The 70,698-nt window shown below is 52.5% G+C and overlaps 1 protein-coding gene across 1 annotated transcript; it reads right to left on the bottom strand.

The window, feature by feature from the left end:
• Window positions 1-25,189: 25,189 nt before the first annotated feature.
• On the bottom strand, window positions 25,190-55,676 carry ATOH8 (atonal bHLH transcription factor 8). Its single transcript, XM_044261554.1, has 3 exons — window positions 54,905-55,676; window positions 46,104-46,295; window positions 25,190-26,231 (listed from the first exon to the last, which is right to left on the bottom strand). Exons 1-3 carry the CDS (start codon window positions 55,673-55,675, stop codon window positions 26,226-26,228), a joined length of 969 nt encoding a protein of 322 aa, XP_044117489.1. The 5' UTR covers window position 55,676; the 3' UTR covers window positions 25,190-26,225.
• Window positions 55,677-70,698: the final 15,022 nt, after the last annotated feature.

Genomic DNA, 70,698 nt, shown 5'->3' with positions numbered 1-70,698 from the left:
TGCTCTTACTATTACTCCACACAAATAATAACAATGGCTACCTATGAGCACCTATGAGGGGTCAGACTCTAGGCTGACCCTGTGAAGACTCTTGAGTCTTCACAGGAAACCTGAGGATGCTTACCAAAATGGGGCCCATCCTACTGATGCAGAAAGGGAGGCCGGTGCCCGTCGTCCTCGGTGAGCTTGCTTCCCACCCAGGTCTGCCTGATTCCGAGGGCCAGACTCAGAGGACCTCTAAGCGGCCTCTCTCTGCTGGGCACAAGGGGCAGGGGCCTGTGCCATCCAGCATGTGTGGCTTAAGTATCAGAGGGATTCTGAGCCCAGCTCTGTGTGCTGGGGCCCGGGGGGTAGGAGAGAAATGCAGTCCCATACCCGTTCGTCCTCACTGGGCCCATGCTCAGGAGCCCTGGATTTGGGCGGCACATCAGGGATCCCCTTAGAAACAGAGCGGTGGAAGGAGCGGAGCCCCTGAACAGTACAAATGCGTGCCCCGTGCGCCTGATTCTGCTGGAGCCCGGCACGCGCAGACAGAGTTGTGTACACAGGATTTTAGTATTTCCTCTCCGGCTCCAGCCCCAATTTGAGGGCCTGTAAAAGCTTGAATGGCGTCCAGTGCGGCGTGGTTTGCCTAAGCTCGGCTCGGGCACAGAGTCAAAGCAGCCCACACAGGGACCGGGCGCCCGCGGGGTCTGTCTGGGGGGCCGGGGGTGCCCACACCCCCCGCCAGGCTTCCCGCCTGGGCCGGCAGTGCCCACCAGCACCCCTGGGGACGGGGTACACTAAATGGGGGATGCCAGGTGCGGCTTAATGACCCTTTCTCCCCACACACACACCACCCCCACGCCTGGAAGGTGGGGGGATATCTCAGATGTGCTAGGGGTGGGGGCGCTCCCTTGCTAGCGGGCTGCTAGGGGTCTTTTCTGAGGTCTTGAGCCGGCGTGGGAGGCTTATTTAGTTCCAGCTTTTAAACATGCCCCCAGCACCTCTGCCCCTGTCTGAATCCTCCCCACTCCCCCATCTCAGTTCCCTGGGTAGCTGTGTGAGTCTACACAAGTCACTCACCCTCTCTGGACCTCCATTCATTCATCTGTGAGAAGGCACTGGTGGGGCTCCCTCGCAGACCCGTGGCAGCTCCGGCCCCAGCTCCAGCCACCTGAGGAGACTGTGAGCAGGCTGGGGAGCAGGAAAAATGCCTCTCTTCCCAGGGCTGTGACCCCCACTACCGGCCTGTATGGAGAGGGCGCTGTCTTAGGGCCAGGAAGAGGCACGCTGAGGGCCCCCCACTTGGGCTCTGGTCATGGACCTTCGGGGGCGGGGTCACTCACACCCTGAGCACAGCGGCCTCTGTGGACACAATTCAGGTCACAAAGAGCTCCACACTTGGAGAAGTCACAGCAGCCACGCCCTGTGGCACTCCACAGTGGCTGGTCTGCCAGTCCCAAGGCTCAAAATTCTGGCCAAACGTGTGCGTCCTCTCGGGGTATGTCATGTGTGGGGCTGAAGCGGACCTTGATGGGCTCATTTGGTGACTTGAACTGACACTCGACCATTTTAGTCTGTGCATATGCCATCTCCTGGGAATGTTCATACAGTGCATTCAATGCATTGTACTGCAATACAATGACTATGAATGTTAGGGTGCTTGGTAAGGGAGGCCGCCCCCCACCCTGCTGGTGACCATGAGTTACAGGCTACATGTCACAGCACATATTACTTTTCTAACCCCCCCTTGAAAATAAACTTCAAACTTCCTGGCCCCAAGGGTTTCCCATAAAAAGCTGTAGACCTGTGAACGTCATAAAACAAAGAGGCAGGGAAAAAGAAATGGTAGTCGCAATGATTCTGGTGGCTCTGTCGTGCGTTCCCAATACTGACACGCCCATCCCAGAAGCCACCATATTGGGAGCATCTTATAGATGAACAAGTGGCTCTTAAATAGAAGGATGTTATGGATAATATGGCTCCCAGAGCACATTTCTTTATGGGTGGCTGACCTTTTTTTGGTCTTATTTTGAAATTATTATAAGTTTTCAGGAAAGTGCAAAGAGATGTGCAAGGAGGTGCCACGCACCCTTCGTTGAGCCTCCCCGAGGGTTAAGGTCATGTGTTACAGTAGTAGGATCTCAAACCCAAGAAACCCACAGTGGTACAATCTTTAGAATGTACCAGATATACATGTATTTATTTGTGTGCGTGGCTCTTGTCAGTTTTATCACATGTAACTTTGTGTAAATTGTCTTTGACACTGTCAGTGGGATCTTCTGCAGAGCAAAAGGTTTTCATTTTAATGAGGTCCAGTTTATTAATGTTTCCTTTTCTGGATCATGCGCAGGCCTAGATCCTATGTTTTTTTCAAGTTTTATAGTTTGGATTCAAGCCTAGTTAAGTCTATGATCCATTTTTTTTTTCAAAAAGATATACACACCCTTATGTTTATTGCAGCATTATTTATAATAGCTAAAATATGAAACAACCTAAGTATCCATCAATGGATGAAAGCATTGGGATGATGTAAAGGGGTGTGTGTGTGTGTATGTGTTTGTGTATACATATACATACATCTATAATACGTATACACATATATATTATATATCTAATTGAGCACTGTGTTTTATATATATATAAAATATATATATTTTTAAATTTATTTTTTATTCTCAGCATAACAGTATTCATTATTTTTGCACCACATCCAGTGCTCCATGCAATCCGTGCTATGATCCATTTTTTAGTTAATTTCTGTATAAGGTGTGAGGTTAAGTTGAAATTCTTTTTTTTTTTTTTTTGCCTATGGATATCCAATGGCTAAAGGGATTATAAGAACTACTTGACCATACCCAGTTTTCTCCTTAGAAACACTACTTTTAGATGAAATAAAGGAGACCTGGAGAAATTAGGCAACTTTCCCAAAATTTCTGTGGTCATCATGAGTGTGGCTCACTAAACATTTTCTGCTATCTCTCTTCCAGGCACATGGCAGCATCATACCTCTGGGCCCCTCTGTGGTTGGGTGGGGTCATGTGATTGGCCCTCAGCAGGGAGCTGTGAGTAGAAATTATTGGAGTCTCTCCCAAATTGGAGCATTGAAATGCTGCTGTGAGACCCTCCAGATCTTTTCTTTCCGTCTGTCCCAGCAACCACTAAGCTCAGAATGGCGGCTATGCCATCAGCCTGCATCCCATAGCGGGGAGAAATGGAATGGAGCCCCCAGTGGATTCATGTGGATATTTACAATGAATAAGAAATAAACTCTGTCTTTAAGCCATTACACTTTTAAGCCTGTTGGTTATCGCACCACAACTCAGCTTCTCCTGACCGATAGAGCCACCAGATTGGACTTTAGAAGAATCCAGGTCCCCCTCACCCAGGGTAAGTGCACTATGTGCTTATTATGAGGGGAAACCAGCAAGAGAATTTATGGCTCTCTAGGAGTCCTGTCGGCTACTAAAACATCAGACTCCAGTGCCTGCCCCAGCTTGGCTCTGGAAAGGCCCTCAGGAAATTCAGCAGTGGTCCTCCAAGTGACCCATGGAGCCCTCCCCACTAGCTTAGCACTGGTCACTCCCCCCAACACAGGGGTTGGATCTGCTTTGAAGGGCGATGAAGGCAAACTGGGACGCATTGAGGTGAGGGCCTGGAACGGGAACCAGGGACCAAGAGGACTTCACAGTGCCAAGTCCAGAAGGCAGAGGTTCTGAATGCTTGCCTTGTCACCTGCCGGAAGCTCCATTTCACAAAACAAAACAAAACAGAAAGCCAGAAGAAAACACATCATTTTAGTCTATGTCTTGAGGATGTGCCTGAGTCCTTGTAGCAGACTCTGCCTTTGTTTACCAACATCCATTTTTCCTTCTTCCTTACTAACAAATTCAATTTGTTGGGGATAGAAATGCACCTGGGGGCACTTGGGTGGCTAAGCGTCTGCCTTCGGCTCAGGTCATGATCTCGGGGTCCCCAAATCAAGTCCCATATTAGGCTCCCTGCTCAGTGGGGAGCCTGCTTCTCCCTTGCTCTGCCCCTCCTACACTTGTTCTCTCTCTCTCTCTCTCTATCTTTCAAATAAATAAATAAAATCTTAAAAAAAAAAAAAAGAAAGAAAAGAAAAGAAATGCAACTAGCCCCAAGGACATAATTCATGGCTGGTCTAAGACAGGCATGACAATCCTGTTCCTCTGTTCCTAGTCCCCCTGCAACCAGGATTGGACCAGAAGATACAGTCCTCATGCGTGTGTGTGTGTGTGTGTGTGTGTGCGCACATCAAGTCAAGTCAATCTTCTGCTTTCCTGATTAAAAAAAGATAGATTCAATTGACGTGTCCCCCTCTCTGACCATCTCTCTGTGTCTCTTTTCCCTTGAATGTGACCATGATATCTAGAGTTGTACAGTCACAAGGAAAAGACCAAAAGAATCTCGGAGTCATTAAGAAGGTAGTTGAGGGGTGCCTGGGTGGCTCAGTGGGTTAAAGCCTCTGCCTTCGGCTCAAGTCATGGTCCTAGGGTCCTGGGATAGAGTCCCACATGGGGGGGGGGTCTCTGCTCAGCAGGGAGCCTGCCTCCTCCTCTCTCTCTGCCTGCCTCTCTGCATACTTGTGATCTCTGTCTGTCAAATAAATAAATAAAATCTTAAAAAAAAAAAAAGAAGGTAGTTGAGTACCTACCATGAGCTTGTATCAGTTAGTTATATTCTGTGTAACAAATGCCCACAAAATCCCAATGGCATATACTCATGAGCATTTATCTCTCACCTGTCTTTGGGCTGGTGGGGAGTATTACAAGGGTGTTATTAAAAGCCGCACGTTTCAGATGGGGAAACCAGAGGTTAAGTAACAGTACAATTTTGCACAATTGATAGGAGCAGAGCCAGAATAGAAAGCAAGTGGGCCTGGCTTCAGTCTGGATTCTTTTTTTTAAGATTTTATTTATTTATTTGAGAGAGAGTGTGTGAGAGAGAGAATGAGCATGAGAAGTGGGAGGGTCAGAGGGAGAAGCAGGAAGCCCGATATGGGACTTGATCCTGGGACTCCAGGATCATGACCTGAGCCGAAAGCCATCGCTTAACCAACTGAGCCACCCAGGCGTCCCTTCAGTCTGGATTCTTAACCATGATCTTGCACTACCTCTCTGTGCCAGACTGCATGTTTGTGTCCCCTCAAACTTCTTATGTTGGAACCTAAATGCCCACTTGATAGTATTTAGAGGTGGGGCCTTTGTGGGGTGATTCAATCATGGCGGTGGAATTCTCATGAATGGGATCGCTGACCTTCTGAATGAGACTCTAGACAGATCTCTCACCCCTTCTGCCATGTGAGAACACAGGGAAAAGACAGCCATCTATGAACCAGTACACAGTCTTGCACCAGATGGCGAATCTGCCAGCATCTTGATCTTGAACCGCTCAGCCTCTGGAACTGGGAGAAATACATTTGTGTTGTTTATAAACTATCCAGCTTATGGTATCTTGTTCTAGCAACCCAAATGGACTAAGACATTCCCCATCTGGGAGTGTCCCACTTCTGTGTGTAAAAAGTTGACCTGTTTTCAGAATAAGTGCCTAATATTCCAATGAATGGATGTTAATATACCATAATTATTTAGCCGGTCTCTACTGATGTGCATTTAAGTTTTTTCCCAAACTTTTGCGATCACAGACAATGTTGCATGAGCAATTTGTGTCCAAGTCTTTCAGTGTCCTGTGAAGTATATCTCCAGGGAAAATTTCTAGAAGTGGAATTGCCTGCTCAAAGTTATGTACCTTTATGATTTTTTATTTTTTATTTTTTTAAAAGATTTTATTTATTTATTTGATAGAGATCACAAGCAGGCAGAGAGGCGGGCAGAGAGAGAGAGAGAGGAGGAAGCAGGCTCCCTGCTGAGCAGAGAGCCTGATGCGGGGCTCAATCCCAGGACCCTGAGATCATGACCTGAGCCGAAGACAGAGGCTTAACCCACTGAGCCACCCAGGTGCCCCTATGATTTTGTTTTTTTAAAGTCAGGGTGGCACTATATTTTTTCAAAGATTTTATTAATTTATTTATTTGACAGAGAGAGAGAGAGAGAGAGATCATAAGTAGGCAGAGAGACAGGCAGAGCTGGAAGGGGAAACAGGCTCCCTGGCTGAGCAGAGAGCCAGATGCAGGGCTTGATCCCAGAACCTGAGCCGAAGGCAGGGGCTTAACTCACTGGGCCACCCAGGTGCCCCTGTATCTTTATAATTTTGATAGATATTGCTAAATGGCATGCCAACCATTTATGGCCTGTCAGTTTCTCCACACCCTTCCCCACATGGTGTGTTAGCATGCTTTTTGATCTTGAACAGTGTGATGGAGGAAAAGCAGTATCTCAGTGTCGTTTTAATTTGCATGGTTTTTATTATGAGCAGTGTTGAAAAAATAATGTTATGTCATGGGGTTGCAGTGAGGAGTAAATGAATTAAAACAATCAATCAACAAGTATCAAATTCTTAGAACAGTCCTCAGTGCTTGGTAAGCACAATCTATGCTTATTGCTATTACTATTCTATTAAATGGGGGGGGGCAAGGCACAGAGCAGTATGTACAATATGCTACAATTTGTGGGGGGAAAAAAGCAAATAAAAATATGTATACATATGCATATGCACACACATCCAAGCAGACATTGATATGTGTGTAATGTGTATATATGTACTCACATGTACATATAATATTTTTCAGGAACGATATACAAAAGTAGAAAACACTGATGCCCCTAAGGAAGAAAGTGGGTGCTGGTGACAAGAGAGATTTTTCACAGCATTCCCTTTGCTTTTCGTCATATTTGAACCACTGCATGAATCATTTATTCTCACATTGGCTGTAGTTAATGGCATTTTTTGTAGGGAGCCCACACAGGTAAGGAGAAGGCTCCCAGCCCCATGGTGTTAGCCCTGAGTCTCCAGGAATAAGTCTATGCTGTTTGCCCCATTTGCCACATTCCTGCCCTCGCCTCTTGAGGGTGCCAGACTCAGCCCTAAGGGAATCGCCAAAGAAAGCTGGGCTTGCCCAGAGCTGAGGAATGAATGGGAAGGGCCAGTGTTTAGTCTTCCTTATTTCTCCATGCTTTCCTAACCGTGTCCATCCATCCGAATCTGGCAAGGCAGGAAGAGGAAGGACCATGCAAGAGAAAGGGAGGCTGAAGCCTTTGTTGCCTTCTAGTTCCCCCATGAGGTAATAGAATTCCTGGACTTGAGTGTTCTTGTCCAGTCTCAAGGAAGCCATCGACCGCCTAGGGAGGCAAGAACCATCACGTACCTGGGCCTTAGTCTCCTTGGAGTACAAAGGGGTCACTGACACACAGCCTATATCATGGGGTTTGGATTAAATCAAATAAGAAACATGAAGACACATGGAACACACCAAAGCATGCTACACAGGCTTACAGGACGTGGGTGTGGGATGTGATGACAGGTGTTCCTGAGCCGTCACCCAGGAGAGAGGCTTCTCTTGTGTTTTGTTGGTGCTGAGCCCCAGGCTGTCCATTCCCAGCGTAGACTTCCAACCTGGAAGCACCTCTTCTCATCCAAGAGAACCAAATGAAACACCTTGCCCAGACACTACCAGACGTCAGACGCCATGTAGAGGATAAAGAGAACAAAGATGCAGGAAAGAGCGAAGTCAATTTCAGATTTAATGAATGTCCGGGGGAATTTTGCAGAATGTATTGGAAACATCAAACCCTGGTGAAGACCTGTTGATTAAAAACTTAATCCTCAGCCATAAGCAGGAATGGAACCTGGACATGTGCTACAACATGGAAGTCATTAGGCTGAGTGACATCAGCCAGACACGAAAGGACAAATGCTGTATGATTCCACTTATCTGAGGTATATGGAATAGGCAATTCGTAGAGGCAGAAAGTAGAATAGAGTTACCAGGGCCTGGCGGAAAAAGGAGAAAGTGTTGAATGGCTTCCGAGTTTCAATCTGAAGTGATGAAACAGTTCTGGAGATGGAGAGAGATGATGGCTATACAACACTGTGATGGTACTTGAGGCCCCTGAATTGTACAGTTAAAATGATTGGCATGGGGGTTGGTGCCTGGGTGGCTCAGTCATTTAAGCATCTGCCTTCGACTCGGGTCATGATCCCCAGGTCCTGGGATCAAGCCTGACTTCAGGTTCCCTTGTCTGTGGGGAGCCTGCTTCTCCCTCTCCCAGCTTCTCTCTCTCTCTCAAATAAATAAAAACCTTTTAAAAAGATTTTATCTATTTATTTGGCAGAGAGAGAGCATAAGCAGGCAGAGTAGCAGGTAAAGGGAGGGAGAGAAGCTCAGCAGGGAGCCCAATGTGAGACTCGATCCCAGGACCCTGGTATCTTGACCTGAGCCAAAGGCAGCTGCTTAACTGACTGAACCACCCAAGAGTCCCTAAATTAAAAATCTTTTTTAAAAAAATGGTTGACAAGGTAGCTCTATTTTCAGTTTTTTGAGGAACCTCCACACTGTTTTCCACAGTGGTTGCACCAGCTTGCATTCCCACCAACAGTGTAGGAGGGTTCCCCTCTCTCCACATCCTCGCCAGCATCTGTCATTTCTTGACTTGTTAATTTTAGCCATTCTGACTGGTGTGAGGTGGTATCTGATTGTGGTTTTGATTTGTATTTCCCTGATGCTGAGTGATGTGGAGCATTTTTTCATGTGTCTGCTGGCCATCTGGATATCTTCTTTTTTTTTTAAGATTTTATTTTATTTATTTGACAGAGAGAGATCAGAAGTAGGCAGAGAGGCAGGCAGAGAGAGAGAGAGGAGGAAGCAGGCTCCCTGCTGAGCAAAGAGCCCAATGCGGGACTCGATCCCAGGACCCTGAAATCATGACCTGAGCTGAAGGCAGCGGCTTAACCCACTGAGCCACCCAGGCGCCCCATCTGGATATCTTCTTTGCAGAAATGTCTGTTCATGTCTTCTGCCCATTTCTTGATTGGATTATTTGTTCTTTGGATGTTGAGTTTGCTAAGCTCTTTATAGATTTTGGATACTAGCCCTTTATCTGATATGTCATTTGCAAATATCTTCTCCCATTCTGTCAGTTGTCTTTTGATTTTGTTAACTGTTTCCTTTGCTGTACAAAAGCTTTTGATCTTGATGAAATCCCAATAGTTCATTTTTGCCCTTGCTTCTGTTGTCTTAGGCGATGTTCCTAGGAAGAAGTTGTTGCGGTTGAGGTCAAAGAGGTTGCTGCCTGTGTTCTCCTCAAAGATTTTGATGGATTCCTTTCTCACATGGAGGTTCTTCATCCATTTTGAGTCTATTTTCGTGTGTGGTGTAAGGAAATAGTCCAATTTCATTTTTCTGCATGTGGCTGTCCAATTTTCCCAGCACCATTTGTTATTGCACTACTGGGTATATATCCTAAAGATACAAACGTGGTGCTCCGAAGGGGCACGAGCACCCAAATGTTTATAGCAGCAATGTCCACAATAGCAAAACTATGGAAAGAACCTAGATGCCCATCAACAGATGAATGGATAAAGAAGATGTGGTATATATACACAATGGAATACTATGCAGCCATCAAAAGAAATGAAATCTTGCCATTTGTGACAACGTCGCTGGAACTAGAGGGTATTATGCTTAGCGAAATAAGTCAATCGGAGAAAGACAACTATCATATGATCTCCCTGATATGAGGAAGTGGAGATGCAATGTAGGGGGGTTGGAGGGTAGGAAAAGAAAAAATGAAAGAAGATGGGATTAGGAGGGAGAAAAACCATAAAAGACTCAATCTCAAAAAACAGACTGAGGGTTGCTGGGAAAAGCGGGGACGGGAGAGGGTGGTGGGGATATGGACATTGGGGAGGGTATATGCTATGATGAGTGCTGTGAAATGTGTAAACCTGGCGATTCACAGACCTGTACCCCTGGGGATAAAAATACATTATATGTTTATTAAAAATAAATAAATAAATAAACAAATTTTTAAAAAAGATGATTGATGGGGTGCCTGGGTAGCTCAGTGGGATAAAGCCTCTGCCTTCGACTCAGGTCATGATCCCAGGGTCCTGGGATCGAGATCCGCATTGGGCTCTCTGCTCAGCAGGGAGCCTGCTTCCTCCTCTCTCTGCCTGCCCCTCTGTCTACTTGTGATCTCTGTCTGTCAAATAAATAAATAAAATCTTTATTTTAAAAAATTTTTAAAAATAAAATCTTTTAAAAAATGATAGACATAGTAAATTTTTTGTGACATGTATTTTACCACACACACACACACACACACACACACAATATCCCAAAAAAAGAAGGGAGAAAAAAAGGTTATTGACTAAAGCCAACTTTTACGCAATCACCTTGGCAGGTCCTGAAACTAACTGGAAAATAAGGACCCTGAAACAACAAAAAGACCCTGCCCCAGAGCAGCAGTGGAGAGTGAGTGTGTAAATGGCTTATCGGAGCAGCAGGGCTTGGCCAGAGAGGAGCTCACTAGAGCCAAACCAGCACCCTTTCGTGGTCACACTGCTCAGAACTCCCACCAGTCATGAGTGAGGACCTGCTGAGCAGGGACCCCCGAATGCTACTGGAGAATATTCATAGTCATGGAGATTTGAGTTTATGTTTGCAGAAGCAATGCTATAACATGGATATGGTTTTCACGTCACAACATGAGGTCATTCATGCTAAAACAAATCCTTTTCCCAACTTCCTATAGTCCTTAAACAGGGGAGAGACCCTTTAGCTAGTTACCTGGGTCAGGTGAACCTTACCTAGTGACCAAAATTGAGATTCTGCTGTTCTGCGTAGGCAAAATCAGGAAAATCAGGCCCCTTACTCTTAACAGAATTCTGTCTGAATTGGGACGCCTGGGTGGCTCAGTCAGTTAAGTGTCTCACTCTTGAATACAGCTCAGGTCATGGTCTCAGGGTCCTGGGATGGAGCCCCTCATCAGGCTCCATGCTCAGAACAGAGTCTGCTTGGGATTCTCTCGCCCGCTCTTCCTCTGCCCCTCCCTGCTCTTGCATACTCTCTCTCTAAAATAAATAAGCAAAATCTTTTTTTAAAAGATTTTATTTATTTGACACAGAGAGAGATCACAAGTAGGCAGAGAGGAAAGCAGAGAGGTGGGGGGAAGCAGGCTCCACACTGAGCAGAGAGCCTGATGCAGGGCTCGATCCCAGGACCCTGAGATCATGACCTGAACCGAAGGCAGAGGCTTAACCCACTGAGCCACCCAGGTGCCCCTAAATAAACAAAATCTTAAAAAGAAAAAAGTATTCTGTCCAAATGAGACTGATTCTGTGTGGATGTGTGACCCATGGCCATCATCAGGGAGCAATGACATGGTATATGAGAAGAAGGAATGCGTCCACCTCAGACCTGCCGCCATCCCTGTTCCTGAGGTGGGCAGAGCCCAAGAAGGAAAGGGATCTTAGGGAATGGATGCAGTCAGGGGAAAGAGCCAGAATCAAAGGCAGCTGAAAAGTGATTCTCTGAGGCTGGAGAAGAGAGGTCGTTCCTATTGTTTGCAGAGTTGGCCCCCTGCCCAGACAGGGGGAGCGACCACAAGCATGGTGGGCCTCTTGGATCTAGGGAAAGCCTGACCACCTGCAACACCCACCAGCCTCACCAGCCAAGGTGTGACAGACCCCTTCAGGGGATGACAATCCAGGGGCCTTATTACAGAGACCGATGTTAAACATACCAAGTGACATCTCACTTTGCAGAATGTCTTTGTTAGGGTAAAATTTGGCTGTTGTGACAGAGATCCAAAGCATTCCAAATTTTATTTCCACTGTGGGAGAGAAATTGGTAATTATATAGCTCAGTGATGCGAAAGAGCAAGGTTGCTCGTGTGCAGAGGCCACTGGCCCAGGGATGGAGGCGTCAGTAGCTTCACACACCTGGAACCCATTTACACACATCAGGAGGCCCAACAGTGGGAAGCTCTGGCTTTATTACTACAGCTATTGATTTCCCTCTCGGAGAGACAAGTGAGTTGTTATCCTGACTCTGCTTATCAAGCCATGGAGGACCCAGACCCCATCCATGTTGTTGCTCCTCCATCCCCAGCTTGTTGTTCTCATTTGCAAGATCCAAGATGGCACTCCCCACATCCACCTTCCATACAGAGAGAGGTTAAAGAGGAAGGGAAGACCCACTCATCCTCTTAAGAATATATATTGGGTGTCTACTGCTGCATAACATATTCTCCCAAAACTTAGTTGCTTCAAACAATAAAAATTTATCATCTCGGTTTCCATGAGTCAGTAATTCAGAGGTTGCTGTCAAGATGTCAAGGAGGACAGCCAGTCATCTGAGGGCTAGATTGAAGCTTCGAGATGGTCTTCCAAAAGGGCTCACCTGTGTGGCTGTCAGCAGGAAGTCTCAGTTCCTTGCCATGTGGGCCTCTCCATTGGGCTTCCTGATTGTCCTCCTTACCTGGCAGTTGGCCTCCCCAGAGTGGTTATTACAAGATACAGCAAGGAGGAAGCCAACTGCTTCTTCTGTCCTAATTTTGCAGGTCACACACAATGACTTCTGCCACATGCTGTTGGATCGAATCCAGTCACAAAGCACAACATACACTTCAAGGGAGGGGAGTTAGGCTTCACCTTAATGGAAGAAGGAGAGCCAAAGAATTTGTGGACACATATAAAACTCCACCCCAGGACACATCTGGAAAGTTGTCTGTATACTTCTGCTGCTCGTACCCCATTGGCTAGAATTCAGTCACATGACCACACATAGTCCAGAGGGAGTTGGGATGTGTTGTCTCTATTGTAGTGGTGGTACACACAACTAAAAACTGGTGGTCTGTTACTATGGGAAAGAAAAGGGACACAAATTACGTTTCTGACTCAAAAGAAACAAAAATGCAAATGTGCCAGGTGAAAGAAAGAATCCGGTGGCATGTAATTTACACGTTTTTCATCAATGGTGTCCTTTATGATGTTCATGATATATGGATGAGTGAAAATCTCAGGTTGAATAACAGCATGATCCCATTTAAGACGATTTATACACACATATCTCAATGGGTGTGGAGGCAGAGAGGTGACTGGGAAAGGTGTTTGCCTAGTTGATAAGCATGGTTATCTCCAGGTGGTTAAATTATTGCCAACTTTTTTCATACATTTCTATGTAGTTTTTCTATATCATTTACTGTTTTTCCCAAAACATAAAAAGCTGTAAAAAATATTTCCTGCAGTCCTTTCTAATCAACCTACCTGGTCTGGAGGAGGAGGCTCAGTGAGGAATTCTGGGTGTCCAGCCATGAGTCTGTAACCCTGTGAATCTGCCGTGAATCTGGCAGCTCCCAGGCAAGTCAAGTGCAGAACAGGAAGGAGAGTCAGGCGGGGCCGAGAATCTGGTTAGATAGGCTGTGCCAGGAGACACAAGGTATGAAATCACAGTGGAGACCACGGGGCGGGGCCGGGCGCAGGCCAGGAATGGTGAGAATAGAACTCAGAGGCTGGAGAGTCAGGCCAATAGTGGGAGTGACCAAGGTGTGGTACCTGAGGGGATGTGTCTGGGACTGGATGAAGTGACAGTCCTAGCATCCAGGCTGAGGACAGTGTTCCCAGTTCCAACAAGCCCCGGGTCCAGAGGAAAAGGGATTCCAGAAAGCAGTGCTAGGTACCAGTGATGAGAGCCCATGCATGTTGAAAAATCCTAGGGGGCCTTCTTGGCAGGAGCAGCCAACTGGAGTGTGGTCCCAGGGCAACTGTGAGGCCCCTGGGGAGTGTGCCGCTGCCCCAGCAAGAGAGGCCTCTGTGGGGCTGGTGTTGACTGGCCTGCCTCCTGCCTGGGCAAGAATGGATGAATGGGTTAACCTTGCCTGCCAGCTCTGATCTGTGACTGGAAGCTCCCTGGCTTGCCCGGCTGAGAAAGATTCTAATACAGAGTCGACCTCAGTGAAACCACTGAACGGACTGATTAGTGATGTTCACCAAGGCACAGCAGAGCGTGTTGTGGGCTGAGTGCCATTATTCCGACCTATACTTTTCCACCAAGGATTCCCCATTCACCTCTTCCCTGCCTCACTCTCCTGCCTCCCATGCAGGGAAAAATTACCCATAATCCCTCTCCTTTTCATTTGGGCTAATTCACTGCTAGAGTTTCTACATAGAGAGAATCTTTTTTTTTTTTTAACTTTTATCAAAAAGTATATCCTAGGGGCACCTGGGTGGCTCAGTGGGTAAGCAGCTGCCTTCGGCTCAGGTCATGATCCCAGAGTCCTGGGATCGAGTCCCGCATCGGGCTCTCTGCTCAGCAGGGAGCCTGCTTCCCTCGCTCTCTCTCTGCCTGCCTCTCCGTCTACTTGTGATTTCTCTCTGTCAAATAAATAAATAAAATCTTTGAAAAAAGTATATCCTAGGGGCACCTAGGTGGTTCAGTCGTTTAAGCATCTACCTTCAGCTCAGATCATGATCTCAGGGTCCCAGGATGGAGCCCCCTGTCAGGATCTCTGCTCAGCGGGGATGCTGCTTCTCCTTCTCCCTCTGCTGCTACCCCTCCTTGTGCTCATGCTCTCTCTCTCTGTCAAATAAATAAATAAGATCTTTTTTTTAAAAAAGTACATCCCAATTGTAAATGCTTTTTCTACTTGGCATGACAGCACAAGGACTTTCCTATGATTGTTTTTAGTCTTTTTTGAAGTAACAACAGTACATTGTAGAAAATATGGAGAACAAACCATAAAAAAAAAAAAAACCTGTAAAACATCTTTAATTCTAAAACTCCCAGGGCATCCCTGTGGCAAGCCAGGGGGATACTCACTCTAGCATAACAGCTCTAGAACCTTCCTAAGTATCAGAATTATCTGGGATTTGTTGTTGTTGTTCTTAAGAAATGAAGATTCCCTCTAAAAACTCATTAGAAAAGTAAGCCGTTCTCCCACCTCAGGAAAATGAAAATTAAAACAATAAGATGCCTTCCTCCTCATTAACACATTGGCAAGAATTCAAGTGTCATATGACATCCAGCGCAGGCAGGGAAATGGGTATGACTTGCCACAATCCCTTGGGAAAATAATCTAAAATTGTTTATTAAAATTAAAAATACTCTACACTGTGTGTATTTGACATAACAACCTCACTTCCAGGATTTATTCTGCAGAAGCAAAAAGCTCAGAATGTGAAGCTATATGTGCAAGGATATTGGCTAGAGTTCCCAAGTCATTTGTTCAACAAATATTTGTTGTTCTACTATTATGTGCCTGGCACTGTTCTAGACGCTAGGGATACATTGAATGAAACAAACAAAAATCCCTGATCCCATGGAGCTAACCTTTCAGAGGGAGGGAAAAAAAATCAATAAGCAAACAAACATAACATGTCAGTCAGTGAAGAGTCTGGGGAGAAAAATAAAACAGGGAAGAAGACAGAGAATGCCAGGGGCAGTGCAGTGAGGGAGCATTGCAGTTTAAAACAGCGTAATCAGGGAAGGCCTCACGGAGTAGGTGGCGTCTGATCAAAGAACTGAAGAAGGTGAGCATACCGGTCATGGGGATATTCTGGAGTAGAGCATTCCAGGTTGGGGAACAGCTGGTGCAAAGGCCCGGAGGCGGGCTGGGCTGGTTAGGTGAGGTCAGGTTGGTAACCGGGACAGGTGGCGCAGGCTTTGGAGGTCACCGCAAGAACCTGGTTTTACTTCCAGGTGGAATGTAGCCATCTCTGGGAGGCACATACGAATTTGGAAGTCAAGGAGTGGCCTGCAAAGGGTGTGCTCCCTGGAGTGAGGGAGGAGAGAGAATGACAGGCTTGAGTACCGAACCCCAGGGCAGCCAACAAGCAAAAGAGGCTGAGAAGAAGCAGCCAGAGAGGTAGGGGGCAGCCCCAAGGGACCTCACCGATCGTGTGGACCGGTCCGCTCTGGTGCGGACTGAGGATCGACTCCGGACTTAGCATCATGAACATCCTGAGTGAGAATGACGGGAAGATGTGGCTTTAAGGGAGGACTTTGGTCACTGAGGATGGGCGCTTCCTTGTAGGAGCTCCTCAGGGAGGGAAACAGAAAGAACCCAAGAGCAAGAAGGAGCAAGAGGACGGCAGCTGACAGACCCTGCCAGTAGCCAGGGGCAGCTGGGCTTCTGCAGGCAACAGTGGGCCACTCTGCTGTGTCCCTGAGCAATTGCCTGGTGGCTGCCTATCACCCAGCAGATCTCTGTGTTAACGGAGTCTCATCTAGAGCAAGCCTGTGTCTGCCAAGATGGTCCACACCCTGCCTCTGAGAAAGCGTCCAGGCAGCAGGGGCAGGCACTGGCTCCTTGGGAAAGTGCTCAGGCCCAGGGGAGGAAATGAGCCCCTGACTGAGGACTGAGGACCGGGCCAAAGGAAGGCCGCAGCCCTGGGAGGGGCCCAGAGGGCTAGGGGACAGGCCAGGCCAGCCGAGGCCAGTCCTGAATGAGAAAAGCAGATGGAATGAAATGCCTCTTCCTTCCTACAGTGGGTGATGCCTGGTGGGGCAGGCAGGCTTAAATTGCTGAATTTGGAATAGAACTTAAGTAGATTCTTTTTAAAAAAAATATAAGTAGATTTTTAACTCAGCCTGGTGTTGACTATGAACTTCTAGGGCGATAGAATTATGTAGCTGGAAGGAGCTTCAGTCATCATGTCCAACCACATATTTTGTGGATGGAAACAGAGAGGGGAGTGATTTGCCCCGGGTCACACAGGAGTGAGCAGCAGGGCCGAGCACCAGAGTCAGAGCCTCTGCACCTGGGACAACCTGCATGCCAGGAGGTCTCTGGGGTGGGTACACAAGGGAGCTTGGAGACCACAGAGCCACTGGCTACTTGTACTCAAGAGAGGTGACCCATGGCGTTGAAGCTGCCTTGGAACCCATACCTAGAGGAAACCAGGCTGGGAAGGGGGGCAAACAGGAGCCAGGAGAGGCAAAAGGGGCTTCTCCAGAAGACAGAGAAGAACCAAGAGAGGCAGGCCTCTTCTGGCAGGGCTGGGCTCTGGGAGCAGGGGAGAAGACATCCTGAGAACAGACTGGCCCAGGTGAGAGAGGGAGATGGCAAGTCTGTGATGAGGCAGGGCCTCAGGTGGGCTCAGGACCCTGGAGGCAGGTGCACACAGGCCCTGGTAAGGATGAACACACACTCCTGGCTCGTCCTGAGGCTGAGGGAAGTTCCCTCCAATCCTCTGAACGGCTTTGGGCTGGAGAAGCTCAGTAGTCACCGATTCCCCTCACTGCACGGTCCCTGTGGCTCATGTTTCTTACTCATTTCACACCGGGGAACACCCATTTAACTGATACTCTTCTCCCTCACCTGAATCTCTGCTGGGCCCTGTGGGACATCCGGCAGGCTGGAGTGGGATGGGCAGGACCCTCGGGGCTCCCCCTGCAGGCCCTCACCAGGGCAGAGAACCCCAAGGAGCCCTCCCATCCCAGAGTAGCAGTGCTTTCCAGCAAGGCCTCGGGTCCTGAGGGCCCTTCTGCCCTGGGGAGACAGCTGGACCCCCTCCCTGACCTCCCAGAGTTCACGAGCCCACGATCGAGCCAGGAAGATAGAGGGAGAGACAAGCAACAGTGTCATGAGGGGAAAGGAGGTGTCCTGGGAAGCCCGAGCCATATGGAGTTTGGACCAAGGGTGAAGGACCTTCAGTTGAGGGGGTGGGATCGGGGGCTGGGGAGGTGAGTACCCAGATTAGCAAGACGGCTGCTCATTCACTTATGATTTCTCTAAAGATGCTGTCGTTCTTTGTGATCTGTTTCACAGCTCTGGCAGGCCTTTGCTCCTTCAAATAATTTTTCTGGTTTAACAGATCCTCTTTCAGGAGGAGAAATACAGCTGAACAAGGCTGGCAAGAACAAGGCTGGGTTTCCAGCTCTTCGTAGAGGCTGAGCCTGTGCGGGGAGTTGTCATCTGAACCCTGACCTCCAGCATGCAGGCAAAACCCATTCAGTTTGGGACTCAGGTTGCAGTTATGAGGGACCTTGGAGAGAGCCACCGGCTACTTGCATTCACGAGAGGGGACTCATGGAGTCGAAGCTCAGGCCAAGCTGGACTCCAGGCCTCCAGGTTCCTGAAGGGGCCCATGTTCTCCCTGCAGTCCCAGGAGGCTCTACTCTGGGTGCCGCCTCCCTTGCCTTTCCCAGACCCGTCTCCGTGGGAGGAGAGAGCTGCCGTGGACCCTCTGAAAGGGGGAGTGAGCCCAGCATGTCTGCCTGCTAGAGAGAGGTCTCTGTGGAAAGTGCTGACAGGGAAGGGCAAGGAGGGGACGTGGTTCAGGACAGTTCGTCCAGTTCCCTGAAGGAACAGGACAGGGCACACCTGCGAGGCTGCCAAGAGGGGGCCAGGGCCCCTCAGGCAACAGTACCCCTCCAGCTTGGCTCCTGTCCAGTCCTATCATCAAAGCCAGGGAAGGCAGCCCTGACAGATGTCACCGACACTGAACTGTCAGTCATCCCAGTGGGTCCCTACGGCACAGCAGGGCCACGTGTTTGGTGAGGGGTGGAGGGCAAGGCTCTCCTTCGTTTCTCCAAGCGCTAACCGAGGACCACCCCACCAAGGCATTTCCCAGACGGCCTCACCTCTCGGGCCTCAGACCCACCTTGAGTTTGGAGACTGAGCTGACCAGAGCCCCTCTGGCAGTGACTGGGCCAACCATGTGTGTAAGAAAGTCCTCGCTCATCCCAAATCCAAACATTTTAGTGACGCCATACACCAGCAGTCTCCAAACTGTGTTCCAGGGAACCCCCTTAGTGTCCCGTAAGACATTAGGGTATGAAATAAAGCTTAAATGCACTCCATCAATAGAAGAATGAATAAACAAAATGTAGTATATAAAAATAATAGAATATCATTTGGACAGAAAAGGGAATAAAGTTCTGATACATGCTGCAGCGTGGATCGATCTTAGTGAAATACGCCCAAGAGGGAAGGACAAATAGTGTATACTTCACTTACATAAGGTACCTAAAATAGGCACATTCATAGAGACAGAAAGTAGAATAGAGGCTAGCAGGAGCTGGGGAACATGGGAAAGGTTTTCGTTGGGGATCATGACAAAGGTTAAGATATAGATAGCGGGGGTGCTTACATGGCATTGTGTGTGTCTTTATTTAATGCCACTGAATTGGGAATTTAAAAATGGTCAAAACGACAAATATTATGTTACATATATTTTACAACAGTAAAAAAAAAATCTTTTTAATAGAATAAGTGCTTGGTGCCTGGGTGGCTCAGTGGGTTAAAGCCTCTGCCTTCAGCTCACGTCATGATCCCAGGGCCCTGGAATCAAGCCCCGCATCTGGCTCTCTGCTCAGCAGGGAGCCTGCTTCCCTCTCCCTCTGTTTCTGCCTTCTTCTCTGCCCACTTGGATCTCAGTCCATCAAATAAATAAATAAAATCTTTAAAAGAAAAAAAAAGAGTAAGTGTTGAAATAAGTTGGAGAAGCACTTGTTTTCAGAGTTAAATTGTTTTCTTACACAGGACTTTTCAGAGCCTTTATTACGCTGTGGCCCCCAATGGAGAGGATCATCCAACCCTTTGTTCTTAGAAGGCTCAGTCCTGTTCATCATAGAGTTGTTCCCCAAATTACAAATTTGGCTTCTGAGGCTGCCCCTTAGATCTGGGAGAGGCACTAAAATCTTTGTCAAATCTGGATATTTATTTAGAAAACCAAGGTCAACAGAACTAGCCCAAAGTGTGCCCAAAAAATGCCTTTTTGTTTTATTTTCTTCTCCAAAAATGGAGATTTCTTTCTTGGGACTTGGAAGTATTTTGAGTTCTTCATTAAGGAAAAAAAAAAAAAAAAGACGAAGTGTGTGTTGCACGCATGTATGTGTGTGCAAGAGGAAAATTCTCTAGAAACTTCTGGTATGGAGTTGGAGATGAAACCCCAGAGGATGAACGCCTGTTGTCTGTGGGCCAGATGGCTTTGAAGGTGGTTTGGGGTGTGAGCTTGGCACGGGGCTAAGTTCAGGGCTCTGTCTGCCTCTTGGGGGAGGGGGCAGGCTTTGTCCTCTTCCCTGCTCCTGATGGTGTTGTCAGTCAGCTGTCTTTAGACATGCCTCGGTTACAGGAAGCCCTGAAGGGAGGAATGTGTCTTCTCCAGGCCATGTGTCCCTCCTCCTGGAAGCAAGTCTTTAGATACCTGCTCAGCTAAGGGTGGGTGAGAGCCCCAGGCTGCTGCCTTGTTTTTCTGTGACCTTTCCATTGGATACCGTATTTTATAGTCTCACTCTTCTGGTCTGGCTTTGGTGGGGACCTAGGGCTGGTTAGGGGGATATTCAATTGAAGAAAAAAGGCTGGATTCAAGCCCCAGCTGTGGGACAACTTAGGGTGAGTCATGGCCCAGAAATGTAGTGTCAGGGAGTGAAGCCAGAGGGGAAAATATTTATAACTGCCGGAAACATGATGAACCTGTCAAAAATACATGAAATCAGCTAAATAAATTGGGAAGAAAAAAGCAAAATCTTGTTTGGTTATGTGAGTATAAACATTTTTTTTTTTAATCACCAAGAAAGAGAAAAATAATTCCTCTACATACAGCTCCCTTATGGGAATGATGCTTGGGGGAAATCAAGGAAAAGTGTCTGGGTTCTCTTGAGCTGAAGCAAGTTAGAGAGATGGGATCAGCCATAGGAGGCAATTGGGAGAGAGAATATGAATTCAGTGGACCCAAGAGATCAAAGCCAACATAACCATGGGGCTACAACCCTCCCCCCAAGAATCCTGGGAGACTTGGGGTCATGCTGGGCTTCTGTGAATTTGGGGTGGGGGTCGAGATGTTTTTATATCTGAGCGAGAGAGAGAGCTCTTAGGATGAAGGACAAGCACCTAGGCCATGGTGTTGGGTAAAGCAGGGTCCCTCTGGCTGCCCAAGTTCTGGGACTGAGAGAACTCGTGCTCTGGGAGAAACTGGGGTGTCGGGGGGCAGGGGGGCATCTGGGTAGATCTTGGCAGAGCAAAGTTAGATTGAAAAGGAACTGTTTCCATTGCAGCAAGCACTAAGGTTCAGAAAGAATGTTGTTTCATGGGCAGCCAGAGAAAAGGAACCTGGGATTCAGCCAGCACCCCGGGGTCGCCAAGATGCGGATCACAAAGACTGCGGAGACGTTGGAGACTCTGGAGGAGAGGCGGGTCCGATGGGCAGCGAGGGAGCCTGGATTTTGACCTGGCTGAGGTGGGTGCAGGGAAGGGACTTCAGAAATAGACCTCTATGGGCCACCTCAAGGGAAAGGTCAGCGGTAGCCGATCAGGGACAGAGAGGCCCGCCAGGGGGCGCCATACAGCTCCATGGGCAATAAGGAAGCCTGTCTCCCCAACCTAGCCTCAGTCACTTCTTCCTTGGGGTGCACGGGGAGGCTGGCCTAAGGGTGTTCCCACTGAAACTCGCTCCAAGAGCCCAAAAGGAGTGCGTCTCTTTGAACGATTAATAGTGACTGCCCAGAGCGCTGTCAGGAACTCCGTCAGGTGGCCTCCAGGCCTGCGAGAAGAGCCACTGCTGTTGATACCGATGGGCGATGTCTGCGGTGGGGGCAGGCCGGGGTTGTGGCAGCGTCCATTCATTCATCCTCGCACAGCCCATAGCTGTCCACCTGCTCCTTGCGGGCCTCTGCGTGCACTCCATTCTCCAAGGCTCACCTGCAGAGGGAGCAAAAAGCCCCAGGCCAGGCTCCACTCTGCTCTAGACCTTCTCCCTCGGAGCCTCTTTAAGGTTTTGGAAAAGGCCTGTGTCCCATTCTCTCGGGGTCTTGAACAAATTAGCTGCTCGGTAGTTATTTGTGAAAGGAGAAAATAAAGGCGTGAATCACCGTATTTCCCACTTTTTATTCATTTAACAGAGAAACCAATATATACATTTTGCAAGGCCTTTTCGAGGATTTGGAAATGGATTAGACCCAATCTTTGCCCTCTAGGGATATCATAGCACCATCTGGAGGTTAGATATCTGTAAAACCAGGTCATTACGTACAAATCCAAGTTCCTTGATGGTACCTGGCTTCAGGAAGGCAGACAGAGCTTGTCCAGGGTCTAGGGTCTCAGAGGGAAGATGAATGCCAAGGTGAGAACCAGGATGGGGGTGGGTAGCGGAGGATGAAGCCAGTTGCCCTTCTCTTTGCCCCCTCTCTGTGCCTCCCAAGGAGAGCACCCCCCATGCCTCCCTGTCCTACTGGAGCCTGGAAACAGACCACAGCTGAGCAAGTGGGGCGGCAGCAAGAGGTCCAAATGAGAAGGGTTGTACAAAACCCTTTCGAGGAAACCCTTAAAGATGTCTAAGTCTTGCTCTGCCCCTGGACACTGGCGATGACTTTGTCGCTCAGGAAACAGCATGGCCAAGAGGGAGGCAAGTGCAGTACCCGCTCCAGCCTCCAGGGGGCCTCCTCCCATGGCTGACCCCAACACAGCGCTGGCCTCGGCCCCTGGGGATTGTGGGCACGAAGGGGCTCTGTCTGTCCCTCCAGCTCCCAGCACAGTCCCCGCACACAGCCACCCAGTTCCCCACCCCTGGGGCCTACCCCTCCTCTTCACTGGACAATGAGAAAGGGGAAAGGGGCGAAGGTGGGGTAAAGAGAAAGGACAGTCCAGGGTCTTGGAGGTCTTGGGGTGGTGGAGGGAGCCTAGGAGGAGGTCTCAGGCCAGAGTGGGGGTGGGGCATAGGGACCCAAGGGAGTACGGAGTGGTGAGACAGAGTCCACTTGGGGCCCTGGCCAAGCTGTGAGCCCAGAGAGGGGCCCGGGGACTTGTGGACCGCCCTCCCCAGAACTTAAGCCTCACTTCTGGGGTAGTATGAGGCTGGAACCAGAAAGCACTGCAGCCACCGTGCACGGAGTTTTTGAAGCGTCGTATGAAGCTTGGTGGAGCCAGAAGCCCCAAATCCTGAAGCAGCTGTCTGGGTTTTTGTCCTGCGGAGAGCAGGAAGCATGCGTACTGCAGGAACCGGGGACACAGAGAGGTACACGCGCAGACGTGTGCCTGCACTCTCATGCAGGTGCCCTGGGTCCCCTGTGGCTGATGACTGATGAGCCATCACAGGGCTGTGGGGCCAGGACTCAGAGCAAACAACAAAGCAGGAGGTTGTGTCACAAACAAGCTGGCAGGGGCTCCGGGACCAAAACCTTCAGCTGGACCCGGACACATGAAGAGGGTGGCTCTTCATTGTTTTTACGTGGGCGAGGGTCTTTTTGCATGGTTGCTTATGTAAAACAATCTAAAAGACTGTCAAGGAGATCTGAACCTATCTTAAACAGATTTCCCTTCCCGGGGAATATATGCAAGTGTGTCCACGGTTGTGCGTGGGAACACGAGGAGGAGTGTATGTTTGTGTGTGTACGTGCAAAAACACACAAGCTGCTGTGCTGGTGGGGAAGCTGGAAGAAGAAAGAAAAGCATGGACTTTTAATCATTCCCCACACGCGTGTGTGTGCATGTGCACACAGAGCTATACACACACGCACACCCATCCATCTGCATTTTTGGCCCAGCCTGCATCCCCATAAACTGCTTTTAGGTCTGAGACCCAAGCCCACTTTAAACCAGTAGTTGTCCACCTTGCTGGCACATTGGAATCACGTAGGGAATTTCTTAAAAATCCCAGTGCCCTGGAACATTCCAGATACATTATAATTTCTGGAGATGGGACTTTGGCATAAATACTTCATATCAATATTTAATCATCTCCTGAGGTGATTCCAATGTCCTTCCAGGGCTAAGTTATTTGTTTTTTATTTTTTTTAATATATTTTTTTTAATTCTTGGATTTTATTTATTTATTTGACAGAGAAAAATCGCAAGTAGACGGAGAGGCAGGCAGAGAGAGAGAGAGGGAAGCAGGCTCTCTGCTCAGCAGAGAGCCCGATGCGGGACTCGATCCCAGGACCCTGAGATCATGACCTGAGCCAAAGGCAGCGGCTTAACCCACTGAGCCACCCAGGCGCCCCAGGGCTAAGTTATTTGTATGTGTAGAAAGCCCTTCTCCCATTCCTCTGCACAGAAAACTTCTATTCATCCTTCAAGACCCAACTCCCAAGTCCCCTTTGGAGGAAACTTCTTCCTGACAACTTCCCGGGGAGAGCTGGTTTTTCCTTTCCTGAAGTTCCCAACACCATCTTAGATATCTGACTGCTTCAATTATGACTGCTTCATAATTATTTGCTTGTCTATAAGTACCATGACCTCTGTGAAGAAAAGTGCTATGCGAGAGCTGTCTATTGCCGACACCTAGCTCCATGTCTGATACGCAGCCGGTGATCCATAGAAGCTTCAGAATGAAATAGAAGTATGTAATGAAGGCCAGGAACAAGAGGGGTGGGGAGTGGAGGCCATGGGTTTCTCTCGGTGGGAAGGCAATGACTCTGGTCCCCTGGCAGCAGGATAGGGGTACCTCCCTACGTTTTAATAACAGAAAGGGTCCTCTTATGTCAATAGGTTTGATGCTGATTGGTCCACACTTCCTGTTTCCTTAGGAAGTGCCACAAGCATTACTCAGAAATTCAGAGAGACAAGAGAGTGGGTTTGTGACCTGTGCCTGGAGTCCTAGGTGACCAACCTCTCTGTCTCTATATTTAGAGATGTATTTAAATTTATTTAGAGAGAGTGTATGAGCAGGGGGAGGGGAAGAGGGAGAGAGAGAGAGAGAGAGAAGCCCCAAATAGACTCCCAGCTCGGGACTCAATGCCAGGGTCCTGGGATCATGACCTGAGCCAAAACCAAGAGCCGGCTGTTTCACCGACAGAGCCATCCAGGTGCCCCTTTTCTGAACCATCCCCTTGTCACCTCCACTCCAAGCCCACTCTGTCTATCTGGCTTCCAGGGCACCTTTGCTTTGAGGAACACTATGAACATCTGGGTCCCCTGCTTCTGTCCCAGATCCAGAACAACTCAACAATCTGGTTCTTACCCAAGGGCTGTGCCTGGGAAATGCTTGTGCAAGGGAGGGAAGCTCCGGTCAGCCCACTGGGCCTGCAGACCCTCCTGCCCTGGCCCAGGAGCCTGAGGAACAGACAAGAGAAGGTGTCCTGGGGCTGAACGAAGTGAGTGAGGTCTGAGGTGGAAAGAGCTCCTCACGTTTCTGACCAGGCGTCCTGGTCACTAGTCCAGGCTGAGGTCATGCTACGGGCCCCCTACCCCCTGACACACACAGACACACACACTCACACACTGCCCACTTCCTGAAGGGTTCTCAACCTCTAGGCTGAGACCAGCCTCTCCCCTCCCCCACAACTGCCCCTCAACTGACCAGCCACAGTCCTGATCGCCCACAGAGTCCATTCAACACGAGCAAGTGTTTTCTTTACATGTTGGGGCTTTTACTTCAATTTGAAGCAGATGGTTGAGCACAGATGTGAACAGCTTTGGCCTTTTGAGCACAAGGAAGAACAGGCCTTGGCTTTGAACATGCCTTCCCCCCTCCTCAACTTACTGGCCCGTTCCCCTGGTCCCTTCTTCCCCTCTGCACCCCCCTCCCCGCTGCATAACTGGCCTTCGTGCAGGGCACCATCTTGTTTTCCCAGCCAGGAGTAAGGGTTACAGGCAAGGCGTGGCTGGCTGGTCTGGCTGGGCAACAGAGACCCTTTAGGTGACCTTGGTGGAGCAAGACCCTGGGGTGGAATACAATATTGCTTCTTTCCTCCCTTCCTCCTTTGCCTTGATGCTCAGGGACCAAGGAGCCTGGACCCAGGGAACACTGAGAATCAGGGTCAGAGGCCTAGGCAGCCAGTGCGAGGGCGAGAAGAGGGCCAGGATCTCATATCCCACTCCATGCAAGTGCCCCCAGCCCTCTCTCATCACCCCCAGGAAGTTTATCTTGTACCCAGCCGGCTCAGGGCCCAGTGTAGAAAGAGAGTTCCAGGTCAGAGGGTCGAGCCCTTCCAATGGTCACCAAACATCCATCCCTTCCATGAGTTTCCAGTGGGATCGCTGCTGACTCGTCTTTGGCTTGGGATGGCTTTGGTAATAGGAGGAGCACAAGTCATAGAGCAATGGTGCGGCTTCCCATTGAGGGGTGTTCTCACAATTTGTTCAGTGTCTCTGTGGAATCTTTGGCAATGAATTTCTGCAGCCCTGGGCAAGGGGGAGGCTTTGCTCTCTTCCTCCCCACCAGGCAGAGGGCAAAGTGCGGAGTCACCGGAGTGGCCGAGGGGGGACAGGAGGGTGAGAGGGAGGCAGGTGTACTCCCGCCCCACCCTGAGAGGCAGTGGTCTGAGCATCTGGTGGTATCTTGGAGAAGAAGACAAGGCTGGATTTGGAGAGCTCAACTTCTCCTCAGGCTTGACCAGAAAGAAGGCGCACAGCAGCATCCTTGGTCTAGCCTGGGGCCAGTCACTCCTGAAAGAAACAACCAACAGTCAGAAGAAACCCTACTCAGCTGACTCCTGTTTCTTAAAGGCCAGCTATTCGCAGGGTCTGGCACTGTCAGCCCCTCCTCTCATTTACTCCTTGCTGCTGCCCCAGGAGGGACTCTTGTGGCCCCAGCAGGCAACTGCATCTTGACGGGCTCAGTAAGGGACGCACTCAGCATCCGAACCCAGGACCCGCTGCCCCCAGAGCCCACACTGCATTTTAGAGCCATTACTGATTTTATCAGTTTGGGGAAATGGGCAAAGGCTGCAGGGGCTCGAGGGAGCTCAGAGATACCTGTATTGATCACACAACCCTCCAGCTTATACCCCATGGGGATGGCCGTCCACAGCTCCCCTTCCCTCCACTGTTCAGACAAGAGCACTTTTCCCGAGTCACCGGGCCAGCTAGAGGTGCGGCCCACCGACCCGCCCGCTGGGGGAACCTGAGAGAGGTCACTTAACTTCTCTGGGCCTCAGTGTCCTCATCTAGAAAATAACACCACTGGACCAGCTCAGGAATTGCCAAACTTGCTTTCAAGCCATAGAAATGTGGTCTGAACTGTGGAGGCCTAACCCAGAACACAGAGACCTGGTCTGGTGTATCTGCAGCAGCGGGGTAGGGGGGACACAGGGAGAGAGGGTTGCAGGGTACATTCCCTCCAGTGTGAGGCCTGGGACAGCTCTGAGAACCCAGGGTGTTAAGGAGCACAGTTTGGAAACCACTAGGTTAGACCATCTGTAAGGGCGTCACCGGGCTGAGCACTGGAACCTTCCCTCTGGCCTTGCTCTTGCTCCTGAGAACGGGGACCACAGGGTGTGACTTGCTATCAGGAAGGGGCAGGAGATGGAGAAAGGTCACAGGGACCACTGGGACTTTAGGTTTTGGGAGAGGTCAGAGTGGTGGGAGTGGGTCCGTCAGGACACGTCCTCCCAGAACAGGTCAGGGGAACAGGGGCGCCTTAACCTGGCGCAGCCTGCTCCTACGATAGCAGGACTCCTGCAATCACCCCAGACAACACAGCTAAGACAGTTCTTTTTGAAGTAAAACATCTGTGGGGCCCCTCCACCCCGCCAGGGGTCTTGCTCGTGTCCCCCTCTCAGAGCTGGCGCAGGAAACTGGCCACAGCAGGATCTGAATCCAGACCCGTGGTGTTTATTCGGGCGCAGAGAAGCTGCTCCAGCTGAACTGCAGGCCTGGGGAGCCAGGTCGCAGCCAAACCACGGGGCTGGGGGGCTGCCAACCGCAGGCTCTGGGGAGCCTTGGGGAGCCTTGCAGGCCTGGGGCGCTGGGCTTGGCCCATGGCCCAGGGGCGAGGTGGGGGCAGGGTTGGAGGCAGGGTGTCCAAGGGGAGGGGTCGCCCAGCTAGCAGAGGCCAGGCAGGAGAAAGGCAGGGGGAGAAGGGAGGAGGGAGCACTGCTGCGTGCACCCAGGTCCAGGTTCACCTCCTCTGCGCGCTGTGCCGCGCCCCCCGGCAGGAATCTGCTTTCTGTTACCGCGTCTGAGGAGGAGGATTAAGAGGCGGGAAGGAAACCCATGGGGATGGCACGGGGTCTGTGGTCCAGGGGTGATTTACAGCCCGCGTCAGCCGGGCGCTGACTGCCTGGGCGGGCCCTTTCAGGCCGGGCCGCCTGTGGTCTGGGGAAAGGCGCAGAAAGCTGGCCCGGCCAGCCGCCCAAGCTGTCTTACTGGCCACTCCATCAAGGCACCGGGACCCTGTCCCAGGCCCTCTGTTGGCTCTTGAACCCTGCGGAAACCATGACCACTGCCCAAGGGCAACCAAAAGCAATGGAGCAGTTTCCTCTCGCCAAAGCCTGACCTTCAGGAATCCATTCCACGCTTTCCCTGGTGACTACGCTGGACCTGGGTTCCCACCGCCTACCTCCGCGCAGGAATCCCAACACATGCACCAACCATCCAAGGAAGTCTTATGTCAAATGGGGCATGGTGGGAAGAATACAAGGAGGTCTTCGGTGTCAGCACCTCCTCTGAGATTAAACAGCTTTATGACCCTGGGGAACTTACTGCCCCTCTCTGTGCTTTAATTCCTTCACTTATACAGCAAGTACAAGTACATAGACATAGACATGTGCTTTCCCCCAAAAGGTCCTTTGTAGAATACTAAACGGGTGAGGTATATCCCATGAGTCTGGGAAACACCACAAACTTTGGCCTCATCTTGGAAAATCACTACGTATATTAGCATATTAAAGGCTCTGAAAAGTCCTGCAGTAAAGAAATTTGCCTGGCTTTTTTTATCCACTATCTGCTGAATTCATTTGATCCTGTGATCACAACTGCACTTTGAGGCGATCTGTGGCCCTTCCCTGGACTTCAAGTATCTGCTTCTTTCCTGCCTCAGCATCCCAACCCCAATGTCCAGTGGGGGCTGCAGTTTGGTCCAGCCTCAGAGTTCTTCTAGAGACCAGCTATGCTTGAGGGATAGGAGACAAACCCATGGATGCCCCTTCAGAAGGGGCAGGGTGTGTGTGTGTGTGTGTGTGTGTGTGTGTTAATTACAGGCAGGCAACTGTAAATACAGAGGAAAGGGCTGGCAAATATTCCACATTGTGACAACCATACCACAGACCCCTTCTCATGGAAGCAGGGGCAACATCCTGTGTCACCCCATGTGAGAAACACAGCTTGAGAGGACCTCTCGACTCCCATCCAGCTCTGGCTTTTTATGGGGGGTGTTTTGTCTGGGCCAAGGCTCTGGGTACAGCTGGGAAAGGCTCTTGGCTCACTGCCCTAAGGACCCCCAAAACTCTAGCCCCTTACCATAGAAGATGTCCTTTAAAGAGGGTCTGATGTGAAAATAAACTTTGAACATGGATAGACAAGATGGCCTCTCAGGTCTCTTTCTACGGGTCTGCCATGCTGAGTGCGAAGGAGGGGATTTGCTCAGTGTGGTAAAGCAGTTGAGTTCATCAAATTTGAAACCGTCTTTTGATCTGTCCATTCATTTGTGGTCAGAACATCAGCTCCACGAGGACAGGGACAGGGTCTGTTTTATTTGCTGATGTAGCCCCAGAGCCTAGAACAGTCTAGACACACAGGAGCACCTCAATAAATATTTGTTGAACCAGGAAATAAATATTTCCAGTCACGGGCATTTTATTTACTATAGCTTTTATATACCATGGAATATGTTTCCTGTTTCAAATGTAACTTAGCATTTTTGTAAATATGCCTGTGCTTCAGGGAGACTTCGGGTAATTGTTGTGAATCCTGGAGCAACGCTGCACCTTTTTCACTTTTGTTCAATTCCCTTTTTTTTTTTAGTTTCTAATGATACCTCCTCCGCTTACCAAGTTTGTCTCTGGCTTTATGAGGACTGGCTTTCTCTCTCGATCACGTCTGTATACAACAGCACAATTTTGCCATTTTAGGGGCCTTTTTAAAAAATGACTCTAACTGCCTTTTTTTTTTTTTTAAGATTTTATTTATTTGACAGAGAGAGCGAGAGAGCACAAACAGGGGGAGCAGCAGAGGGAGAGGGAAAAGCAGGCTCCCCGCTGAGCAGAAAGCCTGATGTGGGGCTTGATCCCAGGACCCTGAGATCATGACCTGAGCCGAAGTCAGACGCTTAACCAACTGAGCCACCCAGGCGTCCCTCTATCTGCCTTCTAAGGTGTTTTGCCTTTTAAATACATTTTTCAGTTTATGATCTGCATACTCATTTTCAATCCACTCCACCTCCTTAGCCATTTTTTACTATTTTAGAATTATACTTTTTTAATATTTTAGCAGTTTGGAGATAGCCTTCCAGATGCAGAAAAAGATCCAATGGAATGGAAATCCTGACAGCTTTGTTTGTTTGTTCGTTTCTCCTAAAAACAACAGTCAGATTTCAAATGTTGTTTTAAAACAAAACTATGGAAGATGAGCAGGGAGTACACGAGAGATGCATTTTCAACCCCCACACTATTAGGTATTATTTTAGCTTTCACTTCTCAGTACACTAACATGTGGGCTGGGAAGGGGGTTTGTGTTTGGTTCTAATTTTTTTACTTTTTTATAAACATAGAATGTATTTTTATCCCCAGGGGTACAGGTCTGTGAATCGCCAGGTTTACACACTTCACAGCACTCACTGTAGCACATACCTTCCCCAATGTCCATAACCCAACCCCTCCCTCCCGGCCCCCCTCCCCCCTGTGTTTGGTTCTAAACGCAGAACACTGGGGTCCACTGTGGCTCCAGAGTCAGTAGACCGCGGGGGCCCTGGGCAGGTGGGTTTAATCTCTCCATGCCTCAGTTTCCCCATCTTTAAAGTGAAACCAGTAATAGTACCCGCCTCCCAGGCCAGTTGCGGAGAATCAATGAGACAATGGAGCCATGCCCCCACCAGGGCCTCGCATTCCGAGTGCTGGCTCACCTCCCTGCAAAAAGCTGGGTCCTTCCTTTGATGAACTGGTGTCTGAAAACTTAAAAAAGGCTTCACTTGGGGCGCCTGGGAAAGCCTCTGCCTTTCGGAAAGTCGAAAGCCTCTGCCTTCAGCTCAGGTCATGATCCCAGGGTCCTGGGATTGAGCCCTGCATCGGGCTCTCTGCTCAGCAGGGATCCTGCTTCCTCCTCTCTCTGCCTGCCTCTCTGCCTACTTGTAATCTGTCAAATAAATAAGTAAAATCTTTAAAAAATAAAATAAAATAAAAAAGGCATCATAGTCTGAAAAGTCTCAGGTAATCAGAAATAGTCACATTGAACCAACTGTCATCTTGACCTTGCTTTTGATGGATTTTAAAAAAAATAGACACAATTTCTAAAATTATGCAAGGCATGTCCATCACCTCATGAATGGGTAACCAAAATGTGGTGTATCCACACAAGAGAATATTATTCGGCCAGAACAAGGATGGAGGTACTAACCCGTGACAGAACATGGATGGACCTGGAAAGCTGTGTGCTAAGTGGAAGAAGCCAGTCACTAAAGGCCACATCTTCTAGGATTCCATTCACATGAAGTGTCCAGAGCAGGGAAACCCACAGACTAGCGGCCCCCAGGGGGGTGGGGGGGCAGGGAGGACAGTGGGGTAGGAAGGAAGAACTGAAGGATAGGGGTTGTCTTCCTCCCCTGAGAAGAAAATTCTAAAACACGCTGTGGTGATGGCGGCACATAGCAGTGAAAATACTAGAAACCACTCAGCTGTACACTTCCAGTGGGGGAACTGACGTCATCTTAGTCAAGCAGTTAGGTTTTTAAAAATTACGTAGGTAGTTATATAATGTTAATTATAGAAAGGTTAGAAAAAAATACAGAAGAGTGAACAGAAGGAAAAATTTCAGTCACCTCAATCTCCCCACGGGGAACATGGGGTGACTACTGTTCCTTTACTTTCCTCAGGCTTAGACGCAGCTGTAGAGTATTTGGCGGGTATTTGCTTGGGTATTTATTTATTCACTGGCTTATTTTTTTTAAATGTTTATTATTTACATATCCTCTGACATCGACATAGAATTTTATGGACGTGGAAGCGGGCCGTGCCAACTGCATGGGAAGCAGGGGTTTGTGTTCTAACGCTCCGGCCTGTCCGCCTCTGCCTCTGGCGCATGTGTTTTCCTATCTTCTCCATGGTCCAGGCACTGCGGAGGTTATTCTGGGCACAAGCACAGGCCCGGGCTTCTGGCCTCCCAGCTTCCCAGGGAACTGGAAGCAGGTAAGGACCAGCCCACCCCAGCGCCTCCCGCCCCGCCTGGCCTGGGCGCCAGGGGTGACAGGCAGGAAATTTATGAGCAGTTGGAGTTGGCTGCTATTTTCCGAGGGCGGCAACATGGTGTGAATCAAGGATCCCACTGTGTCCGGGCTGGGAGGGCCCTCTGAGGTCCCAGCCCTCTAAGAGTTGCAAAGTTAGGGCCCGAGGCCCTGGTGAGCCAGGAGAATCCTCCTGGGGACCGTGGATTGGGAGAATTCATTTACTCAGCAAAGATACACTGGGTCCCTACTGGGTGACAGCCGTGTGACAGGCATGGGGTCAGAGTCCCAGCTGGGGGGCAGCTGATACCGTGACTCCAGAGTGAGGCTGAAAGTCACTGGGGCTGGTCTGTGCTGTCAGGAGCGGCTGAGATTGCCAGGGGCTCCAGGCTGCAGTGCAGACAGCTGTCCACGCAGCTTAGGGGCTGCCCTCTCCGGCACGCCTCAGCCGCCCAGGCCGGGAGCATGGGTGGGTCTGGCAATCTAAGCCCCTCATTTCCTGAGGCCAGTGGATCCGTTCAAACCTGAGTCAGCCCATGACATACAGAAGCACTTTCCTACCAGTAAGCAAGAATGACCGACCGCATCAGACAATGCCAAGATGAGAGCCGGCAGCCCTGGGGCCTGTCCTAGGCCAAGCTGTGAGGGGCAGAGCCGGGCCCCAGGTGTGCAGGCAAGCTCAGAGAGGGCCCTGTCCACATACCCCACACTGTCCTAATGGCTTACCACCTGGACCATAAGCTCCAGGGAGGGCGGGGTTTCCCGGCCGGGTTCCTGCTGTCTCCCCAATCCGGGATCATCGGAGCTAACTGGAGTCCAGTCTCTTAACCCTCCACATCCCACCTCCACTGCAGGCTGAGAAAGCTGTGCTTCTCTGTGTTCCCAACGCACCTCATACGGATCCCTACATCCCTCCGTTCCACGAATTATTGGTGGTATGATGGCCATCATCCCCTCACTCACCCTAAGCACCCCCAGCACGAGCTCCTGAGGGAAGGAAGAGGTCATGTTGTCCTCAGCACCCCTGTCCTGCTAGGCTGCTGTTTACCGAGGGTGGCCTTGTGCCAGGCGCCACACTCGACTCCTTTGCGTGTGCTGTTTTACACCCTCCCAGGGAGGTGGCCGTTGCTGCTCCCATTTTGCAGATGAGGGAATCGAGGCTGGCACAGTTTTCTGGCTTCTCCAGGTCACCCCGCTACGATGCAGGGCAGCAAGGCAGACAGACCCCTTGACCTCCGGAGAGCTCAGCTTCTTTGCTGGCAAAGCGGGATTGGCAAGTCCCCAAGCCATCCCCCCAGCTGCCACCTTCTTGGGTTCTAAGAAAATCTCAGTCTTTGTCCCTTGAGCCTAAAGGTGGCTGGAACTGGGAGGCCTGGCACTCCCAGAGTCAGGGCCAGAGCCCATGAGGACCCCACTAAGCCTGCAAAGGACGGCCAGCGAGACCCACAGCCTCCGCCGTGCTGACGCCTTCTTGGGCTCCAGGCCACTCTCTCTGGCTGCCAGTCTCTCGGTTTCTCTCTCCATGCTTCGCCTGTGTGTCTCTGTGCCAACTCTCTCTTGGCCTCTCCTTTGTTTATCTCTCCCCGTCCGTCAGCCTATCTGTCTTTCTTGGCCCCCACCCCACCGGCCCCACAGCACAGGGCACTGTGAGGGTCGAGCTGGCCCGAGAGACGGCCTGAGGCCCAGCTGCTGCAGCTTCCCATCTGCTTCCCATTCTGCGACGCTGTCCAGCCAATTCTACTTGGCTGCACACTGCTCTTTCAGACCCCAGAAGCCCAGGGAGCCCATGACCTTGCCCCACAACCAGAAGAGGCACTCAGACTAGAGGGAAGCAGACATCTGGGTAGACAGGTGGCCCAGCCAGGTGAGGATGGCCCTGCTCCCTGGCAACTTCCCGGTAGGCCCTGACCCATGCCCCCCACCCTCACCCCCACTCCCCCACACACTGCACACATACACTCACACCTAACCGCCGTGTCGACAGACCCGTCAGGCCTGCTTCTTCCCCAGCTGGGGATCTCCCCGCCACCACGCCTCTGCATTCTCAGTACCCTCCTCGGCAGTCCTTACCGCAGCTGGCAGACGGCTGGGGTGACTGGGCACCGAGCAGACAAGCCAAGTCTCGCCCAAGTGCTGGCCAGCAAGCCTTTGCAAAGACCGCAGTCATCTCCAGGAGACCCCCAGGACCAGTGCGGGAAATATATTAGGCGGTCATAAGGTCCCTGGACAGCACCCCGAAATCAAATGACTTCCACAAACACTATGCAAATGCAGTTTTAAGATGGGAAAAACACCTCCCCTACCCTTTCTCACAGTCCCTTGGCCCCTCACAGCTAGATCCTGGAGGCACTGTGGGATCCAGGCCAAGGCGGGGTGGTATCTCTGACCAGAGCTCCTTACCCACTGCCGCCCCATCTATCAGCGACGACCTAAAAGTAACTTCCAGCTGCGCCAGGGACAGGCCAAGACTGGAAGAGAATCGAGTGTTTTGCCCACACGCATGTGCACACGCACACCTACTCACAAGCAACACAGCCCTGCAGCAGGAGTGCCTCCCACAGCCTCTGTTTGAATCCTGACTTCCCCCATTCTACCAGCTGTGTGACTCTGAGCAAGTTACTTCACCTCTCTGTGCCTCCATTTCTTCACCTATAAAATGGTAGTAACAGTGATCTACTACCCGAGGTTGTAGGGAAGATTCAGGAACACAATGGTGGCAAGGCAAAGCGCTAGGCACTGGGCAGCCCCACGTCAGGGCACACGGGTGTGTGTCTGTGGCTCCCTGCCATTGGCCCACTAGCTTTCTGAGGCAGGACCGTGTCTCCACCTCAGACTGCCAGGGTCCCACTCAGTACTGGGCACAGAGGAGCCGCCTGTCCGATGCTGTGGGCGACAACTGGAAACCTTTCCTTTCTTTCTGCTTTCTTTCCCTCTGCTTCATTTCCCCCACTCATTCAGCAACTCTCTCCTGCGTGTTCAGACCATGCCTGCTCCCTCTGAGGCACTGGGGATCCAGCAAGTGAAATCAGGAGACCAGGAGCCCTGCCCTCCCCGAGCTGACATCCTAGAACTGGCCCTTCCCCAGGAGCAGATTTCCTTAGGGAAAGGAAGCCTCGCATTTTCTGTGCCAAACAGCTTGGACAGGTCCCTTCCCAATAACTGATGCATTTCCCTGCATTCTCAGTCAGACGTTACTGGATGTACTTTAGCTTCCTCTTGACAACCCAAGGTCAAGCCCAGAAACATCAGGCTACAGGAGCCTCCCCAGGTCCTTGAGGCTTCTGGGGCCCCCTCCCCCAGAGGCGCGACATGGCACAAGCCTCTTGGCTCTGCAGAGTGTCTGGCATTGTTCTTTCTGCTTTTCTGTTTCTTCCCACACCATCAGGCCACCGGCTGTGACTCCAGGCGCCGTCCCTGCACCTGCTCCAGGAGCTGGCCTCCCACTTGAATTGGTTATTTCTGTTCAGCTGCTCCGATCTGAGACTCCAGAGAATCAAGCTTGTAAGAAGTGGGCACAGATGAAGGGCAGTGGGCTCAGGAGAAGGCCCCCCTGGGGCTCTCCTATGAGCTTTTATGCATGGCCTTTGTGTCCCCAGCTCTGCACTCCAAGGGGTGGGGCCTTTGTTTTGTTCTCCAAAGTGACCAGGCACCCAGAACAACGCCTGGTACATAGTAAACACTCTGAAGTATGTGTTCCTTAGTAAATGTGCGGGGCCCTCATGCTTCCTTCATCGTCTTCTGCTTATGGAACTAAAGACACAGAACAAGTAAGAATCACTGTGTGTCTCTGCAGGGGGTAGGGGAGCAAAGTGGGTCAACCTTTTGCGAATAACCCCACTGACCGCCAGGCCACATGCGGTGGCAGAGATGTGGGGGCAGGGGAGTGTGGTGGTCACGCAGCAGGCGGTTGGTTCTCAGCCTCACCTGCTATCCCCCCGAACAGGAGCGCAACCCACCATGTGGGAGGCCCCCATGCGACCCTGAGAGACGGTGCCTACAGATGCACCAGGACACCTGTGTGCACAGACACACCAGAAGAGGGACAAACAGGGTGTCCCCTGTCTGTGCAACGGAACCAAGTCCTCGGTGGCAGCCCAGTCCGGTATCCCTTCTCTAAATCACTGGGTGGGGAGATGTGACTGGGCTGACCCTCAGACCCTCAGACCCACCCGCCTCCAGGGTGGACTCCCTGTGCAGTTCACACTCCCACCCTGGGGGTAGCAGAGGACAGAGATGGTCTAGATTCATAAGCACTTGTGTCCCAGGGCTGAGGAGCTGGCCTCACCCTGCCCGGCCTGCCCAGCTGTCTGTCTGAGCTGGGGGACTTCGCTGCAGGGTCCCAGCCTCCCCATCTACCTGCCATAGTTAGAAACACGCATCCTGGGAGGCTGCTCTAGGAGTCAAGTGAAAAAGGGGCATGAGAGGGCTCTGCAAACTGTAAAGCACCGTGCAGAGAGGTTCAAGATCGCTAGTGGCCTGGAATGGCCCTCCAGCTTCTTTGAACCTCAGTGCAGGAAGCCGAAAATGGAGGTACTGGCACTGATTTCATGGAGCCATGGTAAATAGTCTGTGGCTAATGTGGTGACGCTGGTCAGCCCCACCAAGAAGAAAACCACCCTGTCACAAAACGGTCAATTCTCCAGGGAGGAGCCATGCGGCTGTTTAAGCCTGCTGCACTCCCAGCATAGCGATCCCGTTGTTTTTCTGTTTAAGGGGGAGTGCCCCTTCTTCCAGGGCAGGTAGGGGATGTCTGGGCAGGGCAACTGAACTGAGGAGGAGAAATGCTCTTTCCAGCAAGGTCCCTGTCCGGCCTTTGGATGCAGCATAAGGATGATGTGCTTGGTGCAGTGGCAGCCACTATGTAGTCAGGAGGCAAACATCAAAAGAAGCCTTGGAGCCCAGGAAACATTTGCCTCCCTTCAGCTTTCCTGAGAAATGGGAGCCCCTATTTAGTTTAAGCTGCTGCTTGGGGGAGTTCCGTGATCTGCATTGCAAAGCTTTGTTCAATGATTGAAGGGAACAAGGACATAAGGAACCTGGGGACATTTCCCTGTTGTGTCCTGAGGCTCCTAGTTTATCCTTCCCTAGAGTCTCTGCCTTCAGCATAGGAAGATACAGTCCTCGCTGTGCAGATTTTAGTTGAAGGAATGATGCATCATTATTTGGGGGCCTACTGTGCACTAGAAGCTGGGGCATAAAAATGAAAGGGCACCCAGTCTGGCTAGAGAAGCAGGCACTACAAAAACTGTATGATGTAATGTAGCACGGGGGTTAAAATATAATGTAATATATCATGAAATGTACCAGCTAAAAGTATAAGGTAATGACGTAACACGAGCTCTGGCAGATCCTATCACAGAACATTTATATCATTACTTCACAGCAGATCACAGGACGCGCTCCTGAAGCAGACTATACACACCCCTGTGGCAAAGGTCGCAAAGTGGCCACTATGAGGCCCTGAGCAGGAGGCTGGGTAGGGGTCAGGGAGGGCTTCCAGGAGGAACGGAGCCTTCCAGAATGGGCAGGAGTTAGACAGACAGGGGAAAAGGGCATTCCAGGCAGAAGGGACAACATGAGCACAGAAGCCAAAAATAACCCCTTTGGGCGAGGAGTTCCTTGTTGCTAGAGTGTAAATTGGGACACAGGGAGTGACCGGCTGGAGTCAGGTCACTTGGGGGAAGGGTGTGGCCTCTACTCTTGGGCTGTGGGGAGCTCCTGGGGGTCCTGAGCAGGGATCGAGGCGGTCAGACCTGGATTGTGGCTGAGTGGCTAGGAGGAGCTCAGGTGGGGCCCAACTGAGCGACTGGGTAGCTGGGCCAGGTCCCAGGTGGCTGTGAATTCTGGGCAGAGAGCAGGAGGGTCTTGAAGGAAGGAGTGGCTTCCTACTTCTCCCTCCAGAAATATTTTTACTAGGAGCTCAAGGAAAGCAGGAATTGATATGTTCCCCTAGAACCAGCTTTCTGGTCTACTAGGGCAGATGGAAAGGGGATAATGGGCTCCCAGGCAAGGGAAGAACTGGGGCCTGCTGACACCCCTCTCATCCAGGCCTCCCACTGTGCTGGGTCCAGGGGCTCAGAGCCAGGCAGTGGGAAGGCTTGTCCTCCCCCTGCCTCCCTTGTCCTCTGGAGGCCTCAGGCTGGAAAACAAATTCTGGTCATTGGGCTGACTCCACAGTACAACCAGGGGCCTGGGCCAGTGGTCGCTCCTCCTTGTCCAGGCTCTCCTCATCTTTGGCCCAACGAAGCCCAATTCTCAGGCAGAAGACAAGGCAAGAAGGAGGGAGTTGACAAAACAATTTCGCATACTTTGTCCCTCCATCCCTGAGCAGGTCCGGGAGGCAGGCTGGGTGTGTTCCAGATAGGACACGTGAGCAAGTCCGCTGGTCACACAGCCCCAGGGTAGAGCTGAGGTGAGCTTCAGAGTCCAGACCCAGACACCTGCCCGTGGAGACCAAGCGGGAGGGTAGATCTCAGCCCTCTCTGAACCCTTCAGACGGTGAGATTAATGGCCCTGAAATTGCGATCAACATAAATATTTGGCCCTTCTGGAGCTGCCTCTCTCCAGCTAAAATGGGGAAGGAAGGAGCAAGGAAAGGAGGGCAAAGGAAGGAAGAGCAGGGGCCTGGGTACAATGCAGATGAGACACAGAGACGCCCTCCAACTCCTAAGGCCTTGGGTTGCAAGAAGCCAGCCCACCACCCCGTCCCCGGCCAGCCCAACCACGGGACATCAGGCTTTCCCCACTGAGGCTGTGAGGGGCTCCAGAGCTTCTCGGTCTGTTGCGATGGGGGCAGTGGAAAAGGGGTGCAGGGAATTGAGAAAGGAATGGGAAGAGCCCCAGTACCCTGGCCTTGACGTACCTCCCCCGCCACGAAATCACCAGCCTCTGACACTTAGGAGGCATCCCTTTCCTCACCTCCACTTGGCAGCCCCCTGCCTGACTCTCAGCTCCTCATCAGGGCTCCAGGGGGTGTGAGGAAGGCAAGCCACACCTTGCCATCTCCCTTCCTCCCTGATGCTGGTGTCCCAGCTGCTAGCCCTGCCCCAACACCCCACGGGCTCTGAACCCGCCACCCGGTGACTGCTCCCCGTAGGTGCCCAGATTCCAGGCAGACATCTCCCAGAAGCTTCCTGGCAGAGACAGTCAGTTCTTAAAAAAGGCTTCATGTCATAGTGCAATCAGCCGAGAGGCCCGAGCACAAGGGTGTTTATTAACGTCACTGTGTTCCCCAAGCACCTCCGTGTTGCTCTCCGAGGAGCTGACAGGGGTCTCGGCGTCATCTCTGTCTTACCCCCACCGGCCCCAATGCTATTGGCGTCTCTGCGCCTCTTGTCCAAGACCTGAACCCTGACGGCCTGGGCCCTGCCCACAGCGTGCCCTCCCAGGCACCTTCCTTCCCGTCTGTCCCCTCCAGCTGAGGTTTTTGTAAAAAAGGTTTTTGTAAAACAGTCCCTTCCAACGATCCCCGACTTTAACAGTTTCGAGAAGGAAGAGAATCTGGCAGCATCCAGGAGAACCAATTAGGTGGTCCTCGGGCACCTTCGAGGAGGAAAAAAAGTCACATGGGGTGTAAGAGGAGGAAGAAACAGCATAAAAAGAAAACAAGGGGAAAAAAACCAGAGATAAAAAGTCCAGAGAAAACAGCGGCGCCTGAGAAACAAGGATCCCAGCCGCCAACTTTTACGGCGTCCAGCCCTGTTATTCATAAGTGAGTTTCCTCTCTCACAAAGGACCTTTTGCACGGTTTTCCCTTCTGCCTCCAAACCAGCTGCTCGCGCTGTTGTATCCTGAGTGATGATGAGGCTCTGAAAGGGTTTTTTGGGAACAGATGGCCAGGGGAGAGCTGGGGAATGTGCCAGCAGCGGGCTGGGCGGGCGGCCAGGGCCCGCGGTGACTGAGTGCTTGGGCTTCCAGCTCGCGTGCTTTCCCTGCCCTCTGCCCTCCGTGGCGCCAGCAGGCCTTCCCAGCGAGCGCTCGGAACATCTGGAGTCTGGGGCTGCCAGGAGGGGGGGCCGCGGCGGCCGGGCGGGGGACCCTCTGTTCCCGCGGAGCTCCCATGGACTCGCCACCAGGCCTGCCTCGCAGAACAGCTAATCAAAACCACAGCGCCCCGAATGGGAACCAGGCGTGCTCCCAGCTGCAGCCAGAGGCCGCCAGGAGACTTAACCCGGTGTCAGGCCTCGCCGGCGGTGCAGCGCTGGGGGTGCTCGGGGCCGACGACACCCCCAGCCCACCCCACCCGGCGCCACCCCCCACGCCACTGCCAGCGGCTCTTGGCTCCCTGTGGCTAAATGGAACCTCCACGTGCTGCTGCCCCGGCTGCTTACATAAGAGCCGCTGCTCCGGGGGAGACGCGCCGCCCCGCTATTTGCGGGGGGCCTCCGGGTGCGGGCCACTCCGCTGGGCAGCGTGTGAGCACGAGGGCCCAGCAGGCCTCCAGGGTTGAAGAGCAGGGGGCTTTGGGACCCAAGAGATACGGGCTTGAACCGGCTCCACTGCTTGTTAGCCACATGGCCCTGGGCACATGCCGCCCCCCCGGCCTCAGTTTCCCCTCTGTGCAACGGGGGAAGTGGTCCTCACTTGCAAGGTCAGTGAAACGTGAGGTACAGATGACGTACGTGGGTGTCTGGCAGGCAATGGGCACTAAAGCACGTGGTTGACACGGCTCTTGGCGACAGTTTGTCAGCATTAGTAGTGTGCGCAACCAAACACTGGGCATGTTTTGTGGTTATGAATCCATGAACTTCGAAAGCCCGGGAATTTCTGGGTGGGCTGCACACTCACCTCCCGTTATAGGTCCAGGACCAGGGCTGTGGGCTGAAGTGCTAGAGAGGGACGGACTATTTATCAGAGCTATTTATCCTTATCTGCCTTTTTGTTGATCAGTCATTCAGCACCCCTGGCATGGCCTCATCCCTGAGACACTCCTTCACGGGGTTCCACAGGAAGTTGTTACCTTATTGCTGTGAATTCCTGAGATTTCCTCTCCGGCACTCACTGAGAAAATGCCAGCCCTTTTCACATGGGACCTCGTTTAATCCTTCCAGCAAGGAGGCAAGGAAGGCATGTGGGTTCTCACTTTACAGATGAGAGAGGATTGGGGGGTGGGATCAGAGAGGTTAAGTGACATGCCCAAGGTCACACAGCTACAAAGTGCCAGTGTCAGGACTCAAACCCAGGTCTCTGGCTCCAAAGCTCTCTATTTCTCCTGCTTCACAGTCTTGCTTGTCATGCTTTCATGTGCCTTAGAGTTAAATGCCAGCACCACAGAGAATTGCAGGAATGATAGGATTCAACTCAACCTGCACCTACACAGACACCCTTTTTCCAGTGTCCTGGACTGAGGGTCACCGAGCCTATGCAGGGATTTCCAGAGGACCACCCTGGCTCAAAGGGGTGCTCTGGGGGGAAAGGGTTCTCTGAAGGGTCTTTGGATCCCAAAGGGTGATACGTTGGCAAATCAGAGGGGGCTTCCCATGTCTCTGTGGCTCTGGTTCTTCCTTGCTGTGGGGAGAAAGGAGGGATCTGTGAGTGCATATCAGGAAGGGCACAATTTGGAAAAGGGGACAGGAGCGGGGTGAAGAGAGTGTGAGAGGAGAGAGGAAAGCATCACCTCACCTCTACCCTTCCCAGGAACCACTGGGGAACTCCAGAGGGCCTAGTTCTGTCTTCCGGGGAGAGCTGGCTCTGAGCTCACCTGTGAGGCTCCCCAGCCAATGATCCCTCCAACCCAGTCCCTGCCAGACTTGTGGACTAATGATGTCAAATGTGAGAGGAGAAGCGGCAGCTGAGAGAACACTCTGTTAGAGCAAACAGCTGGCGACAAACGTCTCTGTAATTGGAATGCCAGAAAAAATCAATTGCGTCCATTTTTATGACTAGAAGGGAATTTGATGGTGGTTTCCCACCCACCCCCCTTTTATCCCAGCATAGATGGACTCTATGGGCTTTGAAGGCAAATGGTATTTAACTCAGCAACTTTGCCAGGAGGATGTGGAAAGAGAACGTCTTCTCAGGCACCCACGTCCATGTGGGAGGCATGACAGGGAAGGGCAGGCCCCCCGCATGCCTCTCTCACTGGCTAAGGGACCTTGATCAAGCTCCTCAGGCCTCTGAACCTCAGCTTTGTTATCTGGACAGTGGGACAGCCCCGGTGCCCACCTTGCAGACATGGCGGGAAGTCACAAGGCGACCCATCACAAGACCTAAGCTCCGTGTCCAGCATGTAATGCAGGCTCTGAGAAGCTCAGGTATCATCAGTGTTCTTGGGACGCACTGCCCGGGGGTCCCAGCAGTCTCTCAGGGAGCAACTCCCAGGTCTGTGTGAAACACCCACGCGGGGCACAGGGAAAGTAAGAGCGACGCGTTTGGTCACTTGGACAGTCATTAAACAGGAAAAGCCTGACCCCAAAGGGCCTGTAAGGTTCTGTAAGCCACCTTACAGAAGTGGACATGGAGGGCCCAGCAGGGGTGACCATGGACATGTGGGTGGGGGCAGAGCCAAGACAATGCCCCTCAGTGGACACTCTGGGGACCCAGAAGGCCTTGCACACAGATTACTGGATCCAGCCAGAGCAGGAGCCCTTGAGACTCTGCCTCATGTGCTCTGGGGCTTGGGCACGGTCCACATACACAGCAGCAACCACCAGGTCCAGCCACCCAGCCTCGCAGAGCCAGCCCCACCCCCCAGCTGGCACAGCCCCGGGGGGTGCCCAGTCACTGCCCAGGCTTCCGGAAGAGCCCTTCGCTCAGTGCATCAGGACATTTTTTTCTCTCCCCGTCCCCAAATGGCCTGCATGCAACCCAAAGGCAGGGACTGGCTGCTGACCGTCTAGCAGCAGGGTCGAAACTATGCCGTCAATGTCAGTAGCCGTTATTTTCCTCTGGTTAGTACTCCAGGGGTTAAAGTGGCTGGAAAGGAGCACCCCAGATTGTAGGAGACTGGTCCCTTGCTATTCTGCAGGTCTGGCAAGGCCCCCCCCAGCCCAGGTGTGAAACAGTCCTGCTGTTCTTCCTCTTTCTCCTCCTCCTCCTCCGAAGCTCCCGGGAGTTGCTGCTTTAAAAACAGGAGCTGCAGAAACATGGCCCGGAGCCAGGTGCTTAGCGTGCATTATCTCAGCTACAGCAGAGTCAGAACTGAGCTCTCCAGGGCCCATCCACTCCCCCCACACACACACCCCCGCCCCTGCCCCTGCCCTCATCCCTGGGCTGGGCGGCCTCTGACATGGGCCTCCCTGCACGACCTGGCTCCCTAACAAGGCTCTGAGCCCTCAAAGTTGTGTCCTGGGAGGCCCAGAGACAGATGACCCACTGGTCAAGGGATGTAGGTCTCCAGCCCTGCCAGGGAAGGGCTGAGATGGGCAAAAGGAGGCACCTGGGGCCTGACGGGGGCAGGGGGATTTCACTTTATATCCCATTCCTAACACAGGTTTGGGGGGGTGGGGGGCATCAAGACAGCTCATTAGAGATACAAGAGATCTTAGAGGACACTGTGCGCTGTCTCTCATGGAGGTATCCCAAGAAAGGGTCGCCCGGCCTCTTGGGTTCACATTCACTGTGAGGGCGCCTTTGAGGGGAATGGCTGAAATTGCTATTGGTCATGCTGGTGAGGGTCACCACCGTCACAGCTGCCATTTACAGAGGACCTCCCCTGAGCCACTCACTTATCCTGGCATGCGTTCTCTAGTTTCTTCCCTTCTTTGCCTTCTCTCTCCCTCTCTCTTTAGGATGTAAGCCTGGCTCACTCTCATCCCCAAACCCGCAGTGGCCAAGGGGGAGGGGGACAGAGACTTGATCTCAGCCCCTAAACCATTCCTCTACAGGGACTGCGGAGGGTGAAGCCCCCGTTCGGAGCTCACTCCAAATGCTCAATAAACACTGAATGAACGAATCATCAGGGGATCTCGAGGGGCACCAGCTCCCCTGATTCCAATGAATGAAACGGGGGCCTGCCCCAGCCACTCAGGGTCACTGGGCAGGTCACTGGAGACCCTCTCCGAGGACACCTCAGGACTCACCTACCTGCATGGTGACAGACATGCAGGAAAACACAAGCCACAGAAACAGGGGTGGCCTTGTAACCTCGCCCCCAACCAGCCAGGGCAGAACGCCAGGGTGGGACAGGTCCTTGGATGTCCTGGCACCTCCAGGACCCCAGCCATCTACGTCCTCCCGGCAGTGCTGACTGCAGACACAGCTGCTGGGGGACAGCAGCCCTGGGACCACCACACAGCAGAAGGGGACACAGGGTACCAGCGGTCCCCTGCTCTTCTGAGGTGAGGCAAAACCTCCACTTGGACACGGAGGCTGGAAAGGGCCTGAGAAATCACTGATGAGGTTCCCACAGTGACCACTTATCAGCAACAAACCACAACCTGCCACCTCACTCTCCCAATCAGGACGATGGGGGGTTGGACACGATTGTCTCTAATGTGTCTCAGATCTGAGGGGATTTGAGGGGAAGCCATGAGCTCATCTCCCTTTGGCATCTTCACCCCGCTCCCCTCCCCTCCTCCGCAGCCCTGGACTCCAATTGGCTCCAATCAAGGAACAGGGAAGGGAAGGGCCGGCCCTCCCGTCTTGGTGCATGAGTGGGGGACACGCAGGGCGGGGTGGGGGGAAGGGGATGAGAGGTGGATTTGGAGCAAATGGGCGCCTGCCTTCCCTGCCCATCCACACCTCTGGGCTGCCCCAATGCCACGGGAAGTTCACCCAGAGTTTACAAACCTCCTTTGTCACAGAGCCCTGCATGGAGCCATCAATCACGCCCTTAATTTACCCGTGTCACTTTCCAGAGGAAAGCGGTCCTGCCAGCAGCCAGTGGCGCTTCCTCTCTCACCCACTTGATGAGGATTTCATCTAATTGGTCCACGTTAAATCACTCCCAGGAATGCAACGTACAATTACCGCAGCAGCGGCAGTGGCTGGCTGGCAGGGGGGACAGAGTGGGGCCCTCCCTGGCGGAGGCAGGACAGTCCATGGGGAGGCCTCCCTGGCTCTGGGCCCAGAGGTCTCTGGGAAACCTGGGGAACCCAGAGAGAGCCTGCTGGCAAGGGGGGGTGGCTAGGCGGGGAATGTCAGGGATGAGAGGGAGAGGCAGGCCAGGAAGGAAGGACGGAGGATGCCAGTCACCGGGATCCCCCACCCTCTCCAGCCCTGGATGGCCAGGGGGGCAGGCGTCTCCCCCAGCCTCCATCCACCTCGTGGACACAGACGGGGTCCCACCCTCTGTGTCTTTTCCCCTGGCCCTGCAGAAACAGAGATCCAGAGGGTTGCTGTAAGCCTTGCTCAGTACTGCCTGGCACGGACCCGCAAATGGAAAGGCAGGGGAGCACAGGCCATTCAGGGGCCTTAGCTGGGCCCACCACCCTTCCTCCCACACATCCTTCTCCAAACACATCAAGCTTCATGCAGGTTGGTTCCTCTGTCTCAGATGCTAGGACCTGCTTCATCTTCCCAGTGACCTCCTGGTTGTCCTTCTGGGCCCAGATCAAATACCTATTACCCTAAGATGCACTTTCAGACTCCCTTGGGCAGCAGAAGTAAGCTCTCCCTCCTCCACCTGGCCTTCCACTGCCCTTAGCCCAGACCCCCGCGACCACCCTGTCATACTCTGCCATCCATATTCACTGGCAGAAGAATGACTCTGACCATCCTGTGAGCTTCATGGGCACTAGGACCACATTTGTCACTCTTATAGTCCTGTCTGGCATGCTTGGTACAGGGCTGGGGATCAGCAAATCTCTCCAGAATGAAAGAATGAATTACAAACGTCACTCGCCTTAATGCACGGCCGCAAGCAATCCCCAGGCCAAGTCATACTCCCAAACGTGCCGAAGAGCTCTCCGGTCCTGTCACCCGGCTCAGGGGAGCTCAGTCTGGCTCATTCTGATACAACATCTATCAGGGGCCACCTGGGCACATCGGCACCAGAGCACGGAAAACCAGACCTGGAGGCCCGGGGTGACTGTGCAAGGTACCCGACAGCCCCATGACCGGGAGTAGGGTCACCCCTGTAATCCCAGGGAGCGACCCCCAGCAAACCTCCAGGAAGCTGACCTTGCTGGCCCCATCAGAAGCCTGGGTGAGAGCAGGACGCCCAACTTCCGCTACCACCTCTCCCGCCCCACTCCAGAGGCTGCCGAGTGGCTGCTGGCACGTACCTTGCGCTTCTTGGCGCGTCCCTCGGCTTGCAGGGTGCGGGTGCAGCGCTGCACGCACTCGGAGAAGCTGAGGTTGCTGTGGTCGGCGCTGTAGTCGAGGTCCGCCAGCCGTGCCAGGGACAGGATGTAGTTACAGGCGATCCTCAGGATGGCCAGTTTGGACAGCTTCTGCCCGTAGGAGTAACACGGCACCTGGGGATTGAGAAGGCGTCAGGAGGGGCTGCTGGTGGGGGGGTGGGGGGGAGGTGGGGCTCTGGGCCCTGGCCAGGCAGACAGGGCCACTCACAATGATGTCCCGCTGCCAGAGAGGGGACCCCCGGGCAGCAAAGGTGGCCTGTCGAATCCCTTGACCCGGCTTTTATTTTCTGTTCTCAGCACCCACTGTGTGCCTGCACGCATCTCAACTCGTCCACTCACAATCTCCGGGAGGCATCCACGTTCCCACAGTTGCAGGGGAAGAAACAGAGGCTCATCTCACACCCACGGGGCAACAGGAATGAAGCATGTGAGGTCCCACGCTGACAGAGCTCTGTCCCCCACAGTCCCTAAGAGGGAGTCTCTCTGACAGAACTGACGCACCTCCTCTTTCTTGGTTCTGATACTCCATCCACCCACTCGCTCAGTCAGCGGACCTTGTTTTCTTAGACACTCGCGGGTCCCACTCTGAATAATAACTTGCTTCCTGACTTCAGAGAACTCACACTTGAGAGAGATGTTAGTGTCACAACAGAGTTAGGGACCCAGGACTCTGGGGACCTACAGGAAGGAAAGTACCTGTGCTTAGCCAGGAGGGCCTTCCTTTTTCTTTTCTTTTTCTTTGTGCCCTCTGGACTTGCAGGTGCTGCTGGGCAGGCAACAGGTGCATAATAAATATTTACAGCCACAACCAGACTTGACATGCTTGTCAGTGACTCATCGCCAAGCAGACGCTCACTAATTTGCACAGGGGTTTGTACGGGGTGAAGAGACAAAGCATCTAACTTTCTAACACTGTCCGCCACTGCTGGAACCGCGCAAGCAAAAAGCAACGAAGACTGTGCTGAGACGCGGAAATGCCCCCACACCGTCCATCTGACGAGTGCTATCCGACACAGCCTACCCCCTCTCTGATGTACCGCTCACCTGAATGGCTGGGCCGTGCTTACCCAGCCCCCAGGGCTCCAGTTTCCTCCTCTCTCTGGCATCCAGATCAAGACACAGCACCCACCCCTACCACCGACTCTGGGACCCATTAACCCCCATCCCGCAGAGTGGGCTGCCCCAGCACGAACACTCAACAAGTATTTGGTGAGTATCCTCCATATACCAGCCCCTCTTCTGGGCCAATGTTTCTCAACCGGGGATGATTCTATCCCTCAGGGACTGCAGGCGATATCTGCAGACATTCTTAATTGTCTGTACTGGGGAGTGGTGGAGGGAAGGTGGTACTGGCCCCTGATGGACAGAGGCCGGGAGGCTGTTAAACATCCTGCAGTGCACAGGGTCCTATAAGTTCCCCGCCACCAAGAACTGCCCAGCCCGAATGGTCACTGACGCAGAGATGGAGAAAGCGTGGCTAAGAGAGTCCCCTCAGATGGGGACCCAAAATGCATGGTCCACTTTGTTCTCACGTTGTCCTGGAGCTCTCTCGGACCTTCACTTCCCAATCCTGAACTAGGGGGTGTGGGGAGGAGAGCCAGAGCAGGCCCTGCCCTTAAGAGTGCACAATAGCCCCCTGACCATCCTCAACTTCTGTTTACTGTGACTCCTTTAACAGGCAGGCTCCCAGAGAGCTGAGGGGCAGAGGCCCACGTCTACAGAGCCTGGCACAGATCTCGCCCCTAACAGACCCTCCAAAGGGTTTGTTGAATGAAAGAACGAATGAACAAACGACCGGCCTACCTTCACATTCACCAGGGGGCTGCGGAATGTTTGGAAAGGTGTTCAAAACCCTTTCTTCTCCCAGAGGATGGAGATTCAGCTTTTTGGTGTAGAGCTGAAGCCCACATACCTTTTGGCCATCTGGGCTCAACTCCCGACTCTAGCTGTCCAGGGCTAGCAGACCCCAGGCCACTGAGCTCGTCTTTCCATGGGCTGGCTTCCTCTCCATCTACTCACAGGACCGCACCCACCACCACAAGGCACACTGCAGAGAGTGAGGACTGAGATAAGTCAGCGAGTCCTTAAGAGTGGGGCTGCATAAGGTCCCCGAGGCAGGGTTCTGGAGCAGGTGAGAAGCACGACAAGATGCCTGCTTATCACTGACCCCTCCCCACCAGCTGGGCTCCTGAAATAGCCCCCACACCAGAGGCAAGGTTTGCTGTCCCCTTTTAAAATCTTTCGGCAGCCACAGAGTTGCCACTCACTGGACTAGGAAACCGAAGGAGGGGCAGGCTGGTGACGGAGAGCACGCCGCCTCCTGTGCAGTGCCCACCTCCCCACCCACCCCCCAGTCCTGGCTGTGGCTCAAAACCCATCCAAGAAAAGCTGGCAGAACAATGCACTTTGCCTGTTCCCAACCAGAGTCCAGAGAATCTTGCTTTATCATCCTGAACAAATAAACAAGGTCAGTGGGACAGAAAGGTTCCCTGGAGTCCTGGCACAGGGGAAAGGGGGTGTCTCAAGAGCCAACCCAGCACCCAGGAGGGAGTGCCTACCTGCCAGAGGCCCTTGGGGACTGGGCATAGCTCCATGACACAGGTCCCTTCTGGTGTTTTCACCCAGGGGCCACACTGGTAGTTACCTGGCTCATTGAGCCCTTGGACCCTGAACAGATGGGCTTTCCTGCCAGTGGGCACCAGGGATCTTGGAAAGGATCTGAGCATGAGAAGCCAGGGTCATTGCGGGATTACAGAGCAACAGATGTGGCCAAGGCCAACCTAGGGGCTCCAGTCCAGTGTCTGGGCCAAGTTTTGTCACTCTGCCTCATTGCTTCTATCAAAATCCAGGTCTGACAAGGAAACCATCTATCGGGCTGTGGTGGTATATGTGGCATCATGATAGCTATTTACAGGTAGTCTGTCCCATTTAAAACCTTCCCCCAAATAAAGACGGTTATCCCATCTGCACGTGAAGATAAAGAGAGGTGGACATCCTGGGCCCCAGTTCACTGAACGAAGACCTGAAGCTATGCCAGGAGCTTGTCTGTCTAGTGGTCAAGGAAGGTTCATGGCCACTGATCTCCCTAGACTCCCTCCAGCATAGGTGGCCACATGTAGGATGCCAAGGGCAACTTTTGGGTAGCTCCACCCTCCTCCTCATCCTCCTGCCCTGGGTGGGAGGTACTCTTCGGCTCACCTGGTTAATTCCAGACCCTCCTGGTACCCATTCCCTAGGATGCAGTCCTGTGCCCCCAGAAGCCCAGTTTGGAAGCACCCTGGCCTGGCCCAGCCCCCACAAAGTGAGAGTCTGGCAACAGGTCCTAGTTCTGGGAGGTGGAGAAGGGTGGAAGGAGCTAGTCTGAACCGCAGGCACCTCCAGCCACTTTGGGAGGTGCCTTCGGTTCTCTGGGCCTTTGTTTCCTCATCTGCAGAGTGGGAACAGCAATGTCTGGGTACCCAGGTCACCCCTGGCTTCTTATGTGACCTACTAAGGGTATTTTTAATACAATGCCTACATTTATCTTTAAACGGCCCAGGGAGGTAGAAATGATCTTTTCCACTCTGCAGAGAAGCATCTGATGCCTTAGCTGGGCTCTTTCCTATTAGTTGGAAGCAACAGCTTGTGGATTTGGATCAGTCTTTATAGTCCTTGGGGGATAGGCAGCCCACCTTTCTGACCTGGAGTTGGAGAGTTCTGGACGGATGATCCCATGGGCCTTTAGCCTTTGGGCATGACCAGCCACCCCACCACCTGCAGAGGACCCCCTCAGCAGCCGTCTGCTCCACTAGTCAAAGGACACAGAGCAAAGGAGGCAGCACGGTCACGTGTCTTCAATTCCTAACACTGCCCAACTTCTAGGAAAGTGAAAGGACTTGCCTTGTGCTCACCCCGTACCATAAGGATTTTTAAGCTTCAGAGGACAAGGTGTAGGGATTGTCACAAGGTCCCCTATTACCCCCAGACATTCATCCCACCCATGCAAGCTAGACTCTCTCCTAGCTCCAGGAAACAGCAAAATGTAGGAAGGGCACCATCCTGGGAGCCCGAGGACCCGGCTCTACCACTGGCCGTCCACTGTGACCTTAGACAGTCTCATGACCTTAAAGGATCTCAGCTTCCTTACCAACAAAATGACCAAAGTCCCCACGACCTGAGAAAGGGATGTGGGAAAGCAAACCCAGGCAGTTGCTACAGAAAAACAACACCAAAAAGCTACCAACCCATGCAGCAAAGTGCTCAAAGCCATCCCCTGCTTCAGATCCTGCCCAGGATGCCCTCCTGGAAGCCTGTCGGGACTCCTGGGTCTGCAGAGCTCCCACAGCACTATGGGCATGACCCACTGCTGAGCACCTGATTCTACTGGAACGTCTTCTCTAACCTCTTGTGTCAGTGTGAGGGCTGGCTTCCTGGGGTGAAACCCCTTGGTGCAGAGCTGTTCAAGGTCCTTGTCAAGTTCTACCGAAATAGGTTCTCTAAAATCTCTTTTCCACACAGCCATGAAGCTGGACCTCGAGAACCTGGGTCTTGGTATTTGCGAGCCACGGCCCCAGGGCCCCACAGGCCTGGAAAGGGGACCATAAAGACAGGTAACAACAGGCTCAGGTAGGGCACTTCCCCCAGAGCAATGAGGCTCAGTAACCAGCCACTGTGGTGAGTGGTCCTGAGGGGGCAGAGTGAACGCCTCTTTCACCCCTCAACCATGTGGACGGAGTCCCCAAAGCAGGTCTGTCCCCATTCCCTGGGGAGGCATACACTGGCTGCTGTGGGGTCATGGGCCCCTGGCAGGCTGTGAGGTCTGTGACTGAGGGAAGGGCAGGGTTGGTGGGCACCACCCCATCCCCCCTCATAGTCCATCGTGAGTTCCCTCTGTGAGGATCCCCCGGGAGACTCCAAGGGCAGCAGAGAAGGGGGCCCAGGCCCAGCTTGCTTGGCACCCCCTTCCTAAAGAGTCACCTCAGCAGGTCCTGAGGGCTCCTCACAGCCTCCTCCGGCCTCGGCCTTACAAGGCTGCCATTCCTCCTTCAAAGCTGAGGGGCTTCAAGTTTTGAGGGGAAGGAGGAAAGCTGCACACACACCAGATGTCCCAATGTGCCGTCCGGAGGCCAAAGCCAGGATGCTGGCCTCTCCCCTACCCCCCGCCGTCCCCCCAGCAAGGCCAGACTTTCCATTCGACCCCCTCCCACCTGGCCCTGGAGCAGCCCCGCACAAGGGCCAGGCCCAGCTGTGCACACATGGCCTTCACATGAGGCGGCAGGGAGGGCCCTATGCAGCTGGGCTGGTGGCATGTGCTGTGGCCTGACCATCTGCCCCACACATTCCCCCTCTCCACCAGACCAGAGGGCCTCTCCCCCACCTGCACTTCGGTGGCCAAGCAGCTCCCTCTCTTCCCTTCCCAGTTAGGAGCACAGTGGGTTGGACCAAACAGAAGGCTTCCTGGTGGGTGGGTGCTAAGGGCGGACAGCTGCGGGGCATTCAAGAGGCTGAGAAGCAGAGCTCAGGAAAGCCTGGGCTTTGGAGTGACTCACTGACTCTGATTTGAATCCAGGCTCGACAGTGACAGTGACACACAGCTATGCGGGCCCTGACGGCTCCAGGCCCAGGAGGCACAGCACACCCACATTCAGCAAATGACAGGATGAGGAGCCAGGCAGTACAGAACCCACAAGGCCCCGTGCACTAGCCGAAGGCTGCGAGACCTCGACGAATTTAGGTAAGCTTTCTGAACCTTAGTTTCACTATCTGTGAAATGGGGAGAGGATAATAATTACACCCATTTCGTTAAATGAACTAACACACATAACACGCCTAACACGTGCTCGCCACAAAGCAAGTATCTGATAAATGGTAGTTCCTATGATTGTTATTAAAATGATTACAGAATGTTTATTTCCACATCGCTCAAGGCCTTGCCTGGCACTGTGGACACTACGAATGCTCAAGGAATATTCGTTCCTCCTACAGCCCCAATTCCATTCTTCGTTTGCTCTTTGCAAAGAAGCTACTGGGGACGGGAGTGTGGGGGGGTACGGCTTATGGTGATTTTCCAGCTTTAGCAACTGAAGCCCCAGAGAGGGAAAGTGACTTTTCCTGGTTAGGCAGAAAGGAGGCAACAGAGCCATGACTCAAACCCTGCCCTCTGGACTCCTTGCCCAGTGCTCTTTTAACCCCATCAGGAAGCTGCTCAGGGAAACAAAACCCTGGACCAGAGTTTCAATCCCAGAACTGATCTTGGTGCCATGATGGTCAAGCCTTCATTTCAGGCAGAATCGTCCTTCTGCTTTTCCATTCTCTGCCAACGGCCCATTTCAAACAGTCAAACTTGAATCTAGATCCAGGGCTACACGTTGTCTAGATTGGGGTGTGTGAGCATGTATGTGTGCACACGTGTACTCGCGAGTGCCTCTTAAACGTGCGGGAAACAGAGGTGCAGAGGAGGAAGGAGCTCCTTCAGGACAGAAGATTTTCTCCATGGACGGGAGCTGTGGTTGGTATGGCCTCAGCCCCCAGCTTGGAGATCACCAGTGCCCTACCTACATTTCCTTCCATGGCAGACAGCAGGCAGATGCCCACTCTGACCCAGCAGCTTTCCGGGGAAGGAACAGAATGAGCAAGGAGGAAACAAACAAGGGCAGTCCCCTCTGTGGCCATGTGCTGTGTATGCTCTTGGGCATGGGCAATGACCACGTGTACAGGCATAGGTACGTCCCCGAATCTGTCCTTTTTATGTAGAACTGCCCCACAGAAAGGGGAGAAGTGAAAGGAGACCAGGATTTAAATAATTTCCTCTCAGATCCAGTCATGGGTAAACCAGCTTCCGATTGTTAATAAACATGACAGATACAGAGGGCACTGTGGGACACATTTGGCAAGACAGGCATTCCAGAAACTGCTGTCATCTTCCCTAACCCACTAGGTGATCTTGGACAAGTCTCCTTTCTTCTTTCTCTGGGCCTCAGTTTTCCATTCCATTAACTGGGGTGATTCAACCTGACGGGGTGTTAAGATCAAGCAAGGTAGAATATGACTGAAAGAAGCAAAAACCACTGGGTAAATGAGATGTTTAGTGGAGCTGACTACGCAGAGACCAGGACACGTTCTCGGAAATGAAAGAGGCAGCCAGAGGGACAAAAGGGGCCCTGATCTGGCAATCAGAGGACCTAGGTGTCAGCCTTACCCGGCTACCCACCAGCTGTGATGCTGTTGGCTTGTGGCCTCCCCAATCTTCCCTAGTTGCAAGGTAAGCTAGTGGAAAGGCATCTTTCTGCCTAGGCTGTCAGCCTTCCATCCTGGACGTGGGTGGCCTGATGCTCTATAGGCTGCCCTCCCCAAGCATTCAGACACAGAGCTGTTGCCCAAGAGTAAGCCTGAATGTTCCACTTGTCCCACTGCCCAGGGTCCCAACCGGTATGGCTAGCCACCTCCCTGACCAAGCATCTTACCCAAACCCAAGCAAGACACTTTGGCCCAAGTCATAGAGTCTCTTTCCTCCCAGGAGCTCAACTCCCTTCCCATGGATGGACACATGCACCTGTCCATTCTGCCCACAGAAGGAAGAAGAAAGTGGGATCCAGAAAAAAGATCCAGTTTTCTAAAACGCTTTGTTGTTGGTTAAAGCCAGAGAGGTTGAGTAACTTTCCTGGAGTCACACAGGAAGTCAGCTGTAAAGTAAGCAAAAACCTGACCATCCAAACCTGTCACATCCACACCAATCCTTCCCCATTCCCTTTGGGGGTGGAGGCAGTGGGCACGTACTACCTTCTTCTTAGATTTCCCTTCTCTCTAAGAAAATGAGAAGTCTAGAACCCCAGGGCAGTTCCAGCCTTGTTTAAAATGTGATTGCAAAACTGCCCCTCCCCATTGCGGGTAATTCTCAGATAAATGTTCTCCAACCCCCTAGAGGACGCTGTCTGGTGAGGGCAGCACCCACCAGCCCCAAACTGAGAAGCCCTGACCCACCACCGAATTAGTCTCTGGAGGTCCCCCAATCCACCGGTCTTGTCAGTAGACCCTGGCGCTTCACCATGAGGTGAAAGGCAGCAGGGGAGAATCCCCTGGGAAGGCTCTCACCAGCCAGCTCCTGAGGCTGACCCTGGGGAGGGGATGTAGGCTTGTAACCCAGATCCTTAAGGATACCAGGGGATGGGCTGCAGATCCCCCAAAGCAGCCTGGGTGTAGGGGCATCCTTCTGGGAGGTAGAGGCTGAAGGGGGGCTGGCAAAACCAGGGCCACCCCTCTGCAACATCTTAGGCCTCCCAAAACCCAGACCACGCTAAATGCCTGAAGACGAAGTGTACCCCGCCCCCCCCCCGGCCCACCGCTTCCTCGCTGAAGACAAGATTCCCACATTCCCTCTCTCCACTCTCACCGAACCCAAGGGACTCGGGAAGACAAATACTTGTTGCCATAAAAGTGAACTATGAGGGCTAAAGTCAGACGCGCAGAAGGGTCGCGCCGGGGGTTGGCGGGAGAACTTGGTCGTGCCTGGGCCAGAGATCTCGACCCTTTGCCCCTACTTTGCACCCTAAGATCCGTACCAAAGCTGTGGCGAAGGTTACTGCCCTAGGAGGGCTCAAACCCATCTGGACTCTTGGGCCGACCAGGCGGGAATAACTTGCTCCTCGCACACATCCTCATCCTCCCTAAAATCTCCCCGCCAATCACCCACCCACTCCAGCAACCGTCCCCGGGCTCAGTGAGTGTGTGCGGCTGGGAGCCGGTACCTGCTTCCTGAGCGCCTCGAAGGCTGCACTGATCGTGTGCACCCGCGTCCGCTCCCTGGCGTTCGCTAGGAGCCTCCGGGTCTGCTGCAGGGCTTTGATCTCCGAGGCAGCGGTGGTCGCTTCGCCCGGCCGTTTCCTAGGCGACGCGGAGGAATCCGGGTGGTTATTGTAAATTACGTGTGAAATTGACGAGTAAGAACTTTCCCCGGGGCGCGTGGGGGGCGCGGGGCGCACGGAAGACTCCGGGGGCGCAGGGGGCGCCGACGGCGTGGGGCGTGCAGGCGGTGCGCACAACAAGATGCGGGGACGAAGGCCGGGCTCCCGGAAAGGCTGCGCCTCGGGACCCCCGGGTACTTGGCCCTGGGGTGCCGGAGGCGGCGGCGGCGGCGGCGGTGGCGGCGGCGGCGGCGTGGGGAGTCCCGGCCCCACTGCGCCCAGGGCGAAGCCGCGCTTCCGCGCGTCGGAGACCTCCGGCGCCCGAGCGCCCCGGCGCTCCCCAGCCGGGTCCGCGCCCCCACCTGAGGGAACAGCCGGCGCCAGCTGGGCTGGCACCGGGGCCGCGACCGGCTGCAGCCTGTGGGTCCTGTCGCGCAGCCCGTTGGTGGCGGTGGCGCCGTGCTCCGGCGCTTCCAAGTCCAATCGGAAAGTTTTATAGCCGTTCGCGCGCCTCGCCGGCTCCTTGCCTTTCCGCTTGAGCTTCTTGAGGCCGTTCAGTTCCTTCACGCACACCGTCTTCCACGGCCCGTCCTCGAGAACCGGGATGTGCTTCATGGCGCGGGCAGCGCGCGAGGCAGGGGCGTGGGGCTGCCCGGGCCGCGCGCCCGCCGCGCTCGCTCTGCACGCTGCGCGCCGGTTCTGCCCGGGCGGCCGCCGCGCTCAGCGCCTGGGAGTCTCGGGCTCTCCCCCCTGCTCGCGCCGCCCTCCTCCCTCCCTTTCTCCCCCTCGCCCGGGGCAGCTGCGCCGCCGGCTCCGCGAAGCCGCCGGGGTGTCCGTTCTCGGAGCGCTCAGAGTGTCATCTGAAGTCGCTGCCGCCTTGCCAGCATTTCTGGAGAACGCCCGCTGCGCTCCATCTGTGTTTGTTTAGCCTCAGTTTACACAGAAGCCCAGTTCGCGAGATCAGTCAGCGCCGCCGCCCGGAGAGGAGGCAGCTCCCGCCGCCGCCGCCTCCCCAGCCCCGGCCGCCCGAGCCGCGAGCGCCTTTAAAGAAACAGGAAGCATTTTTCAAAACAGCTGGGCTGCCGGCCGCCTCCTTTGTCCGCGTCCTCTCTACCTCCCCCCACCCCCATCCCTTCTGTCCAGAACCTGCCTCCTCTGACTCTCCCTCCCCGCCCCTCCTCAAGTCCGGGGCGCTTCTCTTTTTCCCAGAGGACCGTCCGCTCCCCCGCAGAACTACCCCGAGCACGTGGCTTTCTGGGCCCTTCGGCCCTTCCCCTGATCCGAGCTGGGCCTTCTCTACCCAGCCTAGATGACCTCTGAGGGACCTTTTGCACCCAGCACTTCCCCATCCCAAATGACCAACTGAGAAAAAATAAAAACAAAAACAAAAAATGGAGCAGGGACTTCTGCGAGGGGGAAGATGAGGGGGCCTGCTGGGGGAAGGGAAAGGCCCTGAGTTGCCCTGACCCTCACTGCCACAGCTCCACAACCCCACCCACTGGTCACTTGCTGGACCAGGGAGGCCGAGAGTAGAAGGCCTAGGCTCTAGGGAAACTGAGGCTCAGAAAAGGCACGTGTTTCCCCACTCACACTGCGAGTCAGAGAGGCTGGGAGGGTAGACACTTTGGATTCAGATAGACCTGGCATCAGTGAGATTCTGAAGGCACCTCACCCCAGGCCGCCTGCTAAGCCTGGATTTGCTCATCTATGAAATGAGAAGTGTGCAGCGTATAGCGCCCAAGTCCCAGGCCCAGGCATACAGGAGGTACTGGTCAAATGACGGCTCTGCTTATGAATGTTACTAATAACAGGGACAGAGTAGCTCCTAGAGGCAGATTTCCTAGGTTCAACCCCAGCTCTGCCACGTATAAACTGAGTGATCTTGGGCAAGTCACTGCACCTCTCTGTGCCTCCCTTTATTCAGCTGTAAAAGGGAGGTAACAATCGAACCTTTCCCTGGAGGAGGGTGGAAATTGAGAGTATGTGTGCCAGTGCTCAGAGCCAGGCCTGGTGCTAAGGGAGAGCTTTGCACATGCCCACTAGCACGGGCAGGGAGCAGAGGTCCACTTCCCAGACCGTCAATCCTCAGTGCCAGCCCCCTGGAGATTCTGGAAAGAAGAGGTCAAACTAGGGAGCTCTTACCCAAGGCCCATTTCCCCAAGTCTGCCCTGGAGGACCAGCACAGGGCTTCACCCCTCCTGGGTCCCTTCTCTGCGGCAGTTCCTCCTAAAGGCCATGACAGGTACATGGAGCAGTTTGGGAGAAGAAGATGGACCCTCTACCCTGGTCTTGGGCTCTGGCCTGTGCAGCCAGTGGGACCTCATCTTTCTGTTTCAGTCCTTCACTCCTGCTCCCTGGTGGGGCTTCTCCTGTGAACATGCAGGAGGGGGCAGGTGGCGTTGTGGCCTCTGGCATGGAGGGTCTTGGGAGACAGGATGGTAGTCCAGGCAGAAGTCTGGGGCAGGAGCATAGACCTGGGTCCAGGAGCCCGTGATAGACCTTGGCTTTTCAACCATTGAGCCTCATGACCATAGGCCAGACATTTCATCCCACTCAGTTCTGTTTTCTCCTCTGTCCTTAAGGATATTTCTGTCCAGCCAACCTCTCAGGGTAGTTGGAAAAGTAAAAAGAGATTGGAGATTTAAAATGACTTTGACCTAGGGCTTCAAAGGCACGCTCATGTGTACACATTCACACTCACGGAGGCAAGCAGTTTTCTGACTATAGTAAATCCTGAACCTCATTTTTTCCACTAAGAAGACTCTTCATAATGCATGCGCCTACTGAGGCACGTCCCTCCATGCATACCCAGCATCTTCCCGCACCTTGCCCCAGAGAGGAGCCCTTGTTCATCTGCTGTCTCCCCACCCAGTCCCGGGACCCTAACACCTTGGCTTTTGCTCACAGGTCTCCCACATCTCCCCTCTGCAGAGCACGCTCTTCCTCACCCTTTGATGCCTGGCTGCAGTGTCCCCTCCTCCTGTAAACCTGGGCCAAGCCTCAGAGCCCCCGTCGCCCTTGCTGGCCTCTGCATAGTCTTGCTCACAAGTCTGACTGCAATCTGTCCTCCATTGAGGACCTGGCTGACCCCCTAGTTTGTGAGCTCCTGGAAGCCCACAGTCTCCTTCCTCCCTGTCTTCAAGAGCTGGTGCTCAGGAGACCTTTGCTGGAGGACAGCCAGCTCTCCTGTCCTTTACATTCTCCAGAACTCAAGCAGAGGCTAAGATCTATCCTTGCCCTTTCCTTGTGCGTCTAGTCAGTCGGTGGCAGACATGGGAGCAAAACCAGGCACCCCACCCTCACCCAGAGCTGCAGGGGTGCTCTCTAAGCCTCAGAGTCCTCACCTACAAAATAGAGATCATGCTATCATGCCTCATAGAGCAGTCACGGGGCTTACATGAGGCTGTGGGTACAGCTTTACCCATAGTGACCGTGTAGAGTAAGCAGTGGCCTTAGGCATCTCCTGTTTGCAGACCGACTGGGCTCCTTGCATCCCAGCATCTGTCCCCAGACTCAGGGAACAGTTGCGGGCTGGGGTGTCTATAGCTAGTTGGGGTGGCTAGCTTGGAAGTCACTGGCAGGACTGAAAAATCAGTCTGTGCTCCAGGAAAAGCACCTATGTTGGCTGAGTATCGAGGACTCCACTCATGCTGCCTGAGCTCCTCACCGGCTGTCTCCTAAACTAGAGAAGATCGCTGGAATCCCATGATGCTCATTTTCTGGGCATTATCCCCTTAGTCATAAGATGGAATGCGTCATAAGATGGAATGGAACAGGAGGCAGGAACTGTAACAGGAGCAGGAATGGAACAGGAACAGGAGGCAAACTGAAAGGGCCCAAGTGATGCGGAGGGTCCCTGTTAATGTCATTCCCAGCCCACCAGGTGGGCGATCTTTAAGGCCCAGGGTAGCTGCCCATAGACCCCCAGCCTCAGGGTAAACTTGCATCCCAAGGCTCCTGATTCTGACTTCCCTCAGCCTCCTTGGAAAATGTATGTGTGTGGGGGAGAGAGAGAGAGCGGGCGCGTGAGGGCGTGCGAGGGAGAGCAGCCAGGCAGCGCCCCCTGGTGGTACGTGCTGCCTGTACCGCACATCTCCCTGCAAGGAACTTGCTCGTTTTGAAGCTGCCAGTGATAGCCTTGCGATGACAGTAATATGGAATTTGTGAATTCATAGAGTTTCCAGGATAAAAGGGCTCTTGAGGCTCAACCCCCTGGAGCACAGGGTTCTGTGATCGAGCCCCATTGGGCTCTCTGCTCAGCAGAGAGCCTGCTTCCTCCCCTCTCTCTGCCTGCCTCTCTCACCCTCTGCTTGGGATGGCACTACATAGACACCCCAAGAAAACTTATGCCCTACATTAAAAACATCCCCCCACTGACTCAACTGTTGAATGTTACCCTGGGCTAGCACTATCGTGCCATTGGGAGGGTCCACATCCCCTGGATGGCTGTTCCAAAGAACAAGAATGAAGCTAGAAAGGGAAAGGAAGGCAAGAGCTCTGGGTCTTGGGCCCCTGGAAACAAATACTAGATAGCTGGGCAGCAATCATTGCTTCCACACAGGGACTGATGACAGGCTCTGTTTCTCTAAATCCTTATGATGACCTAAGGACGTAAACCCATTCTACAGATAAGGAAACTATTCCCAGAGGGAAGATCTTGCCAGCAGAAAGGAAATAACCGAAGTGGGCTTTGAGCCCAGGGCAACTGACCAAAACTCCCAAGCTTTGAACAATCACGCTTTGCTGTCTCCTGAGAACTTAGGGACTTGCATTTGGGAGACTGAGTAGCTGGGCTATACATAATGCCGGGCTCTTCGGCATCCTCGCTGTCCCTGCATGTGCTGCCAGCCTGGGTGAGTTTCTTGCTGTCCACCTCTTAGCGGAGCCACTGGCCTGCCTTTGGACCAGCCCAGTGCTCCGGCTTGTTCCAAGTCAGGATCAGATGTCAGGGCCCCACTTCTGGACATTCGAGGGTCTCAGGCATATGCATCTCAGATCTTGGCATCCAAGCACTGGAGCCCTCCCGGCATTGCTGAGTGGAACCTGCCCAGAAAATTCTTGGTGCCCACGCAACACCCATGGGTGAGGATAGGACAGCTTGGCAGGGTGACATCCAGCGATTGCCATCTTCTTAGCTGGATGGGATGGAACCTTGGACACTTGCTGCATGAAATTCTATATTCCTGAACCTGGAGTCTTCATTGCTGGCTGTCCTGATTGTTCCAAAGTGGGTGTGTCCATCAGCCAATCAAGAAAAGGGTGAAGAGGGGTGCCTGGGTGGCTCAGTGGGCTAAAGCCTCTGCCTTCGGCCCAGGTCATGATCCCAGGGTTCTGTGATCGAGCCCCATTGGGCTCTCTGCTCAGCAGAGAGCCTGCTTCCTCCCCTCTCTCTGCCTGCCTCTCTGCCTACTTGTGATCTCTGTCAAATAAATAAATTAAATATTTATTTTTTTAAAAAGGGGGGTGGCTGGGTGGCTCAGTGGGTTAAAGCCTCTGCCTTTGGCTCGGGTCATGATCCCAGGATCCTGGGATCGAGCCCCGCATTGGGCTCTCTGCTCAGAGGGGAGCCTGCTTCCTCCTCCTCCTCTCTCTCTGCCTGCCTCTCTGCCTACTTGTGGTCTCTGTCTGTCAAATAAAAAAAATAAAATCCTTTTAAAAAATTAAAAAAAAAGAAAGGAGCAAGAGTGGAAATTGGATTGGCACAAGGAAATGGGGGTACATATGACTAGAGCACCCAGAGTCGTCCTCACAGCATCCCTAGATAGGGCCACCCAGGACAGTGAGCAAAAAGTAGGATACAGTAAGCCTGAGGGCCCCAAAACCCCTCCTTGGCTCCCAGTCACAGGGTCCACATGGCCACCATTAATCAGCAGGACACTGGCCCAGGGACGGGGATGAGACATCCAGGCAGGGAGCTCTTTTGGAATCACTTTCCCCTCTTCCCTCTACCTTCCTCCGTCCAAGTTATCTTTGCACTGGCTCTTCCCTTTGCTGTGTTCTGCCCCCAGATATCCTCATGGCTCATTCCCTCTCCCCTTCCAGGGTTTCTGTGTTGCCTTAGTGAGGCTGTCTTTGAGCACCCAGGTAGAGTTTGTGTCCCCCTTCCCCTTCTCCCTTTTCCCTGCTTTCATTTTTCAAACACTTACCCTGAGGTCAGGGGTTTTGGCCTGCCTGGTCCACTGCTGTATCCCAGCCACTGGAAAAATCCCTGGCACACAGTAGGCACTCAGAAAGTACTGGCTGAATGAACAAAGGCCCGCTGCACAGCTGGGATATTAGCTCACTCAGCTTTTGCCCAACCAGCTGCTTTGACAGAAGAGCAAGTGGATCCCAAGACAGAGCCTGTCCTATAAGGGATGGCTGCTCCGACCACGAGAAACAGGTGCGCCTGTCAGATTCTGCCTCTTTTCTCTGACTTTTGGCCTCTCCGCTGATAAATTGAGTGGAGGAGGATGGGTTTTAATCAGCAGTCGTCCACTCCTCTGACAAATGTTGGACCCATTCAGGTCTCATGATGGGACTGGGGCAGAGAGAGGAAGTGTCCAAATCGGGAGCCTGAGTGCAAACGACAGACTGTTCCCATCTCCTACTTGGTCCACTTCTGACAAATCTGTTTGCCTTCGTAGATCACCAACTGAGGCTGGGGATATAATAGTGAGGAGAGCAAACACCCCTGCCCACGGAGGGTGGACATTCCGGAGGGGGAAGGAGTGATGTCCGACCTCAAGAGGCTCCTGGTCCAGCAGAAGGATAACTCAAGCCTGATAAGAGCTCCAAGACATGGTGCACAGGGCTCCATGCCGCAGAAAAAGCAGTGCGAGTTCTGAGCATGGTGGGACAACTCTGGGAGACTGCCTGGAGGAAGGAACATTTAAGCCATGCTGGAGCACTGGGACTCGGCTCAGCAGGCCGCCTCCCTGACAAACACCCATGGCTTGCTCCCTTGCCTCCTCCAAGCCTTTGTTGTCATGTCACTTCTTTGCTGAGGCCACCTCTCTACGACTAAACTACCAGCGCTTTCCTGCTGCTAATACCCTAGATGGGCTACATACGCATCATGTTCACAGTCTATTCTCACCCAAAGGAGATAGGAAGGAGCAGCACTTGCTTCCTTGCAAAGCCCAACAAGAGTTCTTCCCATGGGTGGGCGAGATGGCAGAGGAGAGGGGAGAGGGTCACATGGTACTGCCTGCTTTGGAGAATTTGCTAAAAAGCCATGGGATCATCTATGTCTCAAGGAGACCAGCCCAAGGAAGAAACAGTTAGCCAGAGGACAAGAGGACTGGCCTGAAGGAGCTCCGTGTCCAGGCTCCTAGCTTCCTCTGAGCAGTGTCCGACTTGGCCTCCCCATCTCCTGTTCTCGTACTAACTTAATGTCATGAATGTTTTACCACCTTTGTAGTTTTGTTTATTAATTTATTGATTTGTTTCACTTGATAATTATATAATAATTTAAAAGCGTAAAGCAGAAGAGTACAATTGTGTCCCAGGGTTCAGTGATGATGTGTTGTCTTTTCGGACAACGGCACATGTTCCTCAGGTTCGAGAAGCTCTGGGCTAGACTCATCAGAGTTCCGTAGCTTTGACTTGGTGGTCTGAGAGGCAAGAGAGGCGCTCTCTTCCTGGATCCACTTGGAGTACCCTCCCTCGGATTCCTGCCTGCCCTGCCTTCCTACCCACTGAAGCTTCAGTCTCTTCATCTACGAAATGGGAAGAGTGAGGGGGAGCTGGAGCCTACCTCTCCTGAGACCCTCTCCAACCCTAGCATCTTAGCATTGGTCAGCAACCTCTGCAAAACCCAGAACACCAGTGGGGAAAAGTAAAACATTCACTCGTTGGAAGGAAAGTTCTCCTGCCTGCCTAGCCTCCATTGTAGGCAAGAAAATCTGTCTCATGGAGCCATCAAGCCCCCTGGAACACCGAAGCTGGATCAGCCAGCGGCGGGTTGGGTGGGGGGAGGAAACAAGCGGCTCATTAGGGCTCGCTCATCAGCACCAAGTTGTCAACAGCCTAACAAGACCTGGCTTAAGCCAGTGATCTCCGGGGAGCGGTTACCAATCCTCACAGACATGCTCTGTGGCTAGATGTGAAACCAGAGTGTGATAACTTCTTTAAAAAAAAAAAAGAAGAAGAAGAAAGAAAAGGGAAAACAACTTTAAATTCCCCAAGGAGCACATTCCTTCATTGTGAAGTATTCCCTACCCATCTCCCCCATTCCCTCAGAAAAGAAAGGAAACAAAAAAGGCTTGGCTGCTTCTTCTGTGCAAGCTCCTTGAAAAAACTATTTTTACAGCTCTCTGAAAAAGTCCCCGCTGCTGGCGGCAGCCGGAGAACATGAGGGGGCAGAGTGGGACTGACGCAATGCACATTTATTAGCAGTGAGGAAAATTAATAAGGCACCAGCTCAGCCCCGGCCCGGCTCAAGGGCAGTTCCACAGACCTGGGAAGCCCCAGGGACAGCTGTCGATCTGGTGGTCTCCAGGCTGAGACCTCAGATACCTAATCAGTTGCAATCCTAGATCAGCACAGCTGGAGGGAGGCTTGGAGACCAGCTAGTGCCCAGAAGACAAATGCTTTTTATCATGCATGCCAAATCTAATTGATTGGTAGGGCTGCCCGAAGCCCTGTGTTGAAAAGGAGTCTGAGGCTGCATCTGGTCCCGTGAGAATGAGTGCTGCGATTGATTAGCAATGTCTGCCATAGGTGAAAGAGGAAGAGTGGTAGTATTCACACTATATGTTTGCTACTCTTGATCCAGTCCAATCTTCCCATTTTATTGTTGGAGAGACTGAGTCCCCAAGCTTATTGTTCATAGGTTTTTTGTTTTGTTTTGTTTTGTTTTCCCCAGCCTTCTCAAGGCTCTGGCTGTTTTTGGTAAGTAGCAGGTAACCTAAAAGTGTCTGAGGACCAAAGAGATTGGATCTAAAGACTGTCTCTGAAAAGCCAGAACAAATATTGGGTTTGGTGAATTCAGTCAATTACCTGTTTCCTGGAAACAATAGTAAAATCAGTTTTCTTGTGGAATTGATGAATCAGTTCAACCACCATGATCTGGCAGGCCCATGTGACCCCAAGTCAGTGCTTACTAATACTAGTGGTCAGTTAGGTCAAAAAGAACCACTGGGGGAGACTAACCAACCATTTGACCTCAGGCCAATAAAGTCCCCACGTGGCCATTGGAGTCATCCTAATCCAATAGATCACCATCCATCTGATCTCTGCCTGACAAGCTTGGGTCTAAGCACGCTGAGCCTGACTCCACTTTCCCTCATTCTGTCTTCTGTCCTACCAAAGCTGGCTTATTTCCTTCTCTCCTCCTGAGCCTGTGATGCCCCCTGCTTCCTGTGCCAGACAATCTCTGCAGTGTGCTGGCCACCTGAGACAAGCTCCTCTCACCTGCGTACCAACTCTGCATTCTTAGATTCTCTTCTGCCGTCTGTGGCAGAGGACGCAGACCACTCTCACTGAAGCCATCCAGGCCACTCCTCATTGTAAAACTGAGAAAATGGAGACATGAGCAGGGAGAGGACTTGTTAGATACCTCTGGGAAGTCATGGCAGCCCTCGACTTCCTTACTCCCGACTTTCTAGGGTCCTGCTGGTTGCCCTGAAGAAATCCATTCTGTCTGGTTCACCTGAGTTTCATGCGCTGCTCAGAGGAGCCTACATATCTTCTGAGGACCCCCAAAATGGGCGGTCCCAGAGTGAGCACCTGGGGTGGGAAAGAACTTGGCATGTGAAGGGCGTATGCTAGAGAGTGTGGGAGGGGACGTGGGTCATCGGTAAGGTGAGTCAGGTTGCAGGAAAGGCTCGGCTTAGGACGGAAACTTGCAGGACTACCAAGGGGCCCGGCCCCCAATTCCTGGGAATAGTGAAGCCAGATCTGTGATCTCCAAGTACTTGTCACACCATCTCTGGGAATCTGCCTTGGCACCTTAGATCCCGACTTTGAATTTAACAGTTTTTTATCCAGGGATAGATAGATATATGATAGATAGATTGATATATGGGAAGAAAGAAAGAATAAAAAAAAAATGGGCCCTTACATGGGGAACTTGGATAAGTGGAAAAGGACCCTCAGTGTGGTGAGGAGAAATGGGACTTCAGAATGGGACAGCCCTTGGTTGAATGCTGGCTTACCATTTACAAGTTGGGAGCTTGGCCAACTTGCCTCATTTCTCTGGGCCTCAGTCTTCTTGTTTCCAAAGTCAGATGGGAAGATCAGTGACCCTCTTAGGGTTGCTGGGAGGACTGAAGGGGATGGTCAGTGTAAAGGGCTTGGCGCATGATAGCCACAAACTGTTATCTTGAACACCTCTCCTTTCCTTTCAAAGCACTACTTTATGCTTCGGGGCTTGGACCCTACCAAACCTCCTCCAGGAAGCCTTCCCTGAACACCTTCTGTCAATCATACAGCCTGCTCTGGGGAACTTCCAGGCTGGCCTGGCTGTGTTCTGTCCTGTGAGCCTTGATCCCCCCCGCCCCAGGGAGCCAGGGTGGTCTGTATCTCCCCTTGCTCCTGAGGGCCCCCAGCTCCGAGCTGGGAACACAGTGGGTGCTGGATGAAGTCGCTGTGCAGCTCCTGGCCCCAGTCTCCCATCCCCACCCACCTAATCTCCCCAGCTCCCTGATTTTCCAACCCCCTGTCTAGTTTCTTCCTAATGCTTCTGTCTCCACATCTCCAGGGCTCTGTTTGCATGAGGGAAAAAAGTCTACACATACACACACACACACACACATACACAGAGCCCAGAAAGCATCCAGTTGCTCTGGGCGGGCTGCCAGCAATTGAGTGACCTGCAGCTTCCCCCCCAAATCACATTCCACTGGCACGGATCTTGCCCCGCCTGACGCCAGCCTCCGAACTCGCCCCCAGAGCAAACATTTCCAGTTGGCAGCTCAGCCTTGTTTTTCTGAGGCCCTGATTCAGGCTCCCTTGTAGAAAACAGAAAACAAAATACATGGGACCAAAAATGAATTAAAATAAAATTCGAAAGGAGGCGGGTGAGGTGGGGAGGCGTTTGCTCTGAGGCACATGGAAATCTATGAGCTTTGGATGTGCAAAGAGTTTCTAAGAAGCAGACGCACAGGCTCCCGGCCCCTCCCCTGCTGGCTGGGAGGCTGTGATCAATTCATTCAGGCCCCTGCCTCCTGCGAAAAGACTCACTCTGTTCTCATTCACAGCTGCGAGCAGGACAGGGCGCGGGTAGGGAGGCTACAGATCTGGGGGTGGGAGGCGGTATGGGTAGTGGTCCGTGTTACAGGACTGGTGTTTGTTCTAAAGGGAAATTAGAAGAAGGAAAATAAACACAGCCAGCCAGACTTCCACAGCAGTGGGACAGGGTGTCAGGACGAGGAAGGGTGTGTGTGCGCGTGCCTGTGGACACCACCATGTTTGCTTCTCGAATCAGAGCCATTCCGCGGAAAGATGTCATAACCCAGGCTTGGGTGGCAGGGGGAAAAGGCCGGCCAGGGAGCGGCAGAGCTGGTGGTGGTCGTGGGGTCAGGTGAAGGCCAGGTGTCCAAAGAGGAAAGCTAAGAGCTCCAAACCCAGGGGTGTTAGTCAAGGGCTGAGCATGTGGGGATGGCACTCGGAAGGTCAACCCCAAATCAGGTGCTCGGTCCCTGGGGAAGAAGGATGGGCTCAGGCCTGGAATCCAGATGCCCTTTCAGCCGGGGAGGGCCGTGAAGCAGGAGGGAGGAACTGGGAGAGGTCCAAGGGTTAGGCAGGGGCTGGGGAGGTGATCGGGTGGGAAAGAGGACAGCGAGAGGTGGTTAGTGAGGACAGATCAACCCTAAATTGGGTTGAGACACAGAGCTGATCGGCTGGGTATGAAGAACCTCCTGACCAGGGACAAGGGTCCTGTGAGGGCACCAGGGACGAGAGAGGAATCCCTCAGTTGAGATGCACGGTCCCAGGCCCAGGGGAGCCCAACAAGTGGTGTCAAGCACCAAGGGCCAGGGGTGAGTCGGCTGTCACATGAGATGCTGGGCATGTCAGGACAGCTCAGGAAGCCACAGGAGAGGGGAGAGTAAGCAGCTCAGAGCTCGTACTGGGACCCATGAGGCTGGGTCCCTTCTCCATGGTGCCAGTTTCCCCACACAAGGAATGGCCTGGCAGTGGTGAAGAGGTCCCAGGGAGAGGGGTCTGCGAGAGTTTGCAGAAGCTGGGAGCACTCAGCTGTGACAGTTCACCATTGCTGGAGCAGCAAGCCACACAGGCTACTAGGAAAGATCTAGGAGCCCTGGCCCAGTGTCTCCCAGAAAATGGGGACAGAAGTACCTGGGTCCAAATCACCTGGGACATGTAATAAAATATACATTTCTACCCTGCTTTCCGCCATCTGATGGGGCTACCAAGGAGCTAGACTTTGGAGAGCCAGCTCAGGGTGCTCTTGGGTGCATTCAAGCTGAACAATTCTTGCCCCTAGATGATGGTGCCAGGTTCTTCGACTCTCCCAGCTCTAGCTGTACCCTTATCTGTCCGACCCAGGAATCAGAGGACTTCCCACTTCTCTTCTAGCACAATCTGTGAGGGAAGTAGTTATCAAACCTCTCCCAAGGGCTCTTTGGCTTTGATTCAGAACATCTCTTAACCCAAAGAAATTCATCTCTAATGGTGGAAATTCAGGCCTGGAGAAAGCCAGAGGGAGAGTCTTGGGAGTACATGAGAAGCCTTCCAACAGGCCTCAAATTCACTTTATTATTGGGAGGCCCCAAAGTTAGCTTTTAAACAATTTCTTTCCCTTTATTTTTCAGTTCTCAGAATAGTGAGTTAGTTTCCTGTAAGCATCCTCCAAGTGTCTTTTTAAAAAATTATTGTCACTTTGAATTTATGGATCTTTAAAATATTTCATATGTTGCAATTCATTGCAAGGTTTTTGTTTACTTGTTTAGTTTTTATTTTGATGCACAAATGATCCCCTTCTGTCTAGTAGGTTCTCCTTCAAGTTGCCACCTGCGTCCTTTTGACACGACCCCAATAGTGTTTGATAACTTTCTTGTCTTCCGGTATAAGACATTCTGGGCTCCTCTTGTAAATTTCCTGCTCCAGACCGGGAAACAGCCAATTAATTCTCCAAGAAGCCGTAGTTCCTTTGAGTGAGGAAAGATGTTTGGAGACCACAATCTGATCACTATATATGCTCAAAGACAGCTTATTTTTATTTATTTGCTTGTTTGTTTGTTTATATTTTCTTAATCTTCTCCAAGAGGGACTTGAGGCCTAAGGCACCTGTCGCATTAAGTGTGTTTCTCCCAGATCCCAGATTGTCTCCTTCTACCGGGGAAGCTCTCTACCCACCTGGGGCAGCCTTGACCCTTCTTTTTCCCTCCCCAAAGATCAATCTCAGCCCCCGAGGGCTGGCCCCCAAACCCTCCTCACCATCTCTCTTGGGGGTTTCCTATAGTGTGAGAAGCACAGATACAAAAATCAGACCTCAAGGGAGTTGCTCACCTCTCTATGCCATAGTCTCTTCACCTGCAAAGTGAGGTTGAAAGTATTTTCAATGAAGGAATTCAGATGAAGTTCTTAGCACAGTGCTTGGCTAATGGTAAACCCTAGAACACTTTATGGATTTGTATTACTACCTGCCAGGGGAACCTGCTAAGGCTCAGTGTGTGCAAATAGAGTTTCCGGCAGTCTCCTCGGACATTCCTGAGGCAGGCAGGCCTGCGGATCCCCACCTTGTTATAAAATAGAGACACAAAGGTGTTTTGTGCTGACTTTAAGCTTTTGAGAGACAGAGTACCCCGTTGAGAAAGGACCATTCAAAGGAAATATGAAGTCCCTGGAGTGAGGTCTTAAGTGACAAGAAATAAGCCAGCGTGTGTGTGGAGGGCAGTGGGAATTGCAAGGCTTGCATGGGCCAGTAAGGGTGACGAAGATCTCATGTGCGTGCAAACCTGGACCACAGTACAGCAGGGCCTTGTGAGATCCAGACCTATGCAGACCCTCTAGCTGTGCTTTCTCTGGACATCACTAAAGCTGGCCACCAACATTTCTGTTTCTTGTCTTTGTGCACACACAGTAGCATGGCACTACACTTCCACCTTTAAAATTAAGCAGTGTTGGGGCACCTGGGTGGCTCACTCAATTAAGTGGCTGCCTTCGGCTCGGGTCATGATTCCAGGGTCCTGCGGTCAAGCCCAGGGCTCTGAGCATTGGGCTCCCTGCTCAGCAGGGAGTCTGCTTCTCCCTCTCCCTCTGCCTGCTGCTCTGCCTACTTGTGCTCTCTAGATCTCTGTCAAATACTAAATAAAATAAAATTAAATTAAGTTAAAATACAATAAAATAACGTACTGTCAAAAATTGTCAGTGGAAGGGTCATGTGTCACCTCTGGGCAGAAGCCTTACTAGCCGGTGAGCAGTTGGCTGGATTTCCTTCCCCGCCTCTGCACCCGTGGAAGAACTTGCCAAGGTAGAGCTTCTATAGGTCTGAGGCCTCATGGCCCCGGACGGCGCAGCACTGTCCTTGTGGACATGCGATGGACAGGTCGTGTGTGGTCAAGATCAAAGTCTGGCTGGGTCAGCTGCTGGCATCTGGGACTATTCATTTCTGCAGCTGAGTCTGGCCTATCTTGACTGATTGCCCTCTGTCTCCTCAGTGGCAGTCTTCCTCGCTCAGGGCGTCTGTTCTGTCTGTGAATCCATCCCGCCGTCTTCTATCAACCAGCTTGTTCTTGCCCTGGACTCGGGGGCAGCTCTCTCCTTGTAGCCTCCCCTGCTCCTCTCTTCCGCTCCCACATAACTTCCACTTCCTCCTCATTCTCCCCCAGCCCCGTCTCTGCTTCGCAGCTCTGCCTGTAACTGCTTCCTTCTTCAGAACGCCTTGGTTCCGAGACACAAAGACCAATCGCCCCAGCTGATCCCTTTGTGCCTGGCCACACGTGGGTGGTTGGCCAGCCTCTAGACCGGCTCTTTGGGCTAGACACCAATCTCCAACCCAAACAGCCGTGGAAGAAGGGAACAAGTGGACTGGAGGGTATATCACGGGATGCAAAATGGGACACCTGCCTGAGGACTTGTGTGGGACACTGCCACTGGGAAGGGACTCGGAGTGGGCAGGCATGGAGGTGGAGATGGGGCAGGGAAGGAAGTTTGCTTTTAAGCATTAAATCAAGTTAACCTTCCATCTACCAGATACTCAACATCTGGCCGAAGCGAGAACACTTTCACGGGACATCTGGATACTCACTCAGCACAGCGAGAAACAGCTGGACCTTTGGCAGCATCTGTATGAGTAACTGATGTGGGGTCTCCTCTGTGTGTTTAACATCACATTTGCGCTTTCCTTTGCCTGTAACAGAAAACCAGACTCACACTGGCTTAGATTCTTTTGAAAGGAAATTATTAGTTCACTGGGGTGCAAAGTCCGGAGAGGGGCCTGGCTTCAGGTGAGCACCAACATAGCAACTGAACCATGTCCCCAGGACTCAGTCCCTCTGGATCTCGCTAGGAGCTTTATCCCCAACCCCAACGCAGAGGTCCCAAAAAGGCTGCCGGAGGCCCTCTGGCACAGTTACCCTCACCTTGTTTGATGACAAGAATGGAATCCTATCCGTCCTGGGATCCCTCGCAAAAGGCTTGATACCTCCTCTGATTGGACAGGACTGGGCCACAGGCCACAGCTGATTAAG

This window comes from Neovison vison, chromosome 8 (genome assembly GCF_020171115.1).
Source record: "Neovison vison isolate M4711 chromosome 8, ASM_NN_V1, whole genome shotgun sequence".
Classification (NCBI taxonomy): Eukaryota; Metazoa; Chordata; class Mammalia; order Carnivora; family Mustelidae; genus Neogale; species Neogale vison.
This window is presented reverse-complemented; position numbering and strand designations above follow the sequence as displayed.

Excerpts from the sequence above, each read along its gene's own strand:
- ATOH8 (XM_044261554.1), bottom strand. The coding sequence starts at position 55,675 with ATGAAGCACATCCCGGTTCTCGAGGACGGGCCGTGGAAGACGGTGTGC. Across the intron at positions 46,296-54,904 it reads TCGAGGCGCTCAGGAAGCAG|GTGCCGTGTTACTCCTACGG; the intron begins GTACCGGCTCCC and ends CTCAATCCCCAG.